Genomic DNA, 72,089 nt, shown 5'->3' with positions numbered 1-72,089 from the left:
ACACCATTGAATATTACTCATCCATAGTTCACTACTAACATTTAGACTTCACCCATGTCCTCAAGAACTAAACGAACTACTCACGAGACATCATACGAAACATGATCAGAGGTGATATGATGATGAATAACAATCTGAACATAAACTTGGTTCAATGGTTTCACTCAATAGCATCAACAACAAGTAGAAATCGATACCGGGAGAGTTTCCCCTATCAAACAATCAAGATCAAACCCAAATTGCTATGGCGGTGACGGTGTCCAGCGGTGATGACGGCGGTGATGATGGTGGAGATGATGATGATGGTGATGGCGATGATGTCCAGCTCGATGACGGTGACGATGGCGTCGATTTCCCCCTCCCGGAGGGAATTTCCCCAGCGGATTCCTGCCCGCCGGAGAGCTCTTTTCTCTCTGGTGTTCTCCGCCCCCGCAGAGGCGGCTGTAACTCTTCGCGAGGTACCCTCTGTGGCTTAGGTCTTCGGGACGAAGGGTTTGGCGAAGAAAAGGAGGCGAACCGGGCCGGGGGCCCGCCACACCCCCGGCCGGCGCGGCCAGGGCCGGGGCCGCGCCGCCCTAGGGTGTGGGCCCACCCTGGCTGCTCCGGGCTCCTCCGTCTGGCTTCCTTCGACATCTTGAAAAATAGGCTTTTTGGTATAATTTCCTTCCGCAGTTGATCTTCCTAAATATTGCGTTCTGACGGTGCTTTTCCAGCAGAATCCTGGCTCCGGTGTTCGATCCTCCAATAACGATGAAACATGCAAAATAGATGAAATAACATAAGTAATGTGTCCCAATATGAAATATATCAATGAATAACAGCAAATTATGATATAAAATAGTGATGCAAATTGGACGTATCAACTCCCCCCAAGCTTAGACTTCGCTTGTCCCCAAGCGAAACTGAGCTCGATAGACATGACCACATGTTTATGGAGTGAAGAGTCGATAAATAAAATACGGACAAGAAGCATCATATTCATTCACACAGGACATTATAGTAGACAACCTCTTATAACTCATATTGAAACAAGTATAGGGTAATCACAAGTAAAGGTGCATGAGAAATCATGATTGGTGATGGCAAACTTCGTTCTTGGTCAGAGAACAACTAACAGATTATATTTATCTTATTGAGCAGCGCTCTCATTTATAAGGCACAACTTGCATACTCAATCATAATGGTCTTCTCATGGTCATTGATAACTTGCAAAGCTATATTCATTCAGATAAAACTTGTACTAAACAAGGAAGAATAAAAGACATGATGTAGCAAATCACAATATTATGGTTTGATCACAACTACTCAAATGCTTGCTTGAGATGGAGGGAAATAGGTTTACTGACTCAACATAAAGTAAAAGACAGGCCCTTCGCAGAGGGAAGCAGGGATTAAATCATGTGCTAGAGCTTTTTCAGTTTTGCAATCATATAAAGAGAATAAAAGTAACATTTTGAGAAGTGTTTGTTGTTGTCAACGACTGGTAGCGGGTACTCTAACCCCTTGCCGGACAACCTCCTAAGAGCGGCTCCCATATTATTTTCATTTTGTGTGGCACTCCTTCCAACCTTTCTTTCACAAACCATGGCTAACCGAATCCTCGGGTGCCTGCCAACAATCTCATACCATGAAGGAGTGCCTTTTTATTTTAGTTTTATTATGATGACACTCCTCCCAACCTTTGCTTACACAAGCCATGGCTAACCGAATCCTTCGGGTGCCGTCCATCAATCACATACCATGGAGGAGTGTCTATTTAATTTAATTAATTTGGGACTGGGAATCCCATTGCCAGCTCTTTTTGCAGAATTATTGGATAAGCGGATGTAGCCACTAGTCCATTGGTGAAAGTTGCCCAACAAGATTGAAAGATAAAACACCACATACTTCCTCATGAGCTATGAAACATTAACACAAATAAGAGATACTAAGTTTTGAATTGTTTAAAGGTAGCACATGAAGTATTTACTTGGAATGGCGAGAAAATACCATGTAGTAGGTAGGTATGGTGGACACAAATGGCATAGGTTTGGGTTAAGGTTTGGATGCACGAGAAGTATTCCCTCTCGGTCTGGTCTTTGGCTAGCAAGGTTAATTAGCAAGCATAAGAGTCGAGGGAATCAAACAAATATACATGTGGTAGAAACAATCATGCATCTTCCTTGTAAGCACAAACAATTTTAACTTCAGAATAATAAGCTATGAGCTAACAAGAAAGACAATGAAACATCTACATGTATTTCTCTTTTCTATTTAAACCTTAAAGTGTTGTTGCTATTGACCAATGCTAAGTTTGCCAAAACCAAATAGATTTATTCAATGCTCCCAAAGTGATACCAATACTAACAACAAGGTGAATCATATAGTAAAGATTGCAAACTAAAATAGGATGTGCAATATGTAAATGATAAGACTTCTCATTAATATTCCATAACGATAACTCACACCAAGGGATACATAGACAACCAACTAAAGGAGAGATACTTCCAAACGCAACCCATCTTATATGATAACTTCCCTACTCATGATATGACACTACTTGACAATAAAAGTAAAAGGTAGTGATAATGTGATACCGCGGCACTCCCCAAGCTTGGAACAAACCAAGGGGATGCCAAAACCGATGATGAATTACTCCTGGCGATGGTGGTGATGAACTCCCGTCATCAAACTTCCAAGGAAGAGGCTCTCCATCAAGAAACGACGTCTTGGTCTCGGGGATCCTGAAACTAGCAGCACGGCTTATGTATTTAAACCTGTTTTCATACTCACAGTTCTGATTCTGAAAATCATAGAGTTGTGCTTGGAGCTTGTTGGTGGTGTCGTGAAGCGAGAGGATGTCGCTCCAAAGCTTTGCGCTTCCTTCTCATGTTCAGCAATGAGTTCAGACACAATCCTGTGGAAGATATCCACCTCACGCTCAGCCATCTTCTTGTACTTGAAAACCTCTTGTTCTAACTTCTCCATCCTGTCTTCCAGGCTTCCTTCTCCTTTAGGACCCTGGACATCCTTGACCTGCAGTTCTCCTTCAACGAGCAGCAACTCCTTGGGGTGCATCTTCAGCTCCTCCATGTACAAGTTGCCAACATCCTTGCTGGAGCCGTCCTTCGGAGTTTCCGACGAAGACATGATGACTCTAGATCCGAAACAAATCCCTGGCAAACAGCTCGAAACAAAACACGTCGAAAACACGATATACGGACCTCCAGGTCCGGAGATTATATAGCAAATATTTTCGCGAAATAAGGAAAATACCAGATCGAACCAGAGTCGGAAAGGGGCGACGGGGCGGCCAAACCATAGGCCGGCGCGGGCCCAGGTCAGGCCGCTCCGCCCTATGGTGGCACCCCCTCGTGCGTCCTTTCCACTCCGTTTCGAACTCGTAATTTCTCATATTTTCCAAAAACAGCAAAAATATAGTTCGGAAGGTAAATTGCGTACTTTTCATTACCCGATCGTTACCTATTCAAAGTCGAGTTCTGGCGGACTGTCAATTTGCCCTTTGATGAAATCCTCCGGTGTTTCCACTTGAATAATATCAACATCAACATTATAGGAATCTCCTGAGATATAATGCTTGAGTCTTTGTCCATTCACCACTTGCGTAGCATTGCCTTGGAGAGAGCTAATTTTGATTGCTCCTGAACGATACACCTCCTCGACAACATATGGTCCTTCCCATTTCGAGAGTAATTTCCCGCAAAGAATCGAGACGAGACCGATACAATAGGACTTTATCCCCAATATTAAATTCTCTTTTGATAATCCTCCTATCATGCCATTTTTTAACTTTCTCTTTAAAGAGTTTAGCATTTTCATAAGCTTCACTTCTCCATTCATCTAGGGAACTCAATTGCAACAACCTCTTATCACCGGCAAGTTTAGGATCTTTATTTAATTCTCTAACAGCCCAATAAGCTTTGTGCTCTAGTTCTAAAGGTAAATGACAAGCTTTCCCATAAACCATTTTATAAGGTGACGTTCCCATGGGATTTTTATAAGCAGTTCTATAAGCCCAAAGTGCATCCTTCAATTTACTAGCCCAATTCTTTCTAGTTTTATTAACGGTCTTTCCCAAAATAGATTTAATCTCTCTATTTGATAATTCTACTTGACCACTAGTTTGAGGATGATAAGCAGAAGCAATTCTATGATTAATACCATACCTAGCAAGAGTTTTTCTAAAACCTCCATGAATAAAATGAGAACCTCCATCAGTCATAATATATCTAGGTACTCCAAATCTAGGAAAAATAATATCTAAGAGCATTCTTAAAGAGGTCTCACCATCAGCACTTTTTGTAGGTATAGCCTCCACCCATTTAGTAACATAATCAACAGAACAGGTATATGAGTGTTACCTTCCGAAGACGGAAAAGGTCCCATGAAGTCAAATCCCCAACAATCAAACGGTTCAATAACAAGAGTATAATTCATAGGCATTTCATTGCGTCTGGAGATATTACCAACCCTTTGGCATTCATCACAAGATAAAATAAACTTTCTCGCATCTTTGAAGAGAGTTGGCCAATAAAAACCTGATTGTAGAACCTTTTGCGCGGTTCTTTCTTCCGGCGTGATGTCCTCCATAAGCACTACCATGACATTTACTCAATATCTCCTGTTGTTCATATTCGGGAACACATCTTCGCATAATACCATCCACTCCTTCTTTATATAAGTGTGGGTCATCCCGTAAATAATGCCTCAAATCATAAAAGAATTTCCTCCTTTGCTGAGCTGAAAAGGTTGGAGGCAAGTACTTGGAAACAATAAAGTTAGCATAATCAGCATACCAAGGACTGTCTCGCGAGCTCACCTTTATTACAGCCAATTGTTCATTTGGAAAACTATCATTAACAGGAACAGGATCATAAGCAATATTTTCCAATCTAGACAAATTATCGACAACAGGATTATCAAGACCTTTCCTATCTACAATATGTAAATCAAATTCTTGCAAAAGAAGTACCCATCTAATAAGCCTTGGCTTAGCATCTTTCTTTGTCATTAGGTATCTAATTGCAGCATGATCAGTATGAATAGTAACTTTTGAATCAACAATATAAGATCTAAATTTATCACAAGCAAAAACTACAGCTAATAATTCCTTTTCAGTTGTAGCATAATTTCTTTGAGCAGCATCAAGAGTTTTACTAGCATAATGAATAACATTCAGTTTTTTATCTACTCGCTGTCCAAGAACAGCGCCTACAGCAAAATCACTAGCATCACACATAATTTCAAAGGGTAAATTCCAATCAGGGGGTTCAACTATAGGAGCAGTTGTTAAGGCTTTCTTAAGAGTTTCAAACGCTTCCTTACAATCATCATCAAAAACAAATGGTACATCTTTTTGAAGAAGATTAGTAAGAGGCTTTGAAATCTTAGAGAAATCTTTAATAAATCTCCTATAAAACCCAACATGACCAAGAACACTACGAATACCTTTAACATCCCTCGGATAAGGCATCTTCTCGATTGCTTCAACTTTAGCTCTATCAACTTCAATACCTCTCTCAGAAATTTTATGTCCCAATACAATTCCTTCATTAACCATAAAGTGGCATTTCTCCCAATTAAGAACAAGGTTAGTTTCTTCACATCTCTGCAAAACTTTATCAAGGTTTCGCAAGCAGCTATCAAAAGAATTCCCATAGACGGAGAAATCATCCATGAATACCTCTACAATACTTTCACAAAAACCATGAAAAATAGCAGACATGCATCTTTGAAAAGTAGCAGGAGCATTACATAAACCAAAAGGCATGCGTCTATAAGCATAAGTTCCATAGGGACAGGTAAAAGTGGTTTTCTCTTGATCTTTAGCTTTAACGGCAATTTGTGAAAACCCGAATAACCATCAAGAAAGCAAAAATGAGTATTTTTAGATAATCTTTCTAGCATTTGATCAATAAAGGGTAAAGGGTAATGATCTTTTTTAGTAACTTTATTAACTTTTCGAAAATCAATGCACATTCTATACCCTACAACTACTCTTTGAGGAATGAGCTCATCATTATCATTAGGCACAACAATCATACCTCCTTTCTTGGGAACACAAAGGCAAGACTAACCCATCTACTATCGGCAATAGGATATATAATACCAGCTTCAAGGAGTCGTAGTACCTCATTCCTTACCACTTCTTTCATCTTTGGAATTAGGCATGCTGAGGTTCAACAACGAGGCTTTGCATCATCTTCCATATTAATAGCATGTTGGCAAATAGAAGGAGAAATCCCTTTCAAATCATCAAGAGTGTAGCCAATAGCGCCTCGATGCTTCTTCAATATTTCCAATAACCTTTCTTCCTCAATCTCTGAAAGCTTAGAACTAATAATAACAGGATATATTTTCTTATCATCAATATGAGCATATTTAAGATTATCAGGTAAAGGCTTTAAATCAAAAACAGGATCTTCCTTTGGTGGCGGTGTTGTACCCAAATCTTCCACCGGTAAATCATGCTTGAGAATAGGTTGACGAAGAAAAATTTCCTCAAGCTCATCTCTTTCTTTCCTAAAAATTTCGCTCTCGCTATCCTCCAAATGTTGCTGCAAAGGATTATTAGGAACAAGAACAATAGATGCACATTGCTCCATTTTAATATCATTACTAGGCAAATCAGCTTTATAAGGAGTTTTAGTAAATTTAGAGAAGTTAAACTCATAAGATTCACCAGCAAATTTAGTCAAAATTTTCTCTTTCTTGCAATCTATAATAGCTCCACAAGTATTTAGAAAAGGTCTACCAAAAATAATAGGACAATAATCACTAGCAGCAGAACCAAGTACCAAAAAGTCAGCAGGATATTTAATCTTACCGCATAAAACTTCCACATCTCGAACAATACCAATTGGAGAAATAGTTTCTCTATTAGCCAGCTGAATAACCACATCAATATCTTCAAGTTCACAAGAATCAATTTCGTGCATAATCTCCGTGTAAAGCTCATACGGAATAGCACTAACACTTGCACCAATATCACATAATCCATAATAGCAATGATCACCAATTCTAACAGATAGCATAGGAACACTAGCTTGTTTGGGTTTATTAGGATGTGAAACAATATTAGAAGCATCTTCACGGAAAATAATATGACCATCCTCCACATTTTCAGTCACAAGATCTTTAACTATTGCAACAGCAGGTTCAACTTTTATTTGTTCTTCAGGTTCTACAGGTTTCTTTTCACTTTTATGAACCGCACTATTTATAACAGAGTACTCCTTCATTTTAGCAGGGAAAGGAGTTTTTTCAATATAAGCTTCAGGAATAACATGATCAGCAGTTTCAACTACAACACATTTATTAATAGATGAATCAATTTTATCTTTATATGGTTCATGATAGTTATCAAAGTTCTTCTTTGGCAATTCATAATGAGAGGCAAAAGCTTTATAAAGATTTACAGCAACTTGAGAATCAAGACCATATGTAGCACTCATATTACGAAATTTATCAGTATCCATAAAAGCTTCAATGCATTTATAATCATAAATTATACCTGATTCTCGATCTTTGTCGTTCTCCCATCCTTCAGTATTTTCTTGGATTCGATCAAGAAGGTCCCTTTTAAACTCTTCTTTGTTGCGTGTAAATGATCCAGAACAAGAAGTATCCAGCAAGGTCTTGTCTTGAAAAGAAAGTCTTGCATAGAAATTATCAATAATAACATTACCAGGAAGCTCATGAATGGGGCATTTGAGCATTAAAGACTTCAATCTCCCCCAAGCTTGGTGTCGTCGTGGTGAACGAGCAGATGCCATAGGATGGCTTAGATTGGGGCCGAATGGACGCAAGAGGATTCGGGGGAGGGTTTGCGATCAGGTGGGAAGAGATTCCGGATGGTTTCCTCAAGAACTTGGCCAAGGCCAGAGGTTGAAGAAGAAAGACACAAGGAAGAACTCCCTCTAGATCACCATGTTCATAGATTCACACAAGTTACGTGCTCGCCTTCCTACATACACGCGTACATACTTGCCCGTGAAGATGGGCTGCCCCCTCTCCTTATATAGGGGAGAGGGTGGCTTACACCGCAAGAAACCCTAATGGCATCTTTGACTGGACAAACTACTTTACTGAGTTACCGTACAAAGCTACTTTAATCGGCTCTTTGTACAAAGCTACTTTAATCATAGATGACACCGGGGCCTTCTTTTATCATAGAAGCTGACGTCCCCCGGCTTCTTTCTCCGTCACCTCTCTCTTCGGCGCCAGGGCTCTGAATAAAGTTACTTGGCTTAGCTCATCCTTGTCTTCTTGCTCTGAAGAGAATCTTTGACCAGTCCTGCCGACAGGCTCTCCTTTCCGGTATCTTTTATACCGGGTCCCGGCATACCCCTTTGGGGATACCGGCTTAGCCTTGCTCTCCCGGATTCCTACTAGGCTTCCGGCAAGAACATTAAACCGGTATCTCGATGGCTCAAACCATCCGGTTTGGCATGCCTTTGGCATACCGGTTATCCCCAACATTAGTCCCCGAGCTGGTATAGCCTGGAGGATTCTATCCTACAGACCATGCCAGGTTTTCATCTTTCTAAGATACCGGTTTAGTCACTCATCTCTTGAGCTTAGTTCCGGCACCTTTACCCTTGTTCCTTTTCTTCTCTTTGCAAGGCTCGTTCCGGCATCTCTTTTTTCCGGCACCACGTGTCTTTGCTCCTTCCTCGGCGAAGTCGAGAATATATCGGGCCCCGCTACCGTCGCTGACATGCGCACTGTAACTGACGCGCCAGTGTCCGCTGTCACATCGTTTCGACTCCCGCGCACGCATTTAATGCACCGCAGCGGATCCCACTACCTCTTCGGGATCCCGCGTGCGCCTCCGTGTGGCCTCCGTTTTCGCGCGTGTATCCGTTCGCCACGTGGCGGCCCAAGGTGCGAACCGTCGCGGGCCGCGAGGCGAACCGCCGCGGCCCAGCGGTTCGCTGCCCACTTTCTCTCTCTTATATAAGCACAACTGCCCGTTCCCCTTCATCTTCTTCGCATTCTCCTCCTTCGCGCACGTAGCTCCACGCCTCTGCGCCTCCGCCGCTCTCCGTCCGCCGTCGCCCGTTCAAGCTCCGGCGCCCGGCGAACTTACGCCGCCCCTCCGCCGAACTTCGCCGTGCGGAGTTCTTTGGCAGCACCTTCCTCGCGTCCGCCGCATTTGTGCTTCTTCGCGAGCTTTTCCGCTTCGCCATCGACGGAGCTCGCCGGCGACCGCAGAGCCGCTCCACCGCCAGCAAACACTCCCCTCAGCGTCCGCGCCGCTCAAGGTTGGTATCAATTTCGCTTTACTCGCCGTTCGCTTGCTTTCCAGATCTTGAGCCTTTGGTGTTCTTATTTGCTCCTTTTCTTTGGTTTTCTTCTTACTCGTAGATCTTCACACGGGGTTGAAGTTTGGGATTCCTGTTTCTCCGCCCATCCTTGCGATGTCCGACGAGGGATCTTCCTCTCGCATCCTCTTCTTCTCTTTCTCTCAAGCGCTCGTAGACCTTCTCCCGGGGAATCTACGGCCTCCGATCCAATGGAAACCGATTCCGGTAACCAGCAGGAATCCGGTGACCCCCAAGAGTCCGGCGGCCACCTAGAATCCGGTAGCTTTAGCCAAGCTTCCGGTAGCCAAGAGGCCAGTGGCTCTGGTCAAGCCTCTAGCAGCTCCAGCCAATCTTCCGGCGAGGAGCCTTCCCCAACCACCCGCGGAGCCTGGATGGGCTCCTACGTTGCTGAGTTTGAGATCGATTGGCTGTACCGGTCTCGGAGGATTCCGGAAGGAGTTGCTGCCGGATTCCGGATAACGAGATCGAACCGGATCCGGAAGACGACGAGCATGTTGTTTTTCTCGCTCACTTTGAGCGCGGCTTCGGCCTTCCTGCCTCTACTTTTTCCGGGATTTCCGGATATCTACGATCTCCAACCTCACCACCTTCCCCGCAACGCCCTTTTCTATCTTTCTTGTTATGCCACCTTCATGGAGGCTTACATCGGCATTCGTCCCACTCGTGAGACGTTTGCCCGTTTCTTCAACCTCGCGGATCAACTCCGTCCAGGGCAAGGAGATCCCCAAGCCCAAGCCGCCCGTGCGGTGCGGCTCCCATCGTCGGCTCCCGCCAAGGGAGCACTTTTCTTAAGCTTTCCGGCCTCGAGTCTTGCCGCACCTGGCAAGGAACTTTCTTTTACGTGAAGAACACCGGCCGCGCTGATCGCATCAATCTTCCTCCATATCAAGCGGGGCCCCCCAGTAGAACCAACTGGAGCTACAACCCAAGGACGGAACACGCCGAAACCAACCGGGTAGTGCGTTTCTTGGCCTCTACGAAGAAGGAGACCAACATCTGTTCTGACGATATAATCCGGACTTTCATATCGCGCCGGGTGCTTCCTCTGAAGCGCCGCGCACATAGGATGAGCGAGATGTAAGGCCCAGGCGATCCTACCAAGTTCGCGGGCCGCGCTCTCGGCAAGAAAGACGTTGTTCTCAAGGCCAAGCAGATTTGTCAAACTGCTATGCCTTTTGCGTGGGAATGGGGCCTCCTTCCCCTCGGTTTCTCTAACCGTCCGACCCAAGAAGTAAGAGATTGCGCAATTTGGGGTTGTCTTTGCCGGTAAGTTTCTGCTTTGCTAACCATCTTTTTACCTTGTTTCGGGCCGGGGACCGCTTCCCCTCTATCCAGCAGAGCCGCGAGGACCTCTCCGGAAGCGTGCCTTTGACTCCTTCGACCCGGATCCCTACATCTTTTGGAAGGATCTGAAGATGGGGAAGACTCCGGCTGCGCGCCTTGGCCGGGACCCGCCGGAGCCCACCGGAAATCCGGAGGAGCTGGTTGTGCTCGAGGTATTTTCTTTTCCGGCTTCTTATACTTTGCCATTATCGCTTTCTTGTGAATTGCTTCTTAGCCATATCCAACTCACAGATCCACGAGCGCGTGCCGCCCCTGCGCGCCGAGGCCGGCACCGAGTTTGTGGACAAACTCATGGCCCAGGGCCAGAAGAACAAGCAGCCGGCATCTACTGCCGGCTCCAGCCATGCTCCTCCCTCCAAGCGCTTCCGGACGGAGCCCGTGGGGGAGAAAGAAGTGGGCGTGCGCCGCTACGGGCGCAAAGCGATGCCAACCGCTTCCGGGTAATTTCATTTTCCGGCTTGCCTCCTTTTTGCTAAGTTCTTTTTCCGGTTGCTTCTTCTCAACCACTTGTCTTTTTCTTTTCTCAGCCCCGCTCTCAAGCTTGGCCCAAGGCCATCGGGCTCGAGGGATCCGCAAGGACCTCAACCCCTCCTCCTCGTTCAAGCCGGCACCATCCGGTGCCGGCAACACCTCTGCCTCTCTTTCGGGCGCAACAAATTCGGGCGTGCGGCCCCTTCACCGTCGATCACCGCACGGAGGAGGATCTTTCCTTCCTCCCGGAACACCAAGACACCGGCGCCGGCAACACCGGCGCCGGAGAAGAAGAAGCTGCCGGGCGGGCGGAGCCTTTTGCTCCTCCCGTCCTCGAAAGACAACTTCCGCGCCGGAATCTTCCGCGCCGGAAGGCTCCAAGACGGGTGACGCTCCTAGCGCTCCCCTTCTCCACGCACCATCCTCATGCCTCCGCCTGAGGCTCCTCGCGCCCAGCCCTCCAAGGCCGCTCCTGGCGCGCCGCCGGCTAAGACTTCCGGGGCCTCTTCTACCGCGCCGCCGCCCAAGCCCTCCAAGCTCATCAAGGGGAAGGCGACGGCCTCCAGCGCCCCTTCGGGCGGCCAGCAGCCCTTGGTGCTGCACGTCTCCAAGGCTGCCAAAAGCGCCAGCATGAAGGCCACCGGCCTCCTCGGCCGCATTACGGAGTTCCAGCGCCAAGGCCGGGACCTGGGGCACCTCCTGCCGTATGCCCAAAAGTGGAACGCCGCGGACATCACTCCGGCGACCCGCGGCATGGGCAAGGATCGGCTGCCGGCACCTGATCCTGTCGGGGATCGGTGTTCTGAGGAGCACTTCATGCGGCTCCGGGCTGCCGTAAAAGAGCTTGACAGCGCGTGGTACGATTCCACGAACAATCTGACGGTATGTTCTATTAACTTTCAACCTTTGCCGGTTTCTTCGTTTCCGGTTCTGCTTTATCTTTTCCTTAGTTTCATGCCGGTTTCTCTCTTGTCTATCTTCCCAGTCCCCGAGTTTTGTGGTGAGAGCGCAGCTCTTAGCGCAAAACTTAACTTAAGTTTTTAGCGCAAAACCGGCACTCGCCGATCCCGAGTTTCGGGTTAAACATCTTCTTCTTAACACATAATTTACCTTAGAAATGCGCAAAACCGGCACTGCCGATCCGAGTTTCGGGTTAAGAACTTTGTTCTTAGCGCAAAACTTAACTTAGAAACGCAAAACCGGCACTGCCAGTCCCCGAGTTTCGGGTTAAGAACTTTGTTCTTAGCGCAAAACTTATCTTAGAAACGCAAAACCGGCACTGCCAGTCCCCGAGTTTCGGGTTAAGAACTTGGTTCTTAGCACAAAATTTTACCTTATTTCTTCTTTTTCTTGAACAGGTCACCGCTGACACTCGGAAGGCCCTCTTCGAGGAGCTTTTATGGGAGCACCGGGAGCTCGCTGAGGCACATGACAAGTGCCAAGGTAAGTTTTTCGTTTCACCGGCATCTTTGCTACCGGAAACCTCTTTTCCTTGTGATATTTACAATTTCTGTTCAACAGTGATCCCGGAAGCTTCCATCGATGCTCTCAAGGAGCAGCTCGCCACGGCCCAACGTACTATTTTTTCCTTTCTCCTTTGAACTTGGTTTCTTTTCAGTTTTACTAGTGTAACCTTGCTAACACTCATTTTTCGGTTACGGGGAGAAGGATGAGCTCACCCGGCAGCACCAGGAGGAGCTAAACGCCCTCAAGACCAGCTACCAGGAGCTCAAGTCTCGGTTGATTCAGTCGGGGCTTGACCACGCCAAGGCCCTCAAGGCCGCTGAAGTGACCGCAGCGGCCAAGTTGGACGAGGCTCTGGAGAATGCCTGCAATGCCACTGTGGTGTTGCGGGCAGAGCTGGAGGAGATGGCCAAGGCCCGGAAGGGTGCCGAGGAGAAGGCCGCGCGGCTGGAGGAGGGGCACAAGGAGTGCGATCAGCTGATCCTGCAGACCGACACACTTGCCCTCCGTAAGTTGTTTTCTTTTACACTTTGACTACGCATACGAGCCTTTTTTCCTTCGACCCCATTTTTGTTTCCGCTATCTTTCCGTCCGGTCTCTCTTCTTCCGGATTCTTTTCTCTCCGGTCTCTTTTTCTTCCGGTCTCTTTTTCTTCCGGTCTCTTTTTCTTCCGGACTCTTTTCCTTAAGCTTTTTCTTTCTTTGCACAGGCCTCTTTCCGGACTCGCAGGTATGCCGTCAAGAAGGTCGACGCGCAGCGCAGTGGACAAAGGCCAAGCGGATCTTACCGTGCCATGGACGCCCAAGGACCATCTGGTCGCGCTTAACGCGCGGGTGTCCCATATGCGCTGCATAGACCGCAATCTTTCGGACATCCCTGATGTAGCTACCCAGCTATACAGGACTTTATGGCTCGGCGAGGAGGTGCCGGACACCTTCTCCCTCATCAACGACCGTCTGAAAGGTGCCGGCGGGGAGGATCCGCGAGTGGCGGTGCTCTCGCTGCCCGCGGCTGAGCGGACTCCGCCCTCCGCGTCGCCTGCTCCTGGTACCCGGAGCTCAATCTGGACGCCCTTACCGGCGTGCGCGAAGGCGCAGAACGGATCTGGACCCGATCCTCTCCGCCAAGCGGCAGATCGCGCGTACCGCATCGCGGAGTATGCCGACATGCGCACCTTCATCCCTCCCCTCCGGCGTCACGGATTATCTCGACGAGGAGGAGGGTGAAGCCGAAGAAGAGGTCCTGGGCGATGCCGGTGCCGGCGGTGCTCCTCCGGAAGCCCCTGCTGCATGATGATTTCCTTTGAAGTGTTTGCTCATTATATCTGTTGGTCCGGTTGCGTTAAGACAATATCTGTTAAATTCTGCCCCGGAATGCCGGGGCTTATGATGTAAAACTTAAGTTTGCCTGTGGTTGTGCTACAACATTTCCTGCCGGTAAGTTATACCGGTAGCTAAGTACTTATGAGTTTGCCTTAGCATATCTTGCTTTTGGTTCCGCTTTTATCCTGCACTGCAAAGATTTCTCAATTGCTTCCGCATCCAATTTGATGCATACTTGGTTCTTTTGCCTTGGCTCTGCCTGCCTTTTCTGGGCGTTCTTTGGCGTATGAGCACAAGGTTCTTTCACCAAACAAGCATCTTCTTGAACTTAGAAATAACTTTGAAATTTTGCAAAAAACCGGTTTAACCGGGGTTAATTAAATTTTTCAGATTGTTCTTTCCTGCTCTCCCTTTTCGCAGTTCATGTGCTTATCCCCTACCGGTTTATCTTGCTTGCCATGAAGCCGGTTTGCGGACAGCAGCAGAGTCGAAGACTCCGGTAGGATTTAGCACACTACTAAACCGGAAAGAAAAAACATTCAATAAGCAACCGGTAAACTGAAAAAATAGACAAGTTACATGCAACTTAAGTTGGGGTAGTCCCCGAGATTCACTCAAGGTTCCGGCATCTTTTATTCATAGCATATAAGGTACAAAAAGGAACTTCTTACACCACCACTTCAAGAGTAGAAAGGACGCAACAGAGCTACGTTCCATGGACGCTTGCTCTCCTCGCCGGACCTGTCCGCCTTTCCTTTCTTCCATTCCTGTGCATCTATCAAGTAGTATGCATCATTGTGAAGCACCTTGCTTACAATGAAGGGACCTTCCCACGGTGGCAAAAGCTTATGCCGGCCTTCAGTGCGCTGCACCAGGCGAAGTACAAGATCTCCTTCCCGGAAAACTCTTGGGTTAACCTTCTGGTTATGATAGCGTCTTAGGTTTTGCTGGTAAATGGCTGTTCTTGCCAAAGCCAGCTCTCTTGCTTCTTCTAGCAAGTCCACATCGTTTTCTCTGGCCTCTTTGACCTCTTGCTCAGTATAGAGCTGTACCCTTGGTGAATCATGGACGATGTCATCCACATAGACTTGCACATTTTTTCCAATTTGATCAAACAAGCATTTTTGCATACAGCGCTGGTACGTTGCACCAGCGTTGCGCAACCCAAAAGGCATAGTGACATAGCAATAAGCCCCGTGCGGGGTAATGAACGCAGTTTTTATTTGATCTTCCTTTTTTAAGGGAATTTGGTGGAAACCGGAATAGGCATCCAGGAAGGACAACAACTCACACCCAGCAGTTGAATCAATCACTTGATCGATTCGTGGCAAAGGAAAAGGATCTCTTGGGCAAGCCTTGTTCAGGTTGGTGTAGTCGATGCACATGCGCCACACCTTCGGAGCTTTTGCCTCCAGGTTCTCATCTTTCTTCTTTTCAACCATTACCGGATTGGCCAGCCACTCTGTGTGCGTGACCTCCACAATGAATCCGGCAACAAGCAGCTTGGTTACTTCTTCTCCTATGATCTTTCTTCTGTCTTCAGCGAACCGACGCAGTGGTTGCCGCACCGGCTTGGCATCTTTCCGGACGTTTAGAGAGTGCTCAGCCAGCTCCCTCGGAACACCTACCAAATCATCAGTTGACCAGGCAAAGATATTCCGATTCTCACGGAGGAAGCTGACGAGCGCGCTTTCCTATGCTTGATCAAGGCCGGCGCCGATACGAACGGTGCGCTCTGGGTAAGCCGGATCCAGCACAATGTTCTTTGTTTCATTGGTTGGCTTGAATGCCGGTGTGCCCATGTTTTCACTCATTGCCGCCAAACTCATTTGTGAGGATTGAGCCGCGCAACAATGTCTGCATTCTTTTCTTTTCCTCCGCGATCACCAGCGATTCTCGCTAGGTTTGATCCGGCAGATGCGATTTCCGGTGAGATCTTATAGTTTCCCACCACAGTAAAGGGCACACGAGGTGCCGGCATCTTCATATGGAGGTAAGCCGTATGAGTGGTGGCCATGAAAGCAGCCAACGCCGGTCTCCCCAGAATGCATGGTAGGGACTGTCCGGATCCACCACCTCAAACTCCGTATTTTCCACCCGGCAATTGTCACGTCCTCCAAATGCCACGTCCACCCGAACTTTTCCTATCGGGGCACAGGACAAGCCAGGGACGATCCCATGGAACGTTGTGCGCGTTGGCTGAAGCATGTTTTCTGTTATGCCCAGCGTTTGCATGGTGTGCTTGTACATGATGTTGATGCTACTGCCATTGTCTATCAGCACCTTGCTGAACTTCACTCGAGTTTGCGGCCCTTTCATGATCGGGTCCACAACAAGAGCATATCCACCCGGATTCGGCATGATCTTTGGGTGATCCTTGGATGACCAGGTAATTTCCTGATTGGACCACATCATGTACTTGGGAACTGCCGGCATCACAAAGATTGACCTCCATGGAGCGCCGGTGTACACTTTGCCGGTCTGTTGGCTCGATGACAAAGACAACACAGCACAGATGCGGATCTTCGTAAACATTCCGGCCTAAAGGTGCCGGTGGAGGTGGCTGGTTATCATTTTGCTCCACCCGGTTAACTTGTCGGTACTTTGCCGGTTTGGCTGCACCGGTAAGGCGTTTGCCCCGGTAAGTGGTGGTGGTGGCGGTAGCTGTTGTTGCTGCCGCGGCATGTCTTGCGGTGGCCGCGCATCTTTCACTGTTCCTTTTTGCATCAAGTACTTGGTCCAGGTACAATCCTTCGTCAGATGGTTTGACGGATGTGCCGGATTCGGCGTGTGCCACCGGCAAGGTTGATCCATGGCAGCTTCCATGGTGTATTTCGCGGGTTCTTGCCGCTCTTCTTGGACCAGTGGTTTTTTTTCCACCCATTGTTTCTTAGGACCCGCCCATGGCTGCGATCCGGTTTTTGCCTCTCGGTCGCTCGGCCTCAAAGTTTTCCCGCACAAGCGCAACTTGCTGCGGACCGTACCTTCGATCCGGAAAATCTTCCCTTCTTTTGTTATTCCGGTTGTCCCGGTGTTGTTCGTGGCGCAGCTGTTCCGGCCCGGTTGCCTTTGCCGGTTGCGTTGGGTCTCCCAACGCATAGCTATCCGCCACACGTATCATCTCTGCCAACGTTGTCGGCATGTTGCGCTGCAACTTTTGCCACAACGGTGAACCTCTTCTGCATCCACTGCTAAACCAAGCAATGGCTTGTGCCTCGATCACCCCCTCACAGGAGTTCCTTGTGGTGTTCCACCGGGCTAGATAATCCCGGTCTGTTTCGTTCGGCGCCTGCACGCACAGAGCAAGTTGCTGCGGCCTGTTTGGCCTCCGATAGGTGCTGCTGAAATTGCTCACAAAGGCCTCCTCAAAATCCAGCCAGCCATTTATGCTTCCTGCCGGCAAGTTGTTTAGCTGATTCTTGCCGGTCCAACCAAAAACGATGGTATGATCCTCACGGCCCAACGCCGGTTTCCTCCTCCTGCTACGGTTCCTCCACCGCCTGCAACGTATACCGCGGTCACGTAATCCGCGAGCCAATCTTCCGGCTTCGTGGTGCCGTCATACGTCTTTGTGTCACGGGGCAACATAAAGTTGCGAACTTGTGGTTTTTCTTTCATGATCCTTGGGCCAAAACACTTTGGACCTGGAGGACCTTCCTCCTCGATCATTTCGACAAGTATACTCTATCCAGACGGTGCCTCGCATCCCGTTCCGGTAAGTATCTCTCTCCCGTGCGGTCTCCCCATGGCTTCCGGTATGCTGCCGGTCTCGTGGAATCGGCTTCATCGTGACATTCCGGTACCGCGGCCCTTGCCTGCCGATACCTTGGGGGATCTATTTCCTCCTCCTCGTACGCTGCCCTTGCAGCTCGATAGTTTTGCCCGGTCTCATATCTACCGGCATGATTGTTTCCGCATAGCCTCTGGCGTAGCCTCGCTCTGCCCCTTGGCTTTTTCTACCGGCATCATGTTGCCCGGCTTGTTGCTTTCCGGCACGAACCGGATCGTACACAGTCATCTGCTGCGCGTTCACTTCTTTTTCTCTCCTTCTATCCGATGGGGGACGAAGCCTGCCCCTCGGATTGGCTACCGCCAGTCTGTGTTGAACGCGCGGCTTTTGAGGCCGCTGCCTTGTTCAGCTTAGCCGGTACTCGGCATTTTGCTGCTCAATGGTTTCCGGCAGCTCTCTAACACGCTCTTGCTGCTTTACCAAAGCCTCTCCGAAAGCGACTCGCACAGCTCTACAGCCGCCTTAGCAGCTTTTATAGTTTTATCCGGGCTGCTATACTTAGGCTTTTCCACGATGCTAACGTATGCGTAGGCGCTCTTGCCGGTAAGAATCTCTTTGCGCAAATCTTGATCTAGGTTGCGAGCTTTTAGCCGGTTTTCCGGCATCCTAGCAAGCATGCGCGCTAACGTAAGCAAAGCCATGGGCAGCGTTATACTCACGTACGGTTAGGTTCAGCTCGCGCTGCGCCCGACGATGTCCTTGCCGCTCTCCAAGATCTTCGGCGCTGCGCCTCCAGCTCCGCCTGAGCCGTCGCCGGATCGATGTTCTCGCGCGATGGGGGTGGCGAGGACGTTCATCGCCGCCTGGAGCGGTGTCTCCGGTGGCGCGGATGATGCTCCCGCTGCGCTGCGCCGCGCTCCGCCGGTGGCTTAGCCGCACGGGTCGAAACCGCGCGACCGGCACCTTCACCGCAACCTCCTTTCCGCACCAGCCACACCGGTCATCATTACCTCGACGCTGCCGGCGGCGCGGCCAGCACAGAGCCATCTTGGCGGGTCCGGTGCCACCAGCACCGGCGAGAGGCGCTGGCGCACGGGGACGGTGCCGAAGTAGACGCGATGGCTGCCGAACTCGATGATGCGGCCGTTCTTGGGGAAGACGCCGCCGTTGGCGAAGCAGCCCGCGTTGTCGTTGATGAAGTCCATGGCGTAGATGCTCTGCACCAACGCGGACACCGTACGCTCGCCGGAGATCTCGAGAACGCCCGCCCGAATGTGAACTCCATCAAGCGCCACTTCATGCCCCACGGTGGGCGCCAACTGTCGTCGTGGTGAACGAGCAGATGCCATAGGATGGCTTAGATTGGGGCCGAATGGACGCAAGAGGATTCGGGGGAGGGTTTGCGATCAGGTGGGAAGAGATTCCGGATGGTTTCCTCAAGAACTTGGCCAAGGCCAGAGGTTGAAGAAGAAAGACACAAGGAAGAACTCCCTCTAGATCACCATGTTCATAGATTCACACAAGTTACGTGCTCGCCTTCCTACATACACGCGTACATACTTGCCCGTGAAGATGGGCTGCCCCCTCTCCTTATATAGGGGAGAGGGTGGCTTACACTGCAAGAAACCCTAATGGCATCTTTGACTGGACAAACTACTTTACAGAGTTACTGTACAAAGCTACTTTAACTGGCTACTGTACAAAGCTACTTTAATCATAGATGACACCGGGGCCTTCTTTTATCATAGAAGTCGACGTCCCCGGCTTCTTTCTCCGTCACCTCTCTCTTTGGCGCCGTGGCTCTGAATAAAGTTACTTGGCTTAGCTCATCCTTGTCTTCTTGCTCAAGAGAATCTTTGACCAGTCTGCCGCCGAGCTCTCCTTTCCGGTATCTTTTATACCGGGTCCCGGCATACCCCTTTGGGGATACCGGCTTAGCCTTGCTCTCCCGGATTCCTACTAGGCTTCCGGCAAGAACATTAAACCGGTATCTCGATGGCTCAAACCATCCGGTTTGGCATGCCTTTGGCATACCGGGGGTTATCCCCCCAACACTTGGGCAATACTCTCTCCATCATGAGGCCAAAAATTATATATGCGATTCCGATCCTTATGAATTTCACTTGGAGGATAGAACTTAGAATAAAACCGGGGCACAATATCATTCCATTCAAGAGAATCCCCATTATCCAGTAATTTATACCAATGCGCCGCTTTACCAGACAGCGATAAAGAGAATAGTTTCTTCCTCACTTCATCCATAGCAATACCTGCACATTTGAATAAACCGCATAATTCATGCAAAAACAGTAAATGATCACCGGGGTGGACAGTTCCATCCCCTTCATAGCGGTTATCCATAACACGTTCAATAATTTTCATAGGTATTTTATATGGTATCTCTTCCTCACCTGGCGCCTCATCCACTACCATTGCAGTAGTAGTAGATTTCCCAAATAAAAATTGAAGAGAAGATCTCTCCATAATGACTTATAGCAGCAGGCAGAAATAAAATCAGCACAACAGTAAAGGTTTTCCTTACCAATTCCACTTACCAATAGCGCTTCACTCCCCGGCAACGGCGCCAGAAAATAGTCTTGATGACCCACAAGTATAGGGGGTGTATCGTAGTATCTTCGATAAGTAAGAATGTCGATCCCAACGAGGAGCAGAAGGTGTTGATAAGCAGTTTCGATGAAGGATTCACTGTAAATGCTCACAGACAAGTATTCAGGGGGGTTTGATGTAACAGTTGAATAAAGTACGAGTATGTAAAGTGCGAGAGTAACAATTGCAGCGAGTGGCCCAATCCTTTTTAGCACAAAGGACAAGCCGGTTTGTTTACTTATAATGACCAAATGTTCTCGAGGACACACGGGATTTTAGTCTAGTGCTTTCGCTACATACGGCTAAATAATCTTCATTGTTGTGATAAGTGTTGTGTGGGTGAACCTATGCTAATGTACCGCCCTTCCTAGGACTAATACATACTTGTGATTATACCCCTTGCAAGCATCCGCAACTACAAGAAAGTAATTAAGAAATAAATCTAACCACAGCCTTATACTCGGAGATCCTGCGATCCCTCCTGCATCGATATACCAACGGGGGTTTAGGTTTCTGTCACTCCGGCAACCCCGCAATTGGCAAACGAATACAAGATGCATTCCCCTAGGCCCATAAATGGTGAAGTGTCATGTAGTCGACGTTCACATGACACCACTAGAAGAATAACACCACAACTTAAATATCACACCATTGAATATTACTCATCCATAGTTCACTACTAACATTTAGACTTCACCCATGTCCTCAAGAACTAAACGAACTACTCACGAGACATCATACGGAACATGATCAGAGGTGATATGATGATGAATAACAATCTGAACATAAACTTGGTTCAATGGTTTCACTCAATAGCATCAACAACAAGTAGAAATCGATACCGGGAGAGTTTCCCCTATCAAACAATCAAGATCAAACCCAAATTGCTATGGCGGTGACGGTGTCCAGCGGTGATGACGGCGGTGATGATGGTGGAGATGATGATGATGGTGATGGCGATGATGTCCAGCTCGATGACGGTGACGATGGCGTCGATTTCCCCTCCCGGAGGGAATTTCCCCGGCGGATTCCCTCGCCCGCCGGAGAGCTCTTTTCTCTCTGGTGTTCTCCGCCCCGCAGAGGCGGTCAGAACTCTTCGCGAGGTACCCTCTCGTGGCTTAGGTCTTCGGGACGAAGGGTTTGGCGAAGAAAAGGAGGCGAAAGGGGTCGTGGGCCCTCCACACCACAGCCGGCGCGGCCACGGCCTGCGCCGCGCCGCCCCACGGAGAGGGCCCACCCCCGCTGCACCGGGCTCCTCCTTCCGGCTTCCTTCGTCATCTTGAAAAATAGGATTTTTGGTATAATTTCCTTCCGTAGTTGATCTTCCAAAATATTGCGTTCGACGGTGCTTTTTCCAGCAGAATCACGGCTCCGGTGTTCGATCCTCCAATAACGATGAAACATGCAAAATAGATGAAATAACATAAGTAATGTGTCCCAATATGAAATATATCAATGAATAACAGCAAATTATGATATAAAATAGTGATGCAAATTGGACGTATCAGTGTGGCACATCGACGTGAGGCAAGGGAGGGCCGCCGCCGCCCCACCTTCCTCCGACCGCCACCGCCCCGCCATCACACGGGAGGCAGAAGGTCTACCGCCGCCATCGTCGAGGTGGGTACCCAGTCGCCGTCCCATCCGCGCACGGGGTACGCCCGCCGCCACCGCCACGCCCCGTGGCCTTTGCCCGGCGGCGCCGCCGGCGGCCGCAGCGGGAGGAGTTAGGGTTTCGGGAGGGGGTTGGGTGCGGGAGGGGGTGACTAAGAATCTAAATTTGCCGGATTCTAGCTAATCTGCATGAATACCTTCTTGGAACGATAAAAGAGATGCAAGAGACGCATGTGTCTATCTTCTCCCTCTGTGCGTATTCCTCCACGGAACAATATGGGAGATGGGTGATGGAGGAGTGCATCCACCGGCTAGGATGCACTCGACGCCAGGGCCATACCCTGCCAAGACGCCGCCTTTCCCTGCCCTTATGGCATCTCCACCGGCCCAAAGTATTTTGAATACAATTTGTGTCTATTTATGTCGGGTGCGAACACGAAAATTGATCACATATGCGCATGTATCAGCACCTTCTTAGAGACAATTATACTATGCATTAATTAGAAAGAAGAGAGAAAAAAAAGATGTCTTTTGTGTAGATATTAATGGCCATCACATGGGCATGAATCCATTAAATGAGAAGAGAAGGGGGCCAGCCAGACCAAAACGGACGCGCGGACACGTATTCCTGCCGCATATTTGATTCACGTTTGCATCTCTGCGCGTTGCGATTATTTTGCGTCTATTCGCTGAAACATGTATTTATCCGTGCAGACGCAAACGGGCCCTGTCTTTGAGCAGACTGCCGTCCGCTGCTAGTAGACGAAACCTGGTATGAGTTTGTACTGGATGGTGGCGGTTTGGGCGACAGATTGGATGGCGTCGGCCCCGGGATCTGGCTCACCAGCAAAGGAGATGGATCGGATCATGCCCTGATCGAGTTTCACAAACAAAATATCTCGCGAGAAGAGAGAGTGTGAGAGGTATGCTACGTACTCTTCCTATTCTAAAATATTCTACGTTCTACCTTTAAAATTGTTTTAAAATACTCTACATTCTAATTTTTTGTCAATAACAACATTGAAAAGGAGGTGGTTTTACTGTTTTTATTGGATGTTGTTATTTTCAATGTAGGTTGAATAGATTGTTCAAATATCTAATAGTACTAATAAATGCACTACTAATTCGTCTTATTTTTTTGAATGTAGATTAAATCAAAACGAAGGGAGTAGAGTGGTAGAGATGTACCAGGAGGTAAATACATGCGAGATCAATTATCGATACATGTACATGTATGTTAAGGTTGGATATAGGAAAAGAACCGCCGATGTGGTAATAAAACCCACATCAAACCCATCAATCGGCGCAAAGGTGTATTATGAATGGTTTTCAGAAATTAGAGGGTGAAACTTGAACAACTTAATAGTTTTTTAGGGTACCCTGGTACTCTATTTGGAGGATGGGAGTACCAGACATATATAGCCATCCATTTAGCAGGGCATTTTCGACTTTTTCAGTTACCCCTGATACATCATACGCCGTCGCCTCTACCCTCCCGATCGCGCTCTACACCCAATCTTCCCAAGCGCCATGGGTCCGCTCCTTCCGAGCGCAACGCAGACTTCATTCGGATCAAAAGCAGGCCCTCTCCATCGCTACCTCATCCCAACCATCAAAGCCTCTGGTTTCAGCACAATCTTTTGGGCTATCTGCTATGCACGAGACGATGAACCAACTGCTAATTTGTGTCCATGAAGTTCAACCCAGATCTAATGAAAATGATTTGATTTCGATTTGTATGGAAATTATCACCTCCTCTGTGTGAATTAAGTTGATTCTGTTGGGTTCTAGTTCATCATACAACAATGACGCGCATGGTTTAGATTAAACTTGTTAGTCATCTGTAGTGGATTGGATTCAGGTATAACTAAAAAATAAGTTGTCCCGATAGAGGTGTATATCCCTGCCGTGTGGACTTGCTACGTCCATCCCATGATGATGAATGTGGAGACTGGTAGGAGGCTCGTCTTGTCATCGCCAACAAGTCGTGGCAGCGTCCGAGCTCCGGCCGCCACAAACAAGATCATACGTTTTCAGATTTCGAATACTTCGCCGTATATTCTTGGAAAGCTGATAACAGTTTTGCTCCTGGGATCAAGGTACTCCATGGTTTTTGAGCTAGTACTCCATAGGATTAGTGGTGGAGTACAAAAAATAGAAATGAATGGCACATACTAATTTTGGGGTACTGTAAAAGTCCTCACACCATATGCTTTCATGCACCCTCTGCACAATCAACTGAGATTTTACTACTTGTACATGGCTCGCGACTAAGATAAATACCGAGGACCATTCGATTGCTTCATTAACCGTGCTAGTCATTGCAACATGGGATGCAACTTAAATTTGATGACATCATGTGACGTTGAGAGAAAAGTTAAGTTGATTCTTCCCATTGTATCAACCTGAGCTACAAATTGCAAGCCAAGAACCACGTGTGCTCACAAAAGAAAGTAGTAGTACTGAGATCAAATAAAGGACAGCGTGACATCGCAACGCCAAATCTCAATCAAGCGACTAGGTCGTTGGCAAGCCATATCACCTGGTGCCTGGTACCATCGCACACCAACTGCAGGTTACTTTAATAATAACGATTTGACCGATCATTGACTCTAGTGGATATCTGAACTGAAGACACGCCAGCAGCCTGGCCCGCTTCCACGACGGGCTGGTTACGTCTTCTACTACTCCTCTCGATGTCACGACTATTATGAGAAAATAAACAGCCGCGGATAACAACCGAAGAATAGCAACTCCCGACCACAAAAAGAGACTACAAGGGCCTGATAGCAGCTTGTGTCCCGCTCACAAATTGCGACCCCCAGCTCTCTAGCAGACACAGGCCACGAACCTCTATATAGTACTACGGCGTCACTTGCGGAAGCCAACGACGGCATCAATTTGCAGCTTCTATCTCAGCCATGGAGAAGAGCAGGGTTCTTGTAGTTGGTGGCACTGGCTACATCGGAAGAAGGATTGTGAAGGCGAGCTTAGCTCAGGGCCACGAGACCTTCGTCCTGATGAGGCCGGAGATCGGCCTCGACATCGACAAGCTCCTTATGCTGCTGGCGTTCAAGGCGCAAGGAGCACGTCTCGTCGAGGCGTCGCTTGACGACCACCACGCCCTCGTCGCCGCCGTGAAGCAGGTGGACGTGGTGGTGTCGGCCATGTCCGGGGTTCACTTCCGTAGCCACAACCTCATGCTGCAGCTCAAGCTGGTGGAGGCCATCAAAGAAGCTGGAAATGTCAAGGTACGCTATCTCACTCTATCAGAGGAGGTAATATATACATGCAACTGTATTAATTTCCAGTTTGAACGAGAAGTTCGTATTTCTAGTTCACCATCTTTAGCACCCATCTATCTTCAGAAAACAAAAACAAAAACAAATCTTAGCACCCATCTATATCTATCGAAAATTGAGTAAGTTCGGCATTTTAGAAGAGGTTGGGTGATTACATTTTCTTTCTCTTTTTACATTATGTGCAGTTGGTGTAATTACTAATTACACCAAAGGTCCGACGCAACTTTTTTACAACTCCAAGTCTTATACGCAACAGGTCAAAAGAAAAGTCTTATACGCAACTTGCTCGGTTTAGAAATCATAATTTCTCAGTCATATAGAAACAGCATACCAGGTATTCACACACTCACACGCAGACGCACACATATTTATTGTAGTATTTGCCTGGACCTCATTACTAAGGTGTTAAGGTGGGATCTCAGTGAGATTTTATTTATAGCGTATTTTACCACTTCTAGTTTAAATTTTAGTATCAAAATTTGCACTAAAAAAGCAAAATGCATTACAAGTGAAATTTCGATGGGATCTCACTTAACACCCTACTCATTACAACCGGAACTTTAGTGCATTTTCAGGAGGATTCTATCTGATATTTATGTGTTCCAATGCTCTTCAGTTTTCGCTTAGATATTGTAGGGGGAGAAGCACACATTAAGTTTTATCTGTTTTTTGGGGAAAGATCCAAATCTATTCACAAGAAGTATAGAACACCTCAAACATAATAAAAATTACATTGATATAATTGGCCCATCTAAAGACCACTAGTGCCGCTAGAGTGAGCCGGTCAGCGCGGCACTGTCGCCGCTCCCTTACCGAAGCCCGCCTGACGTTGTTGATGATAATCAGAAAGTCTTTGTGCACGTGTCCCAGAGCCAAGTCGTCGCCATTGAACCCTTTAATTGACCCGAATTTTATGACACCAAACCTATAACACACGTAGATTAGACGAGATCCACCTCTCCAGAGAAGAGGTGACCAGATGAATCCCTGGCCTTCTCAACGTCACCAAGAGATCGCTGCCGACAAGGTGGACGAGGAGGCGGGTATAGCTTATTCTTGTCACATGCAACACCATCATAGCCATCATAACGACGATACCGATTGTATCAACCTTAGCTACACATTGGAAGCCAAGAACCACGTGTGCTCACAAAAGAAAGTAGTAGCGTACTGAGATCAAATAAAGGACAGCGTGACATCGCAACGCCAAATCTCAATCAAGCGACTAGGTCGTTGGCAAGCCATATCACCTGGTGCCTGGTACCATCGCATACCAACTGCAGGTTACTTTAATAATAATAACGATTTGGCCGATCATTGACTAACGGATATCCACCCCACGACGGGTTGCGTCTTCTACCACTCCTCTCGATTTCACGACTATTATGAGAAAATAAACAGCCGCGAAGAACAACCGAGGAAGAATATCAACTCCCGACCACAAAAAGTGGCATGGGCCTGATAGCAGCCTGTGTCCCGCTCACAAATTGCGACCCCAGCTCTCTAGCAGACACAGGCCACGGACCTCTATATAGTACTACGGCGTCACTTGCGGAAGCCAACGACGACATCAATTTGCAGCTTGTATCTCAGGCATGGAGAAAAGCAGGGTTCTTGTAGTTGGTGGCACTGGCTACATCGGAAGAAGGATTGTGAAGGCGAGCTTAGCTCAGGGCCACGAGACCTTCGTCCTGATGAGGCCGGAGATCGGCCTCGACATCGACAAGCTCCTTATGCTGCTGGTGTTCAAGGCGCAAGGAGCACGTCTCGTCGAGGCGTCGCTTGACGACCACCACGCCCTCGTCGCCGCCGTGAAGCAGGTGGACGTGGTGGTGTCGGCCATGTCCGGGGTGCACTTCCGTAGCCACAACCTCATGCTGCAGCTCAAGCTGGTGGAGGCCATCAAAGAAGCTGGAAATGTCAAGGTAGGCTATCTCACTCAGGGGAGGTAATATATATGCAACCTGCAACTGTATAAATTTCCAGTTCGAATGAGAAGTTCGTATTTCTAGTTCACCATCTTAGCACCCATCTATCTTCAAAAAAAAAAAAAAAAATCTTAGCACCCATCTATGTCCATCGAAAATTGAGTAAGATCGGCATTTCAGAAGAGGTTGGGTAATTGCATTTTCTTTCTGTTTTAACATTATGTGCAGTTGGTGTAATTACTAATTACACCAGATAGAGGTCCCACGCAACTTTTTTACAACTCCAAGTCTTATACGCAACAGGTCAAAAGAAAAGTCTATACGCAACTTGCTCGATTTTTTTTTTGCGGAAAGGAGCTGATATATATCAAAACATGGTTCTTACAGAAAGGTCCAGAACGAAAAGCAAAAGAAGAACTGAGTCCTGCTGAACCCCAACGAGGAAGACGAAGATCAGAACGTCACGCCGGCGCGCCGCCGCACCACCTCCCCTACGCCTTGGATCGGGAGTCTCCCCTGCACGGACGGGAAGTCGACGCCACTCGGCTCCGAAGAGCCTCCGCCCTGCAACGCCATCGTCGTCGCCATGCTTCAACGCATCAGCACCTTCAAAAACTTCAACGGACGGAGCCGCCACCCCGCGGTCTCCGGAAGGGGAAAGCCAAGCTCCACTTCTCCGAAGAGCAGCAAGCCTGGAAAGGACGGCGGATCCGCGGCGGAGCTCCACCGGAGCCGCACCGACAGAAGAGAAGCCCGCCGACGCCAAAAGCCACTCCGGCCACGCCATCTTCTCCACGACGCCGCCGGCTAGCCACACACGCACCCCAAGACTATATACACGCCGAGATCCGTGGATTCCCCATCCTCCCGCCGCCGGAGCGGCCGCCGGAGGGCGAGGAATCCGACGAATCGCCGGCGGCGAGCTGGTCTGCGCGCGGTCGCCCAAAAATCGCCCTCTCTGTTACTGTAGGTGGGGAAAGCGGTTAGAAATCATAATTTCTCAGTCATATAGAAACAGCAAACCAGGTATTACGACACACACGCACATGCAAACGCATATTGTAGTATTTGCCTGGACCTCATTACTAAGGTGTTAAGGTGGGATCCAGATTTTACTTATATTGTATTTTACCTTTTCTAGTTTAAATTTAGTATCAAAATTTGCACTAAAAAAGTAAAATGCATTACAAGTGAAATTTAGATGGGGTCTCACTTAACACCCTACTCATTACAAACGGCACTTCAGTGCATTTTCTGGAGGATTCTGTCTGATATTTACGTGTTCCAATGCTCTTCAGTTTTCGCTTAGATATTGTACGGGGAAAAGCACAAATTAAGTTTTATCTTTTTTTTGGGGAAAGATCCAAATCTATTCACAAGAAGTATAGAACACCTCAAACATAATAACAATTACATTGAGATAATTGGACCATCTAAAGACCACTAGTGCCGCCAGAGTGAGCCAGTCGGCACGGCGTTGTCGTCGCTCCCTTACCGAAGCCCGCCTGACGTTGTTGATGATAACCAGGAAGTCTTCGTGCAAGCGTCCTAGAGCCAAAGTCGTCGCCATTGAACCCTTTAATTGACCCTAATTTTATGACATCAAACCTATAACACGCGTAGATTAGACGAGATCCACCTCTCCAGGGGAGAGGTGACCAGATGAATCCTCGGCCTTCTCAATGTCACCAGGAGATCGCTGCCGATAAGGTGGACGAGGAGGCGGGTATAGCTTATTCTTGTCACATGCAACACCACCATAGCCACCATAACGACGATACCGATTGATCAAACTCTAACTTTAGGCAACCTTCTACAACGCCAAGCGCAGGTCCAAGGTATCTACCCCGTCAAACCACCGGATCGGTTAGTAGAGGAGACAAGTACTCGTTGATTCTCAGCTGATAGGGTTCCCACCCTAGCTGCCACCCCTCTTTCTTTCACGAAAAGTCAAGTCAGGGCAAACTGTCTTTACAAATGGAGACCAAGCGATTCCTGTGTTTGTGGCAGATTTCGATGTTTTTGGTTCCCAGCAATATTCATGTCTAAAATTTATAATTACACAAAAAGTACTTTTCTTCCGTACAAAGTGAAAACAGTAAAAGTTCAGTCGCCGGGCCAATGAAAAGCATTAGAGCATCTCCAGCCGCGTCCCCCAAAGCGTCCCCCAAACCGCGCCGGATTGAGCGTTTGGGGGACGTGTTTCGTTCGTGCCGCCTTTGGGGGACGTCGCTCCCCAGTCGCGTCCCCCAAACAAAAATTCGGAAATTTTAAACTTAACGAGATTCGACTAAGATTCGTCCAAACTTACAAGATTCGAACGAAATTTGACTAAATTTAAACTAAACCTAATCTAGAACCACTTGCGGCGGCCGGAGGCGTCGTAGTACTGCTGGAAGTTGTACATGTCGTCGGTGACGACCTCCTGCTTGACGCGCTCGCCGACGGGCTCGTCGACGGGCTAGTCCTTCACCGCGCCGCTTGGTCCTGCCTCGCCGTCGTCGGTGAGGTCCACCAGCGGCTTGCCGGAGTCGCGGATGGACAAGGCGATCGCCGCGTCGAGGTCGCCCCTCCAGGCGTCCTTGTCGTTCATGGACGCCAAGAACGCCGCCCGCAGAGACACTGGCAGTCCTCGGGGTCGTCGCTGCTGGCGATGAGCCGCTGCTGCCGCTCATACTCCGCCAGCAGCGCCGCCTGCGACGCTTCCTCCGGCTCCTCCTTCACCTCCGGCTTCGGGATGAGGAGGGTGCCGCCGCGCCTCCCTTGCTGCCGCCGGCTGCCGCTGCCGCCACGCCTCGTGTTGACGGGCGTCGCCGGCTCCTCCTTCACCTCCCGTTTGGGAACGGTGTACGGCGCCGACCGGTAAGACGAGGACGGCGTCGATCGCGCCGGTCCTGAGGAAGAAGAGTGCGAGGAGGACGAGTACGTCGTCCTCCTCGGCTGCCATTGAGGAGACGGCGGCGGCGACGACGGCATCTCCAGCCTTGGAGCGCCGTTGCGGATGCCGCGGATGACGTTGTCGAGGGTGCGCCCCGGAACGCCCCAGAACAGGGCGCGGCCATCCTTGTTCCAGCTGTTGGGGCCGCCGACGAGGTTCTCGGTGTTGTGCATCTCGACGTCGTACTTGGCCTTGAAGTACGTTGCCCACCAGGTGTCGTTGCCCTTGGCCGCCCATGTCGGATCTGCCCGCTCCTCGGCGGTGAGTTGAGCCCGCCGGGCCTTGATGGCGTCCCTCCATTGATCCGTGTCCGGCTTCGGCGGCGGCGGGATGCCAATGCCGTTCACGGCCATCTTCCAGCCGCCGCTGCTTGGCAGCCGCATGTCCGGCGGGACTGGATACCGGGCGTGGTACAGCGCCCACGCCTGCGCCACGGTGAGGCTGCCGCGGCCGAAGCCGTTCGCCGCGGCGATCTTGCGGGAGGACGAGGTCGATATTTTTTGGAGCGGCGAGGAGAAGATCTGGGAGGGGGGAGGCGGCGGCGATTGTGATGAGCGGCGAGAACTCCAGGGCGTCTTAAAACAGCGGCGGCAGCGGGTAGTTGCACGCAATAACTCCGGCGCGGACGGCCACGCGGCCATGCACGACGAGACGCGTCCCTGCGTCGCCTGGGAAAACAGGGACGCCATTAACGTCGCTTGACCAAAGGTAGGCGACGGGGTTTTAGCCTTCCGTGCCGCTGACGGGTCGGTCCCGCCACTCCCCGCCTCGCTTTTCGTTGTGTTCGGCGTGCCCGGTGCGTCCCCTGTGGGACGGGGACGGGCTCGGGGCGCCGGACACCGTATGGGGGCGCGCCGGACAAAAATGGGCTTTGGGAGACGCGGCTGGAACGGTTTTTTTGTCCGGCGTGCCTCAAATCCCTTTGGAAGACGCTTTAGGAGACGCGACTGGAGATGGTCTTAGGACGGAGCTGTCGGTATTCTATTCCTCAGCAGACCGAGACAACCTGAAATACTGTGTGATGACCTTGACAAGACACCAAGCACCAATCGCCGGGCCAATGAAAAGCATTAGGACGGAGCTGTCGGTATTCTATTCCTCAGCAGACCGAGACAACCTGAAATACTGTGTGATGACCTTGACAAGACACCAAGCACCAATCTTCGATAAAGTGAAACACTTTCCTTGGATGCTTTCTGGTGACATTTCATATCTTGCATTAACGATCATGCAAGTCATGGATCGTGAGTTGATGTGGGTCAGTGGGTCCCGAAAGTTGCACAACAACATCAGCACTAGATCGTTGGTCCCCTTCAAGCTGAAACGCAATTTTTGGGGTAGGATAATTCCTGAGCTGAAACATCAGACATCCTTTATACAACTTAGGGAGTACGAAGGATATGTGTACGGTCATAATTTATCTTAATTTTAAATGGAAAATACCGTTTTTTGGGACGATTGTTCGTGGCGGGATCAGCAGTCCCCTTACCTGGTGCGTATTTTCAACTAAGCTGGTGTATTATTGGACCTGCATGAGACCAACACCAATTATGCCTAGCGGAGGAGTCTCTGAAATTTCATGAAGATAGAACCCCTCCTTAGTGAGAATTTCTGAAATCTGATTCTGATGGAACTCGAACTCCCATTCTCTTTGCTAGGAAGACCAACACCAACTAGAAGACACCGATCTTCTGCTAGGAGCATTCGAAAAATAGAACTATTTCTAGAGGCACGAGTCTAATCACATTTTTGAAGGATATGATTCTCCAAAGTTGCACTTGCACCATACTCCATGTAATGTTGTATTTTGATCGGCTAACACGAGAGTTCGACTAAGAACTATTCCAAAATTATGTAGTAATTTGAAGCTGTACCTAATAGTACTTCGCGTTGTGATTTTGTAGCTCATAAACCACATAGTAGTATTAATAAAGCAGCTACTGGTCAAGAATTTGTATTCCTCGAAACAGGGTTTCGTTCCACTTAATAAATAAAGTCACACGGCCGAATCAGTACAAAGTGATGATGAAACACTCTTACAAAGCAGAACAAATATAAAGAACACAAACATGAGAGATCGCACCCTTCACACACATCCAAGAGACCCGACTAAAGATGTAATAACACCTTGTGAAACCACCGGACTTCGTAGCCCCATACCTGGACCGCTTGCCCTCTCACTCTTGGGAGTGGAGAGCCAATCTTGCAAATACCGAGGACCGGGACCGGATAAAACAAAGTCACGTGTAAAGGGTGAGAGGCCAACGAGGACACCCTACGCAAACGCTGAAGAGCACCAAGGTTCGATTCGAGTATGTCCGCTGGTGGAAGCACAACGGGACCGAGGGGAACCGAGCTCCACGCCAACGTCCCCAAGAAGATGATGACACCACGTGCCGATGTCGCCGAGACCGAAATGGTTTAGGGTTTTCACCCGGAGCTTTGGTGTGGGGGAGGTAACGCAGCGACACCCCAGGAGGGTCACGACACCCACATGCATCGCCACCGCTGGCGTCGAAGCGCTAGGCTTTAGCTCGAAAAAACATCCACGTCATACCACGGACCAACGGACCACCTGCTACCATCAAACCTGACCTCCATGACACGTTCTGGATGCGGCCGCTGCCGAAGAACCACCAACACCAGGATTCCCCGCCACCCACTCTTGACTGTCCACACGGTCAAAGAAAAGAGCCACTGCAACGCCGCTCGCCGGAGAGCCATCCGGTCCCCCGCCCAGTCATCCACGACACGTCAACACCCCCTCTCACGTGTGACGGGAAGACGAGAAGACAAGTCAACACGTGTAGAGAGGCAAAGAGGCAGCGGAAGGCCGGGACCACACGGTAGGAGGCTGCGGGGATTTTTAGAATAAATTGTGAAAGCCAGGATTTGAACTCGAGACCTGGGGCTCTGATACCATGTTAAGCTTCATGCACTAGCCACTTGAACCAAAAGTCCGAACTGATGGAAAGGGATAGGCAATCTACTTTATACACGTCAACAGACACCACCACGATGAGTCTAACGACGCAAACAGGGGAAGCCAGCTCCAGATCCAGTGCCACCCGATCGATATCCAACTGATGCTTGGGAGGGGACGAACCATGGCAGGGGCCTGGTCAAGACTTTGTATGAACTAGTGAAAATAAACCATGTGTATATGATGACGATTTTATACTCTATTTGAGACTAGTGCCAACCGGAAATACTTCACGTCTTAATCCCTAGCCATCACCATCCATAACAAATCGGTGCTCCCCTTTGCGTCTGTCGTGCGGTGATGCGGTGAGGTTTTGATCCTCTGCAGGTCTTTAGTACATAGCCGAGAGTTATGCTGACGTTGCGACGATAAGTTGTTTGTTACCCATTATTTGGTTGTGTCTTATGTTCTCCCTGTCTATAGAAGCCATAGTTGACTTAAAGAAGAGCAAGCCACCACCTAAACGACGTGACAAAATAATTCTTGTTAAAAACATGTTATGAATTAACAAACAAATTGTAGTATTATGAGTATGACATATATGTTGTGCTTGTTCTTAACTGGTTTGTTTTATTAAAGTGATGAAAATGTCTCGAGCACAAGTATAAGACACATAATTTTCCATGCAGCGTTTCCTACCATCTGAATTCGGCATGGACCCAGCAAGGATGGGGCACGCCCTTGAACCAGGAAGGGTCACATTTGATGAGAAGATGGAGATAAGGAGGAGGATACAAGAAGCAAACATTCCCCACACCTACATTTCAGCGAATTGTTTTGCTACTTACTTTGTTCCTAACCTCTGTCAAATGTGTACACTACTTCCACCCAAAGAGAAAGTTCACATATATGGAGATGGCAATGTCAAAGGTAAAGACGGGCGTTTGTTGTACATATTAATTTCTCCTAACTGTCTGAATCCTGGCCTAGGTGTATTTGCGGCTCCCTTCAACGTCCTACTTCAAACTAAATATAGTTATGTTGTACTATGAAGCGGTATTCATGGACGAAGATGACGTCGGGACATACACAATCAAGTGCATTGATGATCCACGGGCCTTGAACAAGACAATATACCTAAGACCGACAGAAAACATCCTTAGTCAAAACGAGTTGATTGCTAAATGGGAAAACCTCTCAGGAAAGGTTCTGGAGAAAATCCCCATTACATGTGATGAATTCTTGGCGTCAATGGAAGGTAACAACAGTACATTTCTGTTGAATCAAAATTATATTGGTGAAAATAAGTTTACAAATATAAATGTGTGCAAAACATTTCATCTTTGTGGAGAGGTGTTTTAATTATAGGCTATGTACACCTGAATCATGTCTTCACTTGAACATGACAGTGAGTGAAGAGACAGAAACATGCCTTACTTTAATCAAGGAATGATCACTTGCCTCCTAAGATAATATCCAAATTATTTTTTGTTTGTACCTGAAGTCATACCTTTTTCACACTATTTCTAATAATCGTCTTTCATCACATATTTTTGGCACATGAAGTCATCACTTGTTAGAGATAATATTAAAGGTTAATGTATTACATAATATTTATTTTTGGTATTGTCAATGTGGATGCCTAAGTCTTCCCTACAATTTTAAATATGGATCTTGTATGCAAGTAGTAATTGGAATTAAGAGACTGATTCGGTCTACTTCAAGAAGTAATATCGTATCCTAGTTTTGTAAAAAGTTCCATGAGAAAATTATGTACTATCACATCCAATTAGTAACATCTATTATTTAAAACCCTTTTAATGGAAGTTGCAAAACCATGTTCCACCCTTGAAAATTCTCAATTTACATGCTTACTATCCTGCTTAATTATATCCAGGTATGGACTTCGCTAATCAGGTGGGGGTAGGGCATTACTACCACATTTTCTATGAGGGTTGCTTGACAAACTTTGACATCGAGGAGGATGGGGAAGAAGAGGCTTCTCTGCTCTACCCAGAAGTTCAATACACCAGGATGGACGAGTGCATGAAACGCTATCTATAAATAGACAACACGTGGTTCACAGAAAGTTTCATGCATATGTTACTTTCAGTGTGTTTAAATTATTCAGGTTATAACCAAGTCAAGAATTTTTGTTCTACCATCTGGTGGTTCCATGGAAGTGTCCTCAAAATAAGATTTCCATTCAAGTTAAGTGAATACTATGTTAGTTTATAATAGTTACAGACTGTGTCTTGTAACTTTCAAATTATGAAATCATTATTGTTGGTTACTCGGTTTGGACTTTTTGTAATGAGTTGTAATTTTTTTATTTACCCGCAAAAAAAAAATGAGTTGTAATTTTTTATTTGGATTCTATGTCCGTTGGTAGTGTCAAATCTATAGAGAGTGGACAGGGTGGTCCATGTGCCACTTGAGATTTGTACAGCCTATATATCATAGAAAAAATAAAAATAAAATAAAATATTTCATGGTTGTATCAACCTAACATGATGTTGAACTAGATCGGCCACTGTCTATTGGTAGTCATGACTCATAACCAGCGTCGATTTTTTTTTTTTTGCTTCCGCATCTCACTGTACATGTTCCCCTAGGGACAAAATGCCCAACCCCTTCTATCATCTGCCTAGCCAAACTGATCGTGGCAGCTACAACCTATTGATGTGGCCGCCCGAACTTTGAACTCCTTCCCCAACTCATTGCACTTCTTTCTTGGATTATAGATATCTACTCTCTCCACAGGACTTGCTCCTACACAAGATAAATATGCTCTTAATCTTCCTCGACGTACCAATATGCTCAAGTGCAAATCGGTGTCCACACCGATGGCAGCCACTAAGAAGCTTACAACTTTGGATGGTGATCCTTTATCTGCTAATGAGGAGGCTACCACATATTTTTGTGTTGGCGCCCTTCAATATCTCCTTATTACTCTCCCGGATGTCTTGGTTCCAATAAGGCGTGTCAGTATATGCCGACTCCTTGGTATCCACATTGGTCCGTTGTCAAGTGGGTTCTTTCACTATATCAACTCCACTATTACTCATGGAGTGCATCTTCAAATAACTTCTTCTGGTCTTTTGTTTGTGTTTTCTGATGCGGATTGGGTTGGTAGACCTGACGATCGATGATCAACGGGGGGTTATGACATACTCTATGAACCAATGTGGATAACGAAGTCTGAATGCATGACACTTGTTAATGCCAATGTTGAGCTTCTTTGGGTACAGTCTTTGCTGCAGGAGCTAGGGATTTGTTAGGATTGGCCACCTGTTTTATGGTGCGACAAAATAGGTGTTAGATATATTAGAAAAGTTTCCCATAATTTAATCCATGAAAGCAATAAATAAACATGACCAAACTCATTGATATTAAACTAGTCATGCAAAACATCATAGAATAGATAAGCAACAAATATAAAGTGATTGCTAGAAACAACATATTACACATCAACGAGTCTAAACATATTGTTGTAAATAGTGTTTGAAGCATGATTTCAGATATACGTGGTAAGAGCACGTATCGGTCCAGAAGAAGAACCAGCATTGTCGTTGATATTGGAGGTGTCCCAATTGAGAGCTATGCCACCAAAGTGGTTGTTGATGTCTGAGAAGAAGTCGTTGTTGGGAAGAAGTCATCGGCGTCCATGTTGATGTTCGTGATGAAGAAGCCAGCAATCGTGCTAGAGCTAGCGTTCCCCAGAAACCTTATCCCATGTCTCCCGTACAAGATCACAAGAGAAGGGGGTCCGGAGGCCTGCTGCCCCGTCCAATAGTGCACACCAGCAGATGGGATGGAGAAGACCTGTGAGACAATCCAAAGCTCCAAAACCGAGTGGTAGGCGCATAGGATGTGGTGCGGTCTTGTGTTGTGTGTCTGGTGAGGAGCGACCACTCTTTTATAGGCGCAAAGGAGGAGGTGAATAAGCTGCATTGGGAGATGAAATGAAGGGACAAAAGATGAACTGAACATGCAACAATATTCATTCTCCACTACAAGAAAACATTTCAGATGCGTGAGAAAAACAAGAAGAACTCTCGGCTCGTGGCATGGCATGCAATGGAGGACGAGGAGCGCGCATGTAGGAGCCCTCTTCTCATGCTCTTACCACAAGTGGGGCAAAATTCTTATAAGGAGGTCCAACTCTCTATAAACTAGCAAGGTGTGACTAAAATTTTGTCCCACCCGTTGCCATGCGTGAATGGGCCCACTAGGCCTTTGGAATTTTCAGGAGTTGTGGAGTAAGCAAACGGGTTGGGCCTATATTAGCAGAAATTCCAACAATACCCTACCAGATCCCAGAGGCACATAAAGTTTTGCCTTTGGTTCCAAAACATTGTTTCATATACGTGTAATATAATGAAGATTGTTAAGTTGAACATTCTGTAGGGTTTCGTAGCATAGAAAACAAAAAAATCCTACCGCAAGAATGAATAACAAGCCAAGATCTAATCTAGTAGATGGTAGCAACGGGGTGAAGATCTACATACCCTCGAAGATTGCTAAGCGTTAACGAGATAAATCTCGTGGTTGATGTAGTCGATCACTTGCCGCTTTCAAAAGTGCGTAGAAGATCTTGACGGTGCTGCAATCAGGCAGCACCTCCGCACTCGGTCACACGCGCGATGTTGATGAAGACGTCCTTCTCCCCGTTTCAGCAGGCAGCGGATGTAGTAGATCCACCTCGGAATCCTGTGAGCACGACGGCGTGGTGACGGTGATGGTGGAGATCTTCGGCAGGGCTTCTCCTAATAAGCTATGCGGGAGAGAGATGGAGGAGGGAGTAGCTAGGGTTTGGGAGAGGGGGGCACTTGGGCGCCAGCCTTGGTGCCCTTGGGGGTGCGGCTGGCTTGGTGTGTCCGGCCCCTCCCCTCTCCTCCTCTTTATAAAGGTGGAAACCCTAGGGTTTTCCCAAAACCCCTTTGGAGTCTAACTCCAAAACTTACCATAATGGGAAACCTAGGTCAAGTGGGATTGCTCCCTTTCCATGTACCTTGGCCGGCCAAGGTGGTGGAGTCCACCTTGGACTCCACCTTCCCTCTTGGTTGGCCGGCTAGGGTTGGTGGAGTCCATCCGGGACTCCACCTATCATAGTGATCTATTCCGGATGTTTCTAGAGCTTTCTAGTACATTCTAGAAATGCACCGGATCATTCCCAAACTTGGAATATGACTTCCCATATATGAATCTTATTCTCCAGACCATTCCGGAACTCCTCATGATGTCCTAGATACCATCGGAGACTCCAACAACATTCGAACTCCATTCCATATTCCATATCTACTTAAAACAACATCAAAACCTTAAGTGTGTCACCCTACGGTTCGCGAACTATGTGACATGACCGAAACACTTCTCTGATCAATAACTAATAGTGGGACATGGAGATCCATAATAGCTCCCACATATTCAACGATGACTTCATGATTGGAAGAACCATTAACATAAAATACCAATTCCCTTTGCCGTGCGACACTTTGCTTATCCGAGGTTTTGATCATCGGTATCTCTATACCTAGTTCAACCTCATCACCGATAATTACACTTTACTCGTAGCGTGATATATATGACATCCCTTGTGACCTAGTCACATGGTTGCAAGTTAATTGGATGGAATTCCACCGAGAGGGCCCAGAGTATATCTATCCGTCATTTGGATGGACAAATCCCACTATTGATCCACGCGCTTCAACCTATACTTTCCGAATACTTAATGCCACTTTTATAACTATCCATTTACGAAGTAGCGTTTGATGTCATCAAAGCATTCATCCGGTGTAGGTGATTAACATGATCACATGGTCGAAGGATTAGGTTACTATGTATCTTAAAGCTTGAAGCAAAACAAACTTAATGACTTGATCATATGCTACGCTTACTATGGGTGTGTGTCCATCACATCATTCACCTGATGATATGATCTTGTTATTAATAACATCCAATGTTCATGATCATGAAACTATGATCATCTATTAATCAACAAGCTAGTTTAACAAGAGGCTTACTAGGTGACATAGGTATGCCTAATAGGCATGCCGAATAAAGTACCCAGGTTGTATCGAGACGACCGACCCATGGACTCGGGAGGCCCAGAAGATCAGAGTTCCCCGAATAAGGAAAGTAGAGTTGTATTAGGAATTTTGTATCAACAGAGGAAAGTCCCAATGCGCCTCGAGTAGTTTGTGACTTATACGACACGTAAAGCCTTGCCTCCATCGCCTATATAAAAGGGAGCCGAGGGAGAAGTGAGGGATCAATTTTTTTGCCAACAACACCACCGTAACTTTGAGTCAAGTACATTTTCGACTGAACCTTTGAGATATACTTGCCCTCTACTTCTTACGAAACCCTAAGTCTACAATCCGTAGGCATTGAAAATTTAATCCCTTGTCAATTGGTGCCGTCTGTGGGAATTGGAGGCGTCAAGGTCCTGCTCTCGATGGCATCGTCAACATCATCATCAGCAGCAAGCAACATCATGGAAGGAGGTAAACGAGCGCAAACCGATCTCGTCGATTTTGTTCCTCACGATCCTACTTATGTGCATGCATATGCCCATCTGGAGAACTCGACGGAGATGACGTTCGAAAGCTTTCGATTTCTCGTCGAGAAGGAAGGATCACACCGTTTGTTGGCACCGATTTTTTTGGGACCGTTTGCGGCCAAATCAAATCTCTCGGGATCGTCGGCAACATCTGTTGAATCAGGCGAAGAAGTTTCACCGCCACGATTCACCAAGCCCGCCGACGGTGGGGCAATCGACGATCTGTTCGATAACATGACGTTCGGGTCGTTCACGGGATCCGGTCTGGACAGTGACTGATGACCCACAAGTATAGGGGGTGTATCGCAGTATCTTCGATAAGTAAGAATGTCGATCCCAACGAGGAGCAGAAGGTGTTGACAAGCAGTTTCGATGAAGGATTCACTGTAAATGCTCACAGACAAGTATTCAGGGGGTTTTGATGTAACAAATGAATACAGTACGAGTAAGTAAAGTGCGAGAGCAACAATTGCAGCGAGTGGCCCAATCCTTTTTAGCACAAAGGACAGGCCGGTTTGTTTACTTATAATGACCAAACGTTCTCGAGGACACACGGGATTTTAGTCTAGTGCTTTCGCTACATACGGCTAATTAATCTTCATTGTTTTGATAAGTGTTGTGTGGGTGAACCTGTGCTAATGTACCGCCCTTCCTAGGACTAATACATACTTGTGATTATACCCCTTGCAAGCATCCGCAACTACAAGAAAGTAATTAAGATAAATCTAACCATAGCCTTAAACTCTGAGATCCTGCTATCCCTCCTGCATCGATATACCAACGGGGGCTTAGGTTTCTGTCACTCCGGCAACCCCACAATTGGCAAACGAGTACAAGATGCATTCCCCTAGGCCCATAAAGGTGAAGTGTCGTGTAGTCGACGTTCACACGACACCACTAGAAGAATAACACCACAACTTAAATATCATAACATTGAATATTACTCAACCATACTTCACTACTAACATTTAGACTTCACCCATGTCCTCAAGAACTAAACGAACTACTCACGAGACATCATATGGAACATGATCAGGGGTGATATGATGACAAATAACAATCTGAACATAAGCCTTGGTTCAACGGTTTCACTCAATAGCATCAATAACAAGTAGAAATCAATACCGGGAGAGTTTCCCCTATCAAACAATCAAGATCAAACCCAAATTGCTACGGCGGTGACGATGTCCAGCGGTGGAGACGGCGGTGATGATGGTGGAGATGATGATGATGGTGATGGAGATGATGTCCAGCTCGATGACGGTGACGATGGCGTCGATTTCCCCCTCCCGGAGGGAATTTCCCCGGCGGATCTCAGCCCGCCGGAGAGCTCTTTTCTCTCTGGTGTTCTCCGCCCCGCAGAGGCGGCTGTAACTCTTCGCGAGGTACCCTCTGTGGCTTCGGTCTTCGGGACGAAGGATTTCGCGAAGAAAAGGAGGCGAGAGGGGCTGTGGGCCCCCCTCCTCACCAGGCGGCGCGGCCAGGCCATGGGCCGCGCCGGCCTATGGTCTGGGCCCACCTTGGGTCCTCTCGGCTCCCCCTTCTGGCTTCCTTCGTCATCTGGAAAAATAGGATTTTTGGTATAATTTCCTTCCACAGTTGATCTTCCGAAATATTGCGTTCTGACGGTGCTTTTTCCAGCAGAATCCTGGCTCCGGTGCTCGATCCTCCAATAATGATGAAACATGCAAAATAGATGAAATAACATAAGTATTATGTCCAAATATGAAATATATCAATGAATAACAGCAAATTATGATACAAAATAGTGATGCAAATTGGACGTATCAACTCCCCCCAAGCTTAGACTTCGCTTGTCCCCAAGCGAAACTGAACTCGGTAAACAGGACCACATGTTTATGGAGTGAAGAGTCGATCAATAAAATACGGACAAGAAGCATCATATTCATTCACACAAGACATTCTAGTAAACAACTTCCCGATATAACTCAACTTGAAACAAGTATAAGGTAATCACAAATAAAGGTGCATAAGAAATCATATTTGGTGATGGCAAACTTCGTTCTTGGTCAGAGAACAATTAACAGGTTATACTTATCTATCGAGCAATGCTCTCATGTTAAAGTTTATATTGCACAACTTGCATACTCAATCATAATAGTCTCCTCATGATCATTGATAACTTGCAAAGCTATATTCATTCAGATAAAACTTGTACTAAACAAGGAAGAATAAAAGACATGATGAAGCAAATCACAATATAAAGGTTTGATCACAACTACTCAAATGCTTGCTTGAGATGGAGGGAAATAGGTTTACTGACTCAACATAAAGTAAAAGACAGGCCCTTCGCAGAGGGAAGCAGGGATTAAATCATGTGCTAGAGCTTTTCCAGTTTTGAAATCATATAAAGAGAATAAAAGTAATATTTTGAGAGGTGTTTGTTGTTGTCAACGACTGGTAGCGGGTACTCTAACCCCCTTGCCAGACAACCTTCAAAGAGCGGCTCCCATCTTATTTTTATTTTGTGTGGCACTCCTTCCAACCTTTCTTTCACAAACCATGGCTAACCGAATCCTCGGGTGCCTGCCAACAATCTCATACCATGAAGGAGTGCCTTTTTATTTTAGTTTTATTATGATGACACTCCCCCAACCTTTGCTTACACAAGCCATGGCTAACCGAATCCTTCGGGTGCCGTCCATCAATCACATACCATGGAGGAGTGTCTATTTAGTTTAGTTAATTTGGGACTGGGAATCCCATTGCCAGCTCTTTTTGCAAAATTATTGGATAAGCGGATGAAGCCACTAGTCCATTGGTGAAAGTTGCCCAACAAGATTGAAAGATAAAACACCACATACTTCCTCATGAGCTACAAAACATTGACACAAATAAGAGATAGTAAATTTTGAATTATTTAAAGGTAGCACACGAAGTATTTACTTGGAATGGCAGGAAATACCATGTAGTAGGTAGATATGGTGGACACAAATGGCATAGGTTTGGGTTAAGGTTTGGATGCACGAGAAGTATTCCCTCTCAGTACAGGTCTTTGGCTAGCAAGGTTAATTAGCAAGCATAAGAGTTGAAGGAAACAAACAAATATACATGTGATAGAAACAATCATGCATCTTCCTTGTAAGCACAAACAGTTTTAACTTCAGAATAATAAGCTATGAGCTAACAAGAAAGAAAGACAATGAAACAACTACATGTATTTCTCTTTTCTATTTAAACCTCAAAGTGTTGTTGCTATTGACCAATGCTAAGTTTGCCAAAACCAAATAGATTTATTTAATGCTCCCAAAGTGATATCAATACTAACAACAAGATAAATCATATAGTAGAAATTGCAAACTAAAATAAGATGTGCAATACGTAAATGATAAGACTTCTCATTAATATTCCATAACGATAACTCACACCAAGGGATACATAGACGACTAACTAAAGGAGAGATACTTCCAAACTGCAACCCATCTTATATGATAACTTCCCTACTCATGATATGACACTACTTAACAGTAAAAAGTAAAAGATAGTGATGATGTGATACCGCGGCACTCCCCCAAGCTTGGAACAAGCCAAGGGGATGCCAATACCGATGATGAATTACTCCTTCGGTGATGGTGGTGATGAATTCCCGTCATCAGACTTCCAAGGAAGAGGCTCTCCATCAACAAACGACATCTTGGTCTCGGGAATCCTGAAACTAGCAGCATGGCTTATGTGTTTAAACCTGATTTCATACTCACAGTTCTGATTCTGAACGTCATAGAGTTGAGCTTGGAGTTTGTTGGTGGTGTCATGAAGCGAGAGGATGTCGCCCCATAGCTTTGCAGTTTCCTTCTCGTGCTCAGCAATGAGTTCAGACACAATCTTGTGGAAGATATCCACCTCACGCTCGGCCATCTTCTTGTATTTGAAGACCTCTTGTTCTAGCTTCTCCATCCTGTCTTCCAAACTTCCTTCTCCTTTAGGACCCTGAACATCCTTGATCTGCAGTTCTCCCTCAACGAGCAGCAACTCCTTGGGGTGCATCCTCAGCTCCTCCATGTACAAGTTGTCAACATCCTTGCAGGAACTGTCCTTCGGGGTTTCCGACGAAGACATGATGGCTCTAGATCCGAAGCAAATCCTGGCAGAAACAGCTCGAAACAAAACACGTCGAGAAAACGATATACGGACCTCCAGGGGTCCGGGGGATTATATAGCAAAAAATTTCACGACAAAAGGAAAGTACCAGATCGAACCAGAGTCGGAAAGGGGCGATGAGGCGGCCAGCTCATAGGGCGGCGCGGCCTGGTTGGGGCCCGCGCCGGCCTATGGCGGCACGCCCTCGTGCGTCTCCTCCACTCCGTTTCGATCTCGTAATTTTTCATATTTTCCAAAAACAGCAAAAATATTGTTTGGAAAGTAAATTGCGAACCTTTTATTACCAGTACTGTTACCTATTCAAAGTCGAGTTCTGGCGAACTGTCAATTTGTCCTTTGATGAAAGCGTCCGGTGTTTCCACTCGAATAATATCAACATCAACATTATAAGAATCACCTGAGATGTAATGCTTGAGTCTTTGTCCATTCACCACTTGTGTGGCATTGCCTTGGAGAGAGCTAATTTTAATTGCTCCTGAACGATACACCTCCTCAACAACATATGGTCCTTCCCATTTCGAGAGTAATTTCCCTGCAAAGAATCTGAGACGAGACCGATACAATAGGACTTTATCCCCAATATTAAATTCTCTTTTGATAATCCTTCTATCATGCCATTTCTTAACTTTCTCTTTAAAGAGTTTAGCATTTTCATAAGCTTCACTTCTCCATTCATCTAGAGAACTCAATTGCAGCAACCTCTTATTACCGGCAAGTTTAGGATCTTTATTTAATTCTCTAACTGCCCAATAAGCTTTGTGCTCTAGTTCTAAAGGTAAATGACAAGCTTTCCCATAAACCATTTTATAAGGTGACATTCCCATGGGATTTTTATAAGCAGTTCTATAAGCCCATAGTGCATCCTTCAATTTACTAGCCCAATTCTTTCTAGTTTTATTAACAGTCTTTTCCAAGATAGATTTAATTTCTCTATTTGATAATTCTACTTGCCCACTAGTTTGAGGATGATAAGCGGAAGCAATTCTATGATTAATACCATATTTATCAAGAGTTTTTCTAAAACCACCATGAATAAAATGAGAACCTCCATCAGTCATAATATATCTAGGAACTCCAAATCTAGGAAAAATAATATCTAAAAGCATTCTTAAAGAGGTCTCACCATCAGCACTTTTTGTAGGTATGGCTTCCACCCATTTAGTAACATAATCGACAGCAACAAGTATATGAGTGTTACCTTCTGAAGAGGGAAAAGGTCCCATGAAGTCAAATCCCCAACAATCAAACGGTTCAATAACAAGAGTATAATTCATCGGCATTTCATTGCATCTAGAGATATTACCAACCCTTTGGCATTCATCACAAGATAAAATAAACTTCCTTGCATCTTTGAAGAGAGTTGGCCAATAAAAACCTGATTGCAGAACCTTTTGCGCGGTCCTTTCTCCGGCGTGATGTCCTCCATAAGCACTACCATGACATTTACTCAATATCTCTTGTTGTTCATATTCGGGAACACATCTTCGCAGAATACCATCCACTCCTTCTTTATATAAGTGTGGGTCATCCCAGAAATAATGCCTCAAATCATAAAAGAATTTCCTCCTTTGCTGAGCTGAAAAGGTTGGAGGCAAGTACTTGGAAACAATAAAGTTAGCATAATCAGCATACCAAGGACTGTCTCGCGAACTTACCTTTATTGCAGCCAATTGTTCATTTGGAAAACTATCATTAACAGGAACAGGATCATAAGCAATATTTTCCAATCTAGACAAATTATCAGCAACATGATTATCAACACCTTTCCTATCTACAATATGTAAATCAAATTCTTACAACAGAAGTACCCATCTAATAAGCCTCGGCTTAGCATCTTTCTTTTGCATAAGGTATCTGATTGCAGCATGATCAGTATGTATAGTAACTTTTGAATCAACAATATAAGATCTAAACTTATCACAAGCAAAGACTACAGCTAACAATTCCTTTTCAGTAGTAGCATAATTTCTTTGAGCAGCATCAAGAGTTTTACTAGCATAATGAATAACATTCAATTTTTTGTTTACTCGCTGTCCAAGAACAGCACCTACAGCAAAATCACTAGCATCACACATAATTTCAAATGGTAAATTCCAATCAGGAGGTTCAACTATAGGAGCAGTTGTTAAGGCTTTCTTTAGAGTTTCAAAAGCTTCCTTACAATCATCATCAAAAACAAAAGGTACATCTTTTTGAAGAAGATTAGTAAGAGGCTTTGAAATCTTGGAGAAATCTTTAATAAACCTCCTATAAAACCCAGCATGACCAAGAACACTACGAATACCTTTAACATCCCTAGGATAGGGCATCTTCTCAATTGCTTCAACTTTAGCTCTATCAACTTCAATACCTCTCTCGGAAATTTTATGTCCCAATACAATTCCTTCATTAACCATAAAGTGGCATTTCTCCCAATTAAGAACAAGGTTAGTTTCTTCACATCTCTGCAAAACTTTATCAAGGTTCCGCAAGCAATTATCAAAAGAATTCCCATAGACAGAAAAATCATCCATGAATACCTCTACAATACTCTCGCAAAAACCATGAAAAATAGCAGACATGCATCTTTGAAAAGTAGCAGGAGCATTACATAAACCAAAAGGCATACGTCTATAAGCATAAGTTCCATAGGGACAAGTGAAAGTGGTTTTCTCTTGATCCTTAGTTTTAACAGCAATTTGCGAAAACCCAGAATAACCATCAAGAAAGCAAAAATGAGTATTTTTAGATAACCTTTCTAACATTTGATCAATAAAAGGCAAAGGGTAATGATCTTTCTTAGTAACCTTATTAACTTTTCGATAATCAATGCACATTCTATACCCTACAACTACACTTTGAGGTATGAGCTCATCATTATCATTAGGCACAACAGTCATTCCTCCTTTCTTACGAACACAATGCACAGGACTAACCCATCTACTATCAGCAATAGGATATATAATACCAGCTTCAAGAAGTCTTAATACCTCATTTCTTACCACATCCTTCATCTTAGGAATTAGACGACGCTGAGGTTCAACAACAGGCTTCGCATCATCTTCCATATTAATGGCGTGTTGGCAAATAGAGGGAGAAATCCCCTTCAAGTCATCCAGAGTGTAGCCAATAGCTCCTCGGTGTTTCTTCAATATTTCCAATAACCTTTCTTCTTCAAACTCTGTAAGCTTAGAACTAATAATAACAGGATATATTTTCTTATCATCAATATGAGCATATTTAAGATTATCAGGCAAAGGTTTTAAATCAAAGACAGGATCTTGCTTTGGTGGCGGTGTTGTACCCAGATCTTCCACCGGTAAATCATGCTTAAGAATAGGTTGGCGAAGAAAAATTTCCTCAAGCTCATCTCTTTCTTTCCTAAAAACTTCACTCTCACTATTCTCCAAATGTTGCTGCACAGGATTATTAGGAACAAGAACAATAGATGCACATTGTTCCATTTTAAAATCATTATTAGGCAAATCAGCTTTATAAGGAGTTTTGGTAAATTTAGAGAAGTTAAACTCATAAGATTCACCAGCAAATTTGGTCAAAATTTTCTCTTTCTTGCAATCTATAATAGCTCCACAAGTATTTAGAAAAGGTCTACCAAAAATGATAGGACAATATTCACTAGCAGCAGAACCAAGTACCAAAAAGTCAGCCGGATATTTAATCTTACCACATAGAACTTTGATGGTGTGTACAGCACACGTCCGTTGGGAACCCCAAGAGGAAGGTGTGATGCGTACAGCGGCAAGTTTTCCCTCAGTATGAAACCAAGGTTTATCGAACCAGTAGGAGCCAAGAGCACGTTGAAGGTTGATGGCGGCGAGATGTAGTGCGGCGCAACACCAGGGATTCCGGCGCCAACGTGGAACCTGCACAACACAAACCAAGTACTTTGCCCCAACGAAACAGCGAGGTTGTCAATCTCACCGGCTTGCTGTAACAAAGGATTAGATGTATAGTGTGGATGATGATTGTTTGCAGAAAACAGTAGAACAAGGATTGCAGTAGATTGTATTTCAGTAAAGAGAATTGGACCGGGGTCCACAGTTCACTAGAGGTGTCTCTCCCATAAGATAAACAGCATGTTGGGTGAACAAATTACAGTTGGGCAATTGACAAATAAAGAGGGCATGACCATGCACATACATATTATGATGAGTATAGTGAGATTTAATTGGGCATTACGACAAAGTACATAGACCGCTATCCAGCATGCATCTATGCCTAAAAAGTCCACCTTCAGGTTATCATCCGAACCCCCTCCAGTATTAAGTTGCTAACAACAGACAATTGCATTAAGTATTGCGTGTAATGTAATCAGTAACTACATCCTCGAACATAGCACCAATGTTTTATCCCTAGTGGCAACAGCACATCCATAATCTTAGAGATTTCTGTCACTTCCCCAGATTCACGGAGACATGAACCCACTATCGAGCATAAATACTCCCTCTTGGAGTTACAAGCATCTACTTGGCCAGAGCATCTACTAGTAACGGAGAGCATGCAAGATCATAAACAACACATAGATATAAATTGATAATCAACATAACATAGTATTCTCTATTCATCGGATCCCAACAAACGCAACATATAGAATTACAGATAGATGATCTTGATCATGTTAGGCAGCTCACAAGATCCGATAATGATAGCACAATGAGGAGAAGACAACCATCTAGCTACTGCTATGGACCCATAGTCCAGGGGTAGACTACTCACACATCACTCCGGAGGCGACCATGGCGGCGTAGAGTCCTCCGGGAGATGATTCCCCTCTCCGGCAGGGTGCGGAGGCGATCTCCAGAATCCCCCGAGATGGGATTGGCGGCGGCGGCGTCTCGAAGGTTTTCCGTATCGTGGCTCTCGCACCGGGGGTTTCGCGACGAAGGCTATTTGTAGGCGGAAGGGCAGGTCAAGGGCGTCACGAGGCCCACACTACAGGCCGGCGCGGCCAGGGCTTGGGCCGCGCCGCCCTGTAGTCTGGCCACCTCGTGGCCCCACTTCGTCTCCTCTTCGGTCTTCTGGAAGCTTCGTGGCAAAATAGGACCCTGGGCGTTGATTTCGTCCAATTCCGAGAATATTTCTTTACTAGGATTTCTGAAACCAAAAACAGCAGAAAACAACAACTGGCACTTCGGCATCTTGTTAATAGGTTAGTTCCAGAAAATGCACGAATATGACATAAAGTGTGCATAAAACATGTAGATATCATCAATAATGTGGCATGGAACATAAGAAATTATCGATACGTCGGAGACGTATCAGCATCCCCAAGCTTAGTTCCTGCTCGTCCCGAGCAGGTGATGCTGTCCAGGACTGGCGCGTGGTTGACGAGGGAGGAAATCCTTGTTGTGTAGCTTTCTGGTCCCCGGCAACGGCGCCAGAAAATAGCTTGATGTCTACTTCCTCCCTCCTTTCCTGTAGACAGTGTTGGGCCTCCAAGAGCAGAGGTTTGTAGAACAGCAGCAAGTTTTCCCTTAAGTGGATCACCCAAGGTTTATCGAACTCAGGGAGGAAGAGGTCAAAGATATCCCTCTCATGCAACCCTGCAACCACAAAGCAAGAAGTCTCTTGTGTCCCCAACACACCTAATAGGTGCACTAGTTCGGCGAAGAGATAGTGAAATACAGGTGGTATGAATATATATGAGCAGTAGCAACGGTGCCAGAAAATAGCTTGCTGGCGTGTAGTTGATGGTGGTAGTATTGCAGCAGTAGTAACACAGTGAAACAAGAAACAAGCGTAGTAACGCTTGTATTTAGGAACAAGGCCTAGGGATTACACTTTCACTAGTGGACACTCTCAACATTGATCACATAACAGAATAGATAAATGCATACTCTACACTTTTGTTGGATGATGAACGCATTGCGTAGGATTACACGAACCCTCAATGCCGGAGTTAACAAGCTCCACAATTTGTTCATATTTAAGTAACCTTATAGTGTAAGATAGATCAACAGACTAAACCGAGTACTAGCATAGCATGCACACTGTCACCTTCATGCATATGTAGGAGGAATAGATCACATCAATATTATCATAGCAACAGTTAACTTCGCAATCTACAAGAGATCATGATCATATCATAAACCAAGTACTAACACGGTGCACACACTGTCACCTTTACACACGTGCAGGAGGAATAGAACTACTTTAATAACTTTGCTAGAGTAGCACATAGATAGTAGTGATACAAAACTCATATGAATCTCAATCATGTAAAGCAGCTCATGAGATCATTGTATTGAAGTACATAGGAGAGAGATTAACCACATAGCTACCGGTACAGCCCCGAGCCTCGATGGAGAACTACTCCCTCCTCATGGGAGCAGCAGCGGTGATGAAGATGGCGATGGAGATGGCAGCGGTGTCGATGGAGAAGCCTTCCGGGGGCACTTCCCCGCTCCGGCAGCGTGCCGGAACAGAGACTCCTGTCCCCCAGATCTTGGCCTCGCGATGGCGGCGGCTCTGGATGGTTTCTGTGGTTTTCGTCGAACGTATCAGGGTTTTCGATCCAGGGGCTTTAAATAGGCGAAGAGGCGGCGCAGGAGGGTCGAAGGGGCGGCGACACCATAGGGCGGCGCGGCCAGGGCCTGGGTCGCGCCGGCCTATGGTCTGGGGGCCCAGTGCCCCCCCTCTGGTCCTTCCCGGGTGTTCTGGATGCTTCCGGTGAAAATAGGAACTTGGGCGTTGATTTCGTCCGATTCCGAGAATATTTCGTTACTAGGATTTCTGAAACCAAAAACAGCAGAAAACAGGAACTGGCACTTCGGCATCTTGTTAATAGGTTAGTTCCAGAAAATGCACGAATATGACATAAAGTGTGCATAAAATATGTAGATAACATCAATAATGTGGCATGGAACATAAGAAATTATCGATACGTCGGAGACGTATCAGCATCCCCAAGCTTAGTTCTGCTCGTCCCGAGCAGGTAAAACGATAACACAGATAATTTCTGGAGTGACATGCCATCATAACCTTGATCATACTATTTGTAAAGCATATGTAGTGAATGCAGCGATCAAAACAATGTATATGACATGAGTAAACAAGTGAATCATAAAGCAAAGACTTTTCATGAATAGCACTTCAAGACAAGCATCAATAAGTCTTGCATAAGAGTTAACTCATAAAGCAATAATTCAAAGTAGAGGTATTGAAGCAACATAAAGGAAGATGAAGCTTCAGCGGTTGCTTTCAACTTATAACATGTATATCTCATGGATAATTGTCAATGTAAAGCAATATAACAAATGCAATATGCAAATATGTAGGAATCATTGCACAGTTCACACAAGTGTTTGCTTCTTGAGGTGGAGAGAAATAGGTGAACTGACTCAACATTGAAAGTAAAAGAATGGTCCTCCATAGAGGAAAAGCATCGATTGCTATATTTGTGCTAGAGCTTTGATTTTGAAAACATGAAACAATTTTGTCAACGGTAGTAATAAAGCATATGTATCATGTAAATTATATCTTATAAGTTGCAAGCCTCATGCATAGTATACTAATAGTGCCCGCACCTTGTCCTAATTAGCTTGGACTACCGGATCATCACAATGCACATGTTTTAACCAAGTGTCACAAAGGGGTACCTCTATGCCGCCTGTACAAAGGTCTAAGGAGAAAGCTCGCATTGGATTTCTCGCTATTGATTATTCTCAACTTAGACATCCATACCGGGACAACATAGACAACAGATAGTGGACTCCTCTTTTATGCATAAGCATGTAACAACAATTAATAATTTTCTCATATGAGATTGAGGATGTATGTCCAAAACTGAAACTTCCACCATGGATCATGGCTTTAGTTAGCGGCCCAATGTTCTTCTCTAACAATATGCATGCTTAACCATAAGGTGGTAGATCTCTCTTACTTCAGACAAGACGGACATGCATAGCAACTCACATGAAATTCAACAAAGAGTAGTTGATGGCGTCCCCAGTAAACATGGTTATCGCGCAACAAGCAACTTAATAAGAGATAAAGTACATAATTACATATTCAATACCACAATAGTTTTTAAGCTATTTGTCCCATGAGCTATATATTGCAAAGGTGAATGATGGAATTTTAAAGGTAGCACTCAAGCAATTTACTTTGGAATGGCGGAGAAATACCATGTAGTAGGTAGGTATGGTGGACACAAATGGCATAGTGTTGTTTGGCTCAAGGATTTGGATGCATGAGAAGTATTCCCTCTCGATATAAGGTTTAGGCTAGCAAGGCTATTTGAAACAAACACATGGATGAACCGGTGCAGCAAAACTCACATAAAAGACATATTGAAAACATTATAAGACTCTACACCGTCTTCCTTGTTGTTCAAACTCAATACTAGAAATTATCTAGACCTTAGAGAGACCAAATATGCAAACCAAATTTAAGCATGCTCTATGTATTTCTTCATTAATGGGTGCAAAGTATATGATGCAAGAGCTTAAACATGAGCACAACAATTGCCAAGTATCACATTATCCAAGACATTTTAGCAAATTACTACATGTATCATTTTCCAATTCCAACCATATAACAATTTAACAAAGAAGAAACTTCGCCATGAATATTAAAAGCTAAGAACACATGTGTTCATATGCAACAGCGGAGCGTGTCTCTCTCCCACACAAGCATGATGTAATCCAATTTATTCAAACACAAACAAAAATAGAAACAAACAAACAGACGCTCCAAGTAAAGCACATAAGATGTGACCGAATAAAAATATAGTTTCAAGAGAAGGAACCTGATAATTTGTCGATGAAGAAGGGGATGCCTTGGGCATCCCCAAGCTTAGACACTTGAGTCTTCTTAGAATATGCAGGGGTGAACCACCGGGGCATCCCCAAGCTTAGAGCTTTCACTCTCCTTGATCATGTTGCATCATACTCCTCTCTTGATCCTTGAAAACTTCCTCCACACCAAACTCGAAACAACTCATTAGAGGGTTAGTGCACAATAAAAATTAACATATTCAGAGGTGACACAATCATTCTTAACACTTCTGGACATTGCATAATGCTACTGGACATTAGTGGATCAAAGAAATTCATCCAACATAGCAAAAGAGGCAATGCGAAATAAAAGGCAGAATCTGTCAAAACAGAACAGTTCGTATTGACGAATTTTAAAATGGCACCAGACTTGCTCAAATGAAAATGCTCAAATTGAATGAAAGTTGCGTACATATCTGAGGATCATGCACGTAAATTGGCTTAATGTTCTGAGCTACCTACAGGGAGGTGGACCCAGATTCGTGACAGCAAAGAAATCTGGAACTGCGCAGTAATCCAAATCTAGTACTTACTTTTCTATCAACGGCTTAACTTGGCACAACAAAACACAAAACTAAGATAAGGAGAGGTTGCTACAGTAGTAAACAACTTCCAAGACACAAATATAAAACAAAGTACTGTAGCAAAATAACACATGGGTTATCTCCCAAGAAGTTCTTTTCTTTATAGCCATTAAGATGGGCTCAGCAGTTTTAATGATGCACTCGCAAGAAATAGTATTTGAAGCAAAAGAGAGCATCCAGAGGCAAATTCAAAACACATTTAAGTCTAACATGCTTCCTATGCATGGGAATCTTGTAAATAAACAAGTTCATGAAGAGCAAAGTAACAAGCATAGGAAGATAAAACAAGCATAGCTTCAAAAATTTCAGCACATAGAGAGGTATTTTAGTAACATGAAAATTTCTACAACCATATTTTCCTCTCTCATAATAACTTTCAGTAGCATCATGAGCAAACTCAACAATATAACTATCACATAAGGCATTCTTATCATGAGTCTCATGCATAAAATTATTACTCTCCACATAAGCATAATCAATTTTATTAGTTGTAGTGGGAGCAAATTCAACAAAGTAGCTATCATTATTATTCTCATCATCAAATATAGGAGGCATATTGTAATCATAATCAAATTCACTCTCCATAACAGGCGGCACTAAAAGACCAATATCATTATAATCATCATAAATAGGAGGCAAAGTATCATCAAAGTAAATTTTCTCCTCAATGCTTGGGGGACTAAAAAGATCATGCTCATCAAAACCAGCTTCCCCAAGCTTAGAATTTTCCATATCATTAGCAACAATGGTGTTCAAAGTATTCATGCTAACATGTTCCATGGGTTTTTTAATTTTCGGATCAAACCATCCATGTCTTAAATCAGGAAATAGAGTAAAAAGCTCATTGTTGTCCATTATGCCAAACTAGTGTAAACAAGAAACAAAAAGATGCAATTGCAGGATCTAAAGGAAATAGCTTTGAGTACTTACGACGCCGGGAAAATAGCTTGGTAGCCGAGGTCCGGAGTGTGAGTACCTTTTACCTTTCCTCCCCGGCAACGGCGCCAGAAAATACTTGATGCTGTCCAGGACTGGCGCGTGGTTGACGAGGGAGGAAATCCTTGTTGTGTAGCTTTCTGGTCCCCGGCAACGGCGCCAGAAAATAGCTTGATGTCTACTTCCTCCCTCCTTTCCTGTAGACAGTGTTGGGCCTCCAAGAGCAGAGGTTTGTAGAACAGCAGCAAGTTTTCCCTTAAGTGGATCACCCAAGGTTTATCGAACTCAGGGAGGAAGAGGTCAAAGATATCCCTCTCATGCAACCCTGCAACCACAAAGCAAGAAGTCTCTTGTGTCCCCAACACACCTAATAGGTGCACTAGTTCGGCGAAGAGATAGTGAAATACAGGTGGTATGAATATATATGAGCAGTAGCAACGGTGCCAGAAAATAGCTTGCTGGCGTGTAGTTGATGGTGGTAGTATTGCAGCAGTAGTAACACAGTGAAACAGTAAATAAGCAGTAGTAACGCAGCAGTATTTAGGAACAAGGCCTAGGGATTACACTTTCACTAGTGGACACTCTCAACATTGATCACATAACAGAATAGATAAATGCATACTCTACACTTTTGTTGGATGATGAACGCATTGCGTAGGATTACACGAACCCTCAATGCCGGAGTTAACAAGCTCCACAATTTGTTCATATTTAAGTAACCTTATAGTGTAAGATAGATCAACAGACTAAACCGAGTACTAGCATAGCATGCATACTGTCACCTTCATGCATATGTAGGAGGAATAGATCACATCAATATTATCATAGCAATAGATAACTTCGCAATCTACAAGAGATCATGATCATAGCATAAACCAAGTACTAACACGGTGCACACACTGTCACCTTTACACACGTGCAGGAGGAATAGAACTACTTTAATAACTTTGCTAGAGTAGCACATAGATAGTAGTGATACAAAACTCATATGAATCTCAATCATGTAAAGCAGCTCATGAGATCATTGTATTGAAGTACATAGGAGAGAGATTAACCACATAGCTACCGGTACAGCCCCGAGCCTCGATGGAGAACTACTCCCTCCTCATGGGAGCAGCAGCGGTGATGAAGATGGCGATGGAGATGGCAGCGGTGTCGATGGAGAAGCCTTCCGGGGGCACTTCCCCGCTCCGGCAGCGTGCCGGAACAGAGACTCCTGTCCCCCAGATCTTGGCCTCGCGATGGCGGCGGCTCTGGATGGTTTCTGTGGTTTTCGTCGAACGTATCAGGGTTTTCGATCCAGGGGCTTTAAATAGGCGAAGAGGCGGCGCAGGAGGGTCGAAGGGGCGGCGACACCATTGGGCGGCGCGGCCAGGGCCTGGGCCGCGCCGGCCTATGGTCTGGGGGCCCAGTGCCCCCCCTCTGGTCCTTCCCGGGTGTTCTGGATACTTCCGGTGAAAATAGGAACTTGGGCGTTGATTTCGTCCGATTCCGAGAATATTTCGTTACTAGGATTTCTGAAACCAAAAACAGCAGAAAACAGGAACTGGCACTTCGGCATCTTGTTAATAGGTTAGTTCCAGAAAATGCACGAATATGACATAAAGTGTGCATAAAATATGTAGATAACATCAATAATGTGGCATGGAACATAAGAAATTATCGATACGTCGGAGACGTATCAGCAGGTAAACGATAAACAAAGATAATTTCTGGAGTGACATGCCATCATAACCTTGATCATACTATTTGTAAAGCATATGTAGTGAATGCAGCGATCAAAACAATGTATATGACATGAGTAAAGAACTGAATCATAAAGCAAAGACTTTTCATGAATAGTACTTCAAGACAAGCATCAATAAGTCTTGCATAAGAGTTAACTCATAAAGCAATAATTCATAGTAGAGGTATTGAAGCAACACAAAGGAAGATTAAGTTTCAGCGGTTGCTTTCAACTTGTAACATGTATATCTCATGGATATTGTCAACATAGAGTAATATAACAAATGCAATATGCAAGTATGTAGGAATCAATGCACAGTTCACACAAGTGTTTGCTTCTTGAGATGGAGAGAAATAGGTGAACTGACTCAACATAAAAGTAAAAAGAATGGTCCTTCAAAGAGGAAAAACATCGATTGCTATATTTGTGCTAGAGCTTTGATTTTGAAAACAAGAAACAATTTTGTCAACGGTAGTAATAAAGCATATGTATCATGTAAATTATATCTTACAAGTTGCAAGCCTCATGCATAGTATACTAATAGTGCCCGCACCTTGTCCTAATTAGCTTGGACTACCGGGATCATCGCAATGCACATGTTTTAACCAAGTGTCACAAAGGGGTACCTCTATGCCGCCTGTACAAAGGTCTAAGGAGAAAGCTCGCATCGGATTTCTCGCTATTGATTATTCTCAACTTAGACATCCATACCGGGACAACATAGACAACAGATAATGGACTCCTCTTTTATGCATAAGCATGTAGCAACAATTAATAATTTTCTCATATGAGATTGAGGATATATGTCCAAAACTGAAACTTCCACCATGGATCATGGCTTTAGTTAGCGGCCCAATGTTCTTCTCTAACAATATGCATGCTTAACCATAAGGTGGTAGATCTCCCTTACTTCAGACAAGATGAACATGCATAGCAACTCACATGATATTGAACAAAGAATAGTTGATGGCGTCCCCAGTGAACATGGTTATCGCACAACAAGCAACTTAATAAGAGATAAAGTGCATAAGTACATATTCAATACCACAATAGTTTTTAAGCTATTTGTCCCATGAGCTATATATTGTAAAGGTGAAGAATGGAAATTTAAAGGTAGCACTCAAGCAATTTACTTTGGAATGGCGGAGAAATACCATGTAGTAGGTAGGTATGGTGGACACAAATGGCATAGTGGTTGGCTCAAGTATTTTGGATGCATGAGAAGTATTCCCTCTCGATACAAGGTTTAGGCTAGCAAGGCTATTTGAAACAAACACAAGGATGAACCGGTGCAGCAAAACTCACATAAACGACATATTGTAAACATTATAAGACTCTACACCGTCTTCCTTGTTGTTCAAACTCAATACTAGAAATTATCTAGACCTTAGAGAGACCAAATATGCAAACCAAATTTTAGCATGCTCTATGTATTTCTTCATTAATGGGTGCAAAGCATATGATGCAAGAGCTTAAACATGAGCACAACAATTGCCAAGTATCACATTATCCAAGACATTATAGCAAATTACTACATGTATCATTTTCCAATTCCAACCATATAACAATTTAACGAAGAAGAAACTTCGCCATGAATACTATGAGTAGAGCCTAAGGACATACTTGTCCATATGCTACAGCGGAGCGTGTCTATCTCCCATAAAGTGAATGCTAGGATCCATTTTATTCAAACAAAACAAAAAACAAAACCAAACCGACGCTCCAAGAAAAGCACAGAAGATGTGATGGAATAAAAATATAGTTTCAGGGGAGGAACCTGATAATGTTGTCGATGAAGAAGGGGATGCCTTGGGCATCCCCAAGCTTAGACGCTTGAGTCTTCTTGATATATGCAGGGGTGAACCACCGGGGCATCCCCAAGCTTAGAGCTTTCACTCTCCTTGATCATGTTGTATCATCTCCCTCTCTTGATCCTTGAAAACTTCCTCCACACCAAACTTAGAACAACTCATTAGAGGGTTAGTGCACAATCAAAATATACATGTTCAGAGGTGACATAATCATTCTTAACACTTCTGGACATTGCAAAAAGCTACTGAAAGTCAATGGAATCGAAATATCCATCGAACATAACAAAACTGGCAATGCGAAATAAAAGGCAGAATCTGTCAAAATAGAACAGTTCGTATTGACGAATTTTATCGAGGCACCAGACTTGCTCAAATGAAAATTCTCAAATTGAATGAAAGTTGCGTACATATCTGAGGATCACTCACGTAAATTGGCATAATTTTCTGAGTTACCTACAGAGAATTTTGCCCAGATTCGTGACAGCAAAGAAATCTGTTTCTGCGCAGTAATCCAAATCTAGTATGAACTTTTCTATCAACGACTTTGCTTGGCACAACAAAACACTAAACTAAGATAAGGAGAGGTTGCTACAGTAGTAAACAACTTCCAAGACACAAAATAAAAACAAAGTACTGTAGTAAAAACATGGGTTGTCTCCCATAAGCGCTTTTCTTTAACGCCTTTCAGCTAGGCGCAGAAAGTGTGTATCAAGTATTATCAAGAGACGAAGCGTCAACATCATAATTTGTTCTAATAATAGAATCAAAAGGTAACTTCATTCTCTTTCTAGGGAAGTGTTCCATACCTTTCTTAAGAGGAAATTGATATTTTATATTACCTTCCTTCATATCAATGATAGCACCAACAGTTCGAAGAAAAGCACTACAAGAAAAGTTCTGATAGACAACGTCTCAAAATCGTCCGCTAAGGGGTATTTTTCGTCGCCTATGGGCCTAACCCGACGATATGGGTTCTGTTGTGGAAACTGCGTCAGGCAAAGTCCTACGACGATTTTTTCGGTCCGTCGCGCTTGGGCGCCCTTCCGCCACGGAAAATCGGACCGTTGCCCAAGTGTTTCCGGGAGCCCGTTGGATCGCCGACGTCATGCAAACTGACACGTGGCAGACGCCGTTAACTGGCAGTTAACGGCGTTAACCGGCTGAAACCCCGTGGTAGATGGTAGGCCCACACGAGGCCTGCCACGTCTTAAGCGGGCTGGCCCATTAAGTTTGCGGGCCGGGCCAGCTGACTTAGTTTGACCGGTCAACTATATAGCTGGGCTGGTCCATTAGTTACGTGGGCCGGGCCTAACCTCTAAAGTTGACTGGTCAAAACTTTAATGGGCCGGCCCACTAAGCATGTGGGCCGGGCCGAATGCACTCGTTTGACCGGTCAACAGGCAAAAGGGCCGGCCCACAAGACATGTGGGACCCACTTTCCTGGTATCGGGCCGGCCCATTTACAAAGTGGGGTCCACATTAAAGCAAGTGGGCCGGCCCAAAAAATTATTGGGCCGGCCCAATTAGCATGTGGGTCCCACTTTCCTGCTATCGGGCCGGCCCATTTAGTACGTGGGGTCCACATTAGATCAACTGGGCTGGCCCAACAAGCCAGTGGGCCGGACCAAAAGCACAAGTGGGTCCCACTTTCCTGTTAAAGGGCCAGCCCATTTAGTATGTGGGGTCCACCATATAGCAAGTGGGCTGGCCCAACAAGATAGTGGGCCGGGCCAAAAACACAGGTGGGTCCCATTTTCCAGTTAAAGGGCTGGCCCATTTAGTATGTGGGGTCCACCATATAGCAAGTGGGCCGGCCCAACAAGATAGTGGGCCGGGCTAAAAACACAGGTGGGTCCCACTTTCCAGTTAAAGGGCTGGCCCATTTAGTATGTGGGGTCCACCATATAGCAAGTGGGCCGGCCCAACAAGATAGTGGGCCGGGCCAAAAACACAGGTGGGTCCCACTTTCCTGTTAAAGGGACGGCCAATTTAGTATGTGGGGTCCACCATATAGCAAGTGGGCCGGCCCAACACGCTAGTGGGCCGGGCCAAAAACACAAGTGGGTCCCACTTTCCTCTTAAAAGGCCGGCCCGTTTAGTATGTGGGGTCCACCATATAGCAAGTGGGCCGGCCCAACAAGAGAGTGGGCCGGGCCAAAACCCTGGTGGGTCCCACTTTGGTCTTAAAGGGCCGGCCCATTTAGTATGTGGGGTCCACCACAAAAGCAATTGGGCTGGCCCAACTAGTTAGTGGGCCGGCCCAGTTGTGGGTGGGGTCCACCTTAAAGCAAGTGGGCCGGCCCACTTAGAGTGTGGGGTCCACAGTAAATCAAGTGGGCTGGCCCAATAAGTAAGTGGGCCAGCCCGTTTAGTTGCTGTTTATATGCCGGCGTAATAGGCGCTTTAGGATTTTGCGAGCCAGCACATATGTGATTTCGCTTAATTGGGCCGTTTAAGGGATGGGAATTCGTGATTTAGATACTGAGAATATTTACGCAGCATTGATTTCTGTCGGATAGCCTCACTTACCACAAGCACCAAAGAAAAAATGCGCGAAAGAACTATAAAAACTAACTAAATATTACATCACTGCAAGGCTTTGAAAAATATTACAGTAACCCGAGAGAAATTGAATGGTAATTCAACCTATAATACAATGAAGCGATCCAGCAATCTTTTAAGTTGTCCATGTAGCACCTATATCTGAAACAAAGACATTACAAGTTAAGACAGCAACAATGGAAACGCAAAGACACTGCAATATTGTTTGCCAAAGAATTTGGAACTCATCATTTCGTCGTTATAACAAGATCATTGTAATGCGCACAATAAGCAAACAAAGAGTGCATGCCGCATACCAACAGCCAATATAACAGAGCATGTTAGAATGAAACAGCAGACTTACTACTATCGAGTCCCATGCAAACCAACATGTTCAGGGAGTACAAAATTGGCATGAACAACATAGTAGCAGGCTATAAATTTTGTAACAACGACTGAGCAAGATGAAGTTATGATGGCTACATCTACAGAGCAGGGAATGTAAACCAAAAATAGAAGTTACGATGGCAAAAGCTAAAGAGGAGGGAATGTGAACCAACATGTGCCAAGTGCAATTACTTCATTTTGGCCGTGAACTAAATAATACTCCTGAACTTATAGTGAAGGGGATGCAAATCAAGATGTTTCGGGATATAAACTTATAATGAGCAACACATAGAGGATAGTTAATGCTGGAGCTTAGGATGGACCAGATACAGAATATAGTTGGATCACCTGTGAACTTGTATAAGAGGGAATGCAAACCAATATGTTCAGCTTTCCATATGTGAGCGTCATGCCAAGTCAGAGAAACAAGTCAATAATGCAGCTTTTGAAGAACAAGATGGCACGCAAAATTATTATCTAGTAGTATGACAAGTTTATTTGTACTACAAAGCTAGATAGCGTAGTGATAGCATGCCAAACTAAGTCCTTACTTTGTTAGCTTACAATGAACTAGATACAAAACAATGGCATCACCTGTAGTACAGGGAATGCAAGCCAACATGTTCATGGAGTAAAAAATTGGCACAAACAACATAGTAGCATGCCATAATTTTTGTAACAACGACTGAGTAAGATAAAGTTATGATGGCTAGATCTACAGAGCAGGGAATGTAAACCAAATATAGAAGTTACGATGCCAAAAGCTATAGAGCAGGGAATGCGAACCAACATGTGCAATTACTTAAAATTGGCCGTGAACTAAATAATAGCAGGATGTTACTATAATACCTATAATTTTTGTAACAATGACTGAGCAAGATAGAAGTTATGATGGCTACATCTACAGAGCAGGGAATGCAAACCAAAATGTTCAATCGCTTAAAGTTAGCAATGAAGTAGAAAATAGCAACGTGTTACGGTCATAGCTAGGAATGAACTAAAAGAGCTTCGGACAAACAAGCATCTCGAACCCAGAACATGGCGCTAAAACAAGGGACTTACATTAGGAGAAGCACTCTGTGGGAGTCACAGCAGATCTTCCTGGGGTTGATAGATCCGGTGATGAAGTACGCTACATGTGCTACTTGGGGTTGGAGAGACGGCCATTACACTTCATGATTACTCATCTCATCTGCAAAAACGTAACGGCGCGTTGTTAGCACAAACAGATTCCCCCAAGATTAAACAAGAACTTGCAGGCAAGCAATAGAAAAGCGACAGTAGAAGAGTTTAGATCATGCACGGCGCGGGTGAAGCAGATCCGGTTCATGCACAGCGGTGTCGGTGAGCAAGATCCGATGCGGTGGACGACGGATCCGGCGAAGCGGCTCCGGTGGGGTGGACGATACCGCAGCTGAAGCGACTGCGGTAGACTGCTGGATGAGCATATGGTTTCGAGGTTCGGCGGGGATGATCCGGTCCGGTTGATGACGGCGTCGATGAAGCGGCTCCGGCAGGCAGTCGGATGACGAGGATCGCGAGGGCTCGGGTAGGCCAGGGAAGTCCGGCGGGGATGTTCCGGTGTGGTGGTCGTGGAGGTGGTAGAGAGAGGGACTTGAGAAGTTCCGGTGGGTGGTCTCAGATGAGAGACTGAGGGAAATGAATTTTTTTGGGAGGGTATCCGGGGCAAGGGAGGTGGTGATCCAAAAAATGACGGCCAGACCCCCCACCAACCGACTCCACAGGGGTAGAATCGGAATTTGGAAGCGTGTGAAATTTTTGTATTTTGTGGGCGGGAAGTTTTGCCGCTATGAGATTTTGAATTTCGCTAAGGTCCAAGTATAATGATAAAAAATTGTGAGACCGTACTAGTACCTCTGTTCAAGGCCGACTGTAAAATGAAATCATCATCAAGTTGAACATCGGTTACTACCATGATCATCATCGGACACAGATCTGGTGACATGCACCTGAAATTGGTGCATCCGTTGCAAAGTATAATGCTAAAATTTTGAGTGACCGTACTAGTACTTATGTTCAAGCCCGAGTGCAACATCAAATCATCATCACGTTGAAAATTTGTTACCATGATCATGATCTATCTCTAAATTTGGCGAATCCGCTAAATCTGGCAAAGTATAATGATAAAGAAATTGTGAGACAGTAGTAGTACTTCTGTTCAAGGTCGAGTGCAACATCAAATCATCATCACGTTTAAAATTTGTTACCATGATCATGATCTACCTCTGAAAATGGGCGCATCCGCTAAAACTTGCAAAGTATAATGATAAAAAAATTGTGAGACCGTACTAGGACATATGTTCAAGGTCGAGTGCAACATCAAATCATCATTACATTGAAAAGTGTGTTACCATGATCATGATCTATCTCTGAATTTGGCGCATCCGCTAAATCTCGCAAAGTATAATGATAAAAAAATTGTGAGAATGTACTAGTACTTATGTTCAAGGCCGAGTGCAGGATCAAATCATCATCACGTTGAAATTCGTTACAACGATCATGACATATCTCTAAAATTGGCGCATCCGCTAAATCTCGCAAAGTATAATGATAAAAAAAATTGTGAGACTGTACTAGTACTTGTGTTCAAGGCCGAGTGCAGGATCAAATCATCATCACGGTGAAATTTGTTACAACGATCATGACATATCTCTGAAATTGGCGCATCCGCTAAATCTTGCATGTGGCGCATCTCAGTGCGGAGCAACAGGCCGGTGCTATCAAGGTTGAGGCGTCAGTAGCGTCATTGGGCTCTCCTCTTTTGAAAGATCTTCTACATGGCGCGGCGCACCACCCGTCGAGAAGCAGTCACATGTGATACCGAGGTGGAGACATCGCCGGCATCCTCGAGGCGCGGCCGCCCTTCTACGAGCCAGCGTCGACTCAAGGTATGAATCCATGCGTTGTCGCGCCCCTTCTTCCGATGAAGTGGGGTGCCTTAGATTTATTGTTCTTCTCTTACGATTATTTCGAGCCGATCATGTGTGCTCTTTCTCTGAATATATTGCTTGAAAAGCTAACCAAGTTAATTAAATTCACTTCGTTCTTAATCTTGCGTGCTAATTTTGTTATTTTTGCTGACAGTGGTGCGCGCAAGGAGATTTATTTGTGGGTGTGCTGAGCTGTTAGGCCTAAGTCGAAATCCTCAGCTAAACGAGGCCTCAGCTTAACACATAAAAAAGGTGTTCAATCTCGCCCACAATGTCCTTTTCTTTCCTCTTCCTTTATTGGAACTTGTTTTGCAGACAAGGAAAGTGGCACGTGTAATGTGAGTAAAACCCTCTTAGCCAAAATCAGCTACAAGCAAGATTTTCTGTATTGTAGATGCCCCAATTGACTCTAATCCCCAATGTAGTCTTTTTTTTATGTCAGTATAGACTTCTTTACATGGCATGCATTTGCCTAATGAGCAGCATTGTATTGCCATTCTAGCCAACCTGGTCGATATGTCAAGCTTCATGCACGAGATGCCATGTTTAATTTACTCCCTCACTCCGATCCATATTTCTTGGTGTAAAATGAATGTGAATCGAAGGGAGTACTTTTCTTAGATAGTACTATACCATTTCAAAAAAAAATACTAGTACTTCGTACTACTACATCACAAATGCATCAAAAGAGTACTACCATCACAAGACCACCACGGTTGTACTAGTAGAGTTTAATACTGAACTTCCAAAGGGAATAATATTACACATATGAACTTTAAACAGGACCAGGAGCATGAGGGCCAGCAGCAGGGGCGTTGACTGGGAACAATCCAGGCAAGACGTAATTCTGGAGGAAGAGGCCATATGCTGCGTGCTTGGCCTTGGTTGCAGGGCGGTGCTTCCCCGATGTACTTAGGCCTACACCCGTCGCATGCTGGATCAGGCTGCGGATGTCCTTCTGGAGGATTTTGCCACAGAATGGGCAAAATAGCTCCCCGCGCATGCGGAAACGAATTTCACCACCCTTCAGCCGCTTCAGAACGTAGCGGCTCTTCTGGTCCCTGCGCTCCTTGTTGTCGTCCATGTCATCAGAATATTCCTGTGAATTATAAAGTACATAATAATCAGGTGCTTAATGAAAGATCGAATAAATACTGCACTATCATAAGCAAACCTTAGAAACCCTAAAATTAAATGTGTAGAACAAGTAAATGGCAGAAGAAATCATACTAAATCACGAGAAAACCCTATGAACAGCAATGAACATAAGCCACAACAATTGCAAGTCCACTAAGTATGAACACATAAATTAATTATATGACAAATCAAGCCAACTACATGGCAGATTAGTCGAAATTAAACTAGAATCTGACCGTACGAACCGTAGAATCAAGTACGTCTACAAGACAAGGTAGGGGATCAAATCAATCAAGAACCAGGTTCGTGCAAACCACGCGAACAGTAATATGACACAAAAAGGATCGGGACAGTTTCGGTAAAAGAGCAGTACCTCCTCGTCGTCACCCTCGACATCCTCCTGGAACTGAACGTTTGGGCCGAAATCGTCGAAGGGGTCGAGGTCCGCGTCCAGCACCGGGTCTAGGAAGACCTCGCCGTGGTGGCCTGCAACGCCTTGCGGATCTTCGGCGGGAGCAACGGCGTTGCTATCCACCTTCTCCTCGACGGCCAGGACGCCCGTTTCGACCGAGGTCGAAGAATCAGACAAGCAGAGGAGACGAGCGGCCTGGGTGCCCGGTGAAGCCTCACCCGCCGCGACGGCCACTACCGCAGAGGCATCCTCTGCGCGAGCGGCCGCCGATTGCTCCGCCTCGTACGCAAGACCTGTCTTCATGCTGCTGCGGTTGGAAACGAGGAAGTCGATGCCTCGGAGGTGCGGTGAGTTGATGGGAGGGGAGAGGACGAGCTCGCGAGAGACGATGAGGCCGATTATTTTATAGCCTCTGACTCTCTGTATCAGAATGGCATTAGTTGTGGACGCGACAGACGATGAGGCCGATTAGTTGTGGACGCGTGAAGTCGTGCATGTACTCGATTCTCACGTATACCAATACTTCCAAACGTCATAAGTAATTCACAATCATTCAGAATAATATGAGACCTTAACATTTTATTGTTTGTGTCAGATATTGTCCATGAAAAATAACATCCTTCAAAAAATAAATCCCCTATGCCAATCCGGTCATGCCCGTCTACTCCAACTAGCTTCCTCGAGTAATTTGTCACCTTACATTCTTAAAATGAACCAAAATTTGGCACAGGGGCATCACATGGAAAATGATGTTACCATTCTCTCTTCCCATTTTTGTTTGAATTTTTCAAAATTGTCATGCCCTAACGGAAAAAATGTATGTTCCTTCTATGAAGCATGTATCAGAATGGCATTACCAAAACCTGGGGGTGGCGGGGCACATGGTGGTGTGATGATACATCACATTTGGACCACACAACACAATTTGGACCAACCAAAAAAATTCAACCACCCTACACAAACCCTGGTCAAAACTAGTTTGACCAATATTACAAAAGTTGTACATAATTCAGAAACCGTCGTAAATATACGAATCATTCAGAGTCAATACGAAGACAAAGCAATTATGCCAAAAGACGAAGGCAGAGGAGGAACAGGTCTTGCTATATTGCACAACAAAGCCAAATTCAACTTTTCATCGATTCCAAAATTCTGGCTGCAATTAGCACACCCTGGTCTCCTGATGTCGCAATAGTTGGCTGCTGGGAGCGGAGACACTCGACTTCCTTCTTCAACTTATCGCACTCTGTGCGAACTTTCTAGTACTTCGTCTCGAAATATTGCGCATGTTCAGCATGCAACTCCACTTCCTGTTGAAAACTTTCACAGTCACAGTTGCAATCACACTGACCAGCCTTGTCAGTGACCACACTCATCGGTGGCTGGGCGCGTAGTTCCTCGACTTCCTTCTTCAACTTCTTACACTCCGCGAGAACATCTGAGTACCGTTTATCAAAAGAAGATTGCTCGGAACGGGCATTCTCCGCCGATATGGCACGATTTAAAATGCCCCTGCCCACGAGGTGGCGGATTTTCTTATGAAGGATGGTGTTGTGGCCCTTGATCTGGTCCAGTTTCGCGGAGAATCGTGTTATCACATCCTGCATTGCAAATTCAACAGCAATGAAGTATGCAGAGTGCAGATGAGGGGGGAGAAATAAACAAATGGAGTGCCAACCTCTTCAATATGCCTGAGAGCTGCAAAGTCCTTGTCCATAGGAACCTCTTCAACTATGGAACCGCCATCCCTGGAAGAAAGACAGTTAAGTAGTTGGATCTGGCAGCCAGCAAGGAGGCGATGAAACTGCGGCACGGCAATGGAAACATACACGGCCGAAGATGCACACACGTGCACTGGCTGCTCCTCTCCCGGAGACTGAGCATTCGTCTCTGATTCTGCATTCAGGATACCAAACCTATGCAAGAGTTTGAGGTTTCTGTTCTGAAGGGTGGTGTTGTGGCCCTTTAATCTCATAATCCCTTCCTGCATGGAAAAATTCACCAGTAACGAATCAGGGATCCTTTTTCATTCACAGGATATGAAAATCATAAGATTAGGAAAAGCATAGGATTTTGTATACATTAGAGAGGGTGTATGCGCTATTTTATGGGCTATTTTGGAATGTACAAAATGAAGTCGTGTTTAATAAACCCAAATCTCATCCCTTCTTGCAGGTTATCCCTATGATTATTCACTAGATCCGTATGTTTCTTATCTCCAGCCCGAGGATCAGCAGGATATCGTGAGTCTCGGTGCAACCGACTATAGACAGCCGCACGGGATTTTTACAGCCAGTTTGGTTGGCAGTTTCCTCATAGAATTACTTACTGATGTGTTTTTGCCTTTTTGGCACCTGCTGTTTTCTATGTTTCGTTGGTGGATCTTTGTGTCGACTCTAGCTGATCCGTGAGAAGTTGTCATAATTTGTGTATGAACTGAAGAAAGCAATAAAGCAGCCATATACATCATTTTGATGCAGAGGCTGTGATATGTCCCCCATTTCGAAAAAAGGAACAAACATAGGATATATTTCTATAAATCAAACAACTAATGTAGGGAAGAACCCATAGGATCTAAATGCTACACAAATCTTATAGAAGTCCTACGAATTAAAGAAGCCCTCATGCAAGACGGAGATGAAGAGGAAGAAAAAAGCAATGGATATACTTCGTATATTATAGTGCATATATTATTAATGCTCTTGAGAGCTAACAAGTGCTCATCAAACAACGGGTCCTCGATAGCTAAGTACGAAGTGGATCCTGCGGTAGAAAGCACGAGCCTGGAACCGTCGGCCCTGGAAGATGATAGCTAAGGACTCAACGAAAATCCGGCATGGCGATGGAAACATACCCAGGAGCTTCGTACCCACCAGGTTGGCGAGAAACGAGCGATTTCTCAACTTGGGTAGGAATGGCGCTGAAACCAGCCGCCATGGAAGAAAGACGGTTAAATTGTTTGATCCGCTAGCCAGCCAGAAGGCAGAGAAACTTCGGCATGGAAACATACCGGGGAGCTACGTACCCACCATCTTGGCGAAACACGGTCGATTTCTCGGCATCGGTAGGAAGGGCGACACTTGAACGGGCGGCCCTGGAAGAAAGACGGTCAAATAGCTGGTTCTCCCGGGTAAAAAAAAATAGTTGGATCTGTTTGCCTTGCTGTAATCTGCGTTCATGGGGGCAAAGAAAGCACATGGCGATAAAAACCTACCAGGACTCTTGCTGGATTACTCTGCCCTGACCCAACAAGCCCGAAGCAGACTGAGCTTGCGATGGAAGCGCAGACTGAGCTTGCGATGGAAGCGCAGACTGAGCTTGCGATGGAAGCGCAGACATGCCTGTCCGCCGGCGCCGCTGGTACACTTTCAATGTCGGAGTTTGCAGGACTTTCAGCGGGATGGATTTCACCGCGGATTTAGTCTCAGACAACAACGCCTCCTTCCTCTTCTTACACTTCTTCATGTTCTTCTTAGACAACTTGTTGAACGATGGATGAATCGCTGGAGGAAGAAGGAAGGGACAAGCAGGTGGGGATAGAAGGGGTCGGTGTAGAGCTCTCCGGGAGGGTTCCCGGGGAGGAGGATGAAAACTGAACGAACAGACAGGGATGGGACTGGGCAATCTTGTCCGTCCATCCAAAATCAAAGGGCGGGAGCACATAAGACTTTGGGCCATTGACAGGCTGGTCCTGCCACAGCGGACCCCAAGTTTCAGCGATTCAATGTCGGTGAAAAGATGGGCAATGTAAAAGAATCTTGTTCGGGGTCGGCCGCGGAAGCCAAATCTCTGTGTCCCAAAGTCTACTAGTAGTCTACTCCTATATAGGTATAGCTGCATAGCCATCATACCATTGCATTGATCGAGCTGTACGCCTTTACCACTCTGATTCAGGTCCAAAATATTAGTGTTCTCTTGTCAAATCAAAGGCCTTGTCAGTTTGACGAAATGGACGTTCTTTAACTCACAAACTACTCCAAGGACATCATTTACGGACTACTCAGTTCGGCAAAAGATTCTTGAAGCCATGTACATATTTTACGGATCGATTTAGTAATTTTCTACAACTGTAATATTATTTCCAATTTTCAGCAATTTATTTGAATTTTAGGATTTTACTTATAAATTTCGCTAATTGACATGTGTAGGAAAGATAGAAAACAACTAGTGTATGCATGACCAATTAATCTGACTAAATAAATCTTATAGTGGCCACTTTGCATCACTCAAACTGAGAGTGCATGTTAGATTCATATGATAGAATAATGGAGAATCGCTATGACATATGCCTCCTTGAATCCTACGGGAAAGAAATCTAAGGGAATTGGTAGAGCTAGGTGTGTGATGGTATCATAGGAAAGACAAAGGAAATTTCTATATAGATTGAGAGTGCATAGCATAGTTGTCACAGATGCATATGAATTTTTCCAAGAGGTCTAACCTCTTATTAGAAATCCCATAGGGTTGTACTAGTATAAGAAAACAATACATAGAAATTTTGGAGGATTCAATTCTTCAAATCAAACAAGCTATATAGGGTGAAAATCATATCCTTTGATTCGTACAATTTGTATAGGAGTTATGTAGGATTTGACTATAGGAGTTATGTAGGATTTGACTATAGGATTTGAATATTTGTACGGTTGTGTAATATTTCTACCCAGATCAATTCACATACCACCGGTTATGTATTTTTTTGGGCTATAAAAATAGGAGGTGTGGTATATTTGATGTGTGTAGAGATAATCTCACCATCTTATAGCCACCCCTAACATTTCGAGCAAAAAAAAAATCTATAACACTACCCACCTCTCGTCCTACACTCAATTCCTACACAACCAAACAACAAAAATTGGCTATCCCTAGCCAGGTGGTTGGGGATACTCTCACCCCATAAACCTATCTCCTAAACCAAACAACCCCTAATATGGAGGGAAGGAAAACCTAGTATCTGATACTGTACAAAAACACATAAAGCAATCTGGAACCGTCCACATAGAATCAACGGGCCGAGGCAGATGCCTTCTTTGGGAAGGGTCTTGCGCGGAAGCCAAGGAATCCTCTGCGTCGACAATCTGGTGTAGCAGTAAAATACACCATCATAGCGGAACATTGATGGAGTCACTACAATGCGTCCGAATCCGGGTATAGTCTTGTCATATCAATGGCCATGTCGCTTTCTCCGGATATAATCTATCCGTTAGCTAGTACTACTACTCTAGAGGCCGACGCCACATGCGTAAGTTGTACAAGACTACGACTACTATCGAGTATCGACTAGTCCGATCACGTCCAGGTCCCAACTACTCAAAAATGGCCGTAAAGAAAATGCAGAAGTAGGATGGGGCCACGACAAAAGACATACATCTAATTATGGACAGAGGTAGTATCATATCAGCATGCATTAGCATCTCATTTGCAACTAGTTGCACTCGCATCCTATTATCGGATATCACACTTCTGCACTTTTAAAAAATATGAAGAAAAACAAAACTGGGACACATATTATGTTGTGTATTGCTCCACAGGTCACAGATGAGTATGTAAAAAAAAAAATTCTAGCTTGCACAAAAAAGACAAATGATATGTGAATAGTTATGGAATATTATTCACTTTGGTCTCTTCTTTTTTCCACAGCTCACATATGGTCACTTTTTGAAACAAATGTTTAGATGTGCGCAAGATACAACATAACCCGTGACTATGATTTGAATTTACATTTTTTTACAAACTCGAAATGTGACATCCGACAATAAGATGAGGGATCAACTAGTTGCGAAATGTTTGCACTCCTGACCATGCATCTGAATCTATCTACTAGACTACTACAACAACATACAAAATGCACCAGTTTTGAACTAGACATGTAACAGCAGTACTAACCGTTGGTTTCCAAAATCTAACGCTTGTGATTAGAGGGATTCGCGTCAAGAGATACCACAACAGCATACACTTCTTTCTAGAACCATCATGTAGCCATTATGTAGAAGAAGAAAAAAGCAGGGTCACACCAATATCACACGTCCCACTCGATAGTAAGAAAGGTTCCAAGTTATTGTTCCCATTTCTCAACTGGTCATACCTTTTTCGATGGTGTAACCTACGTAGTATAAGTTATATATTAGTTGTATGGAAAGTTTGAGCAACATTTAGAACATAATTTTGTACTCCTAATTGGTCCAACATGCATGCTAAGATTGGGGTCTTCACCTTGAAACGGCGAGCGCCGAAAAGCGGGTCAAAATCGCCCAGATCCTCGAAGATATCTACAGGCGCAGCCGCTGTATGAGAGACGGAGTGGGAAACGAGTGGGGCGATGTATGAGAGACGGAGTGGGGGTGTAGTATGTACTATAGTAAGACGGTGAGACGGCGAGGTCAGAGTGATTAAGACTAGTCACAATGGGAAGTACGTAGTACGTAGTATCATACACTACTAGTTTGTGATACTACCTCCACAATGCATAGTATCATAATATGGTTCATACTTATGTCATATTTAAATTTTTGTAGAATCTCAATGCAAATGTGTGTACATGATGTATTTGTCATGAAGTTTTCTAAGTTTTCTAGGTTTATGTGTTATAATACTGCTCTCATCTCTCACCTGATAATTGATGTGACACATTAGATTTTTGCCAACATGGCATGTATGATACTACTTACGAGCCTTAAAAGCACTTTTTTGTGATGTTGATCAAATTGTACTCTAAAATTGTCACTGGACAACAGGTCGGCCTATTGCAAACTTGTTTGAATGAGCTAAAATAGTTAGAAATCTAGAAAATTTGTCACTTCAATGAATTTTCATCCTATAACGTTTACTTAATTTGAAAAACGAATGGGGACGTTTGCCATAATGGGACAATCATTTCTACAAAAAAGAATAAGATGGAAAGTCTCGCAATGTTATTTATCATGACAACATTGACAATGTCACAACCGTGGGGTGATTAGGGAATCCACTCCGCTAGAAAAAACAAACTTATATAAGGCATGTGTGGCAATGCAGTTTGTCTACCTTATACACATATCTCGATGTGTAGCTATATATGGATTTTATTTTCCAACTTTAGATGATCAGTTTATAGTTCACCATTTAATTAGATTCATAATTTTTGGGAATAAAATACTTGGAGGTACCCTGCAAGTGTGGTACCACAAACAAAGCC

The 72,089-nt window shown here is 45.3% G+C and overlaps 1 protein-coding gene across 3 annotated transcripts; it reads left to right on the top strand.

Moving 5' to 3' along the window:
* Positions 1–24,692: 24,692 nt before the first annotated feature.
* On the top strand, positions 24,693–35,265 carry LOC127331363 (isoflavone reductase homolog). 3 transcript variants are annotated; one of them, XM_051357495.2, is made up of 4 exons: positions 24,693–25,132; positions 33,662–33,902; positions 34,027–34,230; positions 34,870–35,265. In XM_051357495.2, the coding sequence occupies exons 1-4, from the start codon at positions 24,803–24,805 to the stop codon at positions 35,034–35,036; spliced, it is 942 nt and encodes a 313-aa protein (XP_051213455.1). In that variant the 5' UTR covers positions 24,693–24,802; the 3' UTR covers positions 35,037–35,265. The 3 variants fall into 3 exon arrangements, with proteins under 3 accessions (XP_051213455.1, XP_051213457.1, XP_051213456.1); XM_051357496.2 differs by lacking the exon at positions 24,693–25,132 and adding an exon at positions 25,233–27,108; XM_051357497.2 differs by lacking the exons at positions 24,693–25,132; positions 33,662–33,902; positions 34,027–34,230; positions 34,870–35,265 and adding exons at positions 25,146–27,108; positions 27,499–28,178.
* Positions 35,266–72,089: the final 36,824 nt, after the last annotated feature.

Source organism: Lolium perenne, chromosome 2, assembly GCF_019359855.2.
Source record: "Lolium perenne isolate Kyuss_39 chromosome 2, Kyuss_2.0, whole genome shotgun sequence".
NCBI lineage: Eukaryota > Viridiplantae > Streptophyta > Magnoliopsida > Poales > Poaceae > Lolium > Lolium perenne.
The sequence above is the reverse complement of the archived record's forward strand: the minus strand, read 5'-3'. Positions and strand labels throughout refer to the sequence as shown.

Bases quoted from the DNA above. Each gene is read 5' to 3' on its own strand.
- LOC127331363 (XM_051357495.2), top strand. From the start codon at position 24,803: ATGGAGAAGAGCAGGGTTCTTGTAGTTGGTGGCACTGGCTACATCGGA. The intron at 25,133-33,661 runs GTACGCTATCTC...TTTTCCATGCAG, and splicing joins AAGAAGCTGGAAATGTCAAG to CGTTTCCTACCATCTGAATT. The intron at 34,231-34,869 runs GTAACAACAGTA...AATTATATCCAG, and splicing joins ATTCTTGGCGTCAATGGAAG to GTATGGACTTCGCTAATCAG.